This window comes from Hevea brasiliensis, chromosome 1 (genome assembly GCF_030052815.1).
Source record: "Hevea brasiliensis isolate MT/VB/25A 57/8 chromosome 1, ASM3005281v1, whole genome shotgun sequence".
Lineage (NCBI taxonomy): Eukaryota > Viridiplantae > Streptophyta > Magnoliopsida > Malpighiales > Euphorbiaceae > Hevea > Hevea brasiliensis.
In genome coordinates, this window is record NC_079493.1 from 12,740,090 (window position 1) to 12,812,178 (window position 72,089).

The 72,089-nt window shown below is 31.9% G+C and overlaps 2 protein-coding genes and 1 non-coding gene across 7 annotated transcripts; 2 read left to right on the forward strand and 1 right to left on the reverse strand.

Moving 5' to 3' along the window:
• The first annotated feature begins 17,420 nt into the window (after positions 1–17,420).
• Positions 17,421–22,944, forward strand: LOC110663631 (CDP-diacylglycerol--inositol 3-phosphatidyltransferase 1). 3 transcript variants are annotated; one of them, XM_058144095.1, is made up of 12 exons: positions 17,421–17,834; positions 18,142–18,297; positions 18,415–18,504; positions 18,706–18,790; positions 18,893–18,942; positions 20,041–20,080; positions 20,201–20,245; positions 20,341–20,406; positions 20,523–20,637; positions 20,727–20,783; positions 20,879–20,977; positions 22,690–22,944. In XM_058144095.1, exons 3-12 carry the CDS (start codon positions 18,438–18,440, stop codon positions 22,747–22,749), a joined length of 684 nt encoding a protein of 227 aa, XP_058000078.1. In that variant the 5' UTR covers positions 17,421–17,834; positions 18,142–18,297; positions 18,415–18,437; the 3' UTR covers positions 22,750–22,944. The 3 variants fall into 3 exon arrangements, with proteins under 3 accessions (XP_058000078.1, XP_021678704.1, XP_021678703.1); XM_021823011.2 differs by having other exon boundaries at positions 17,422–17,834; positions 18,167–18,297; XM_021823012.2 differs by lacking the exon at positions 18,415–18,504 and having other exon boundaries at positions 18,167–18,297.
• Positions 22,945–31,142: 8,198 nt separating this feature from the next.
• On the forward strand, positions 31,143–43,868 carry LOC110663628 (tryptophan--tRNA ligase, cytoplasmic). Of its 3 annotated transcripts, none has more exons than XM_058144101.1 (13): positions 31,143–31,672; positions 31,790–31,975; positions 32,464–32,515; positions 33,009–33,074; positions 33,569–33,688; positions 38,855–38,947; positions 39,541–39,621; positions 41,056–41,127; positions 41,967–42,035; positions 42,116–42,226; positions 43,403–43,462; positions 43,541–43,576; positions 43,669–43,868. In XM_058144101.1, the coding sequence occupies exons 1-11, from the start codon at positions 31,332–31,334 to the stop codon at positions 43,451–43,453; spliced, it is 1,242 nt and encodes a 413-aa protein (XP_058000084.1). In that variant the 5' UTR covers positions 31,143–31,331; the 3' UTR covers positions 43,454–43,462; positions 43,541–43,576; positions 43,669–43,868. The 3 variants fall into 3 exon arrangements, with proteins under 3 accessions (XP_058000084.1, XP_058000094.1, XP_058000091.1); XM_058144111.1 differs by having other exon boundaries at positions 31,146–31,672; positions 33,602–33,688; XM_058144108.1 differs by having other exon boundaries at positions 31,146–31,672; positions 33,602–33,688; positions 43,541–43,868.
• A 24,945-nt stretch (positions 43,869–68,813) lies between these two features.
• LOC131169893 (small nucleolar RNA R71) lies at positions 68,814–68,920 on the reverse strand. The gene has a single exon (XR_009140845.1). It is a non-coding gene; the product is annotated as a small nucleolar RNA R71 (small nucleolar RNA).
• Positions 68,921–72,089: the final 3,169 nt, after the last annotated feature.

Consider the following 72,089-nt stretch of genomic DNA (forward strand, 5'->3'; position numbering starts at 1 on the left):
TCATTAGCTGTCAGTTATTTAAGTAGCAGTTAGCTATTAATTGTTAGCTATTTATGTAACTATTAAAGCAAAAGTATTCGGTAAAAATAACTGTTAGATTAACTGTTAAATGACAAAATAGTGATATCATCTTGTTGGCCATTAAGCTAATTACAAAACATCATTCCATGGTGCAAAACCTAATAGTAATATATATAGACTTATTTCTTGTTAATTATTATAATCAAATTAATTTGAGATTAATGTTTCGCAAATCTTTCTTAGGAGGACATGATGCAATTCTCATGAACAAAGTGAGTGAAATTCTTGATTTTCTTGGGAAGAATATAAATAATCCATGTGTTATAGCTACACATAAATTTAAAATAAATATACAATCGCACAATCACGCGGTAGAAGAAAGAGAAAAAGAATAATACAAGATTTATGTAATTCAATAGTAAAGTCTATGTCCACGAGTAAAATGAGAGAAAAAGTTTCACTATGATGAAAAAGGATAAGATATAATCACTTAGAACTCTTAAACCCTAGTCTTAGTATATTTTCCAATTATCTTACTTATCTTCTACAAATGGCACAATATTACAATATCGACTCGTACGCTCCACTACTATAATAAATCTTACTTTTTATTCCAATTAGATTGTAACATAAAATTTTCGAATAGGATACATAAAGATATACCCAAAGTTTAAGCAACATAAAATAACACCTTGACTGATCCTCATCGATATGCGAGTTTGTAAATTTTTTCTTGAATTTTTATTAAGAAAAGAAAAGTAGAAAATTCCTTTTATTTGATGGGCATTGTGACAACCCAAATTATGGACCAGATCGGCACTAGAACTAGAGTCAGCATAAGGCCCTCAAAGCCCGTAGCAAGCCCAACTAATCTCTAACCCATCCATGAAGCCCATATTTTAAGTCCAATTTCAAGAAATCAATCGGACAAAATCTGGCTATAACATGGACCATCCAACGGGGAGTTCTTAACTTACTCAACTTGTAATCTCAAAATAAAACCATTTGGGGAGTTCAGCTCACCCTTACAATCATTAACAAATCAATATAAAATCAAATGGGAGTCCAACTCCCTCATCCAATAAGCCATCCATCTACACATTTACACATACATAGATTAATAAGTTTACAACCCCAAAATAATTAATCTTACAGTCCCAAGCTAAATAAAATGATTCTACAAATGCGGAGATCTAGAATTCAAATTTAACAATGCAAAATATGGAAATAGAAATTAATGGACCTGCGAGGAAGAAAGCAGGTTAAACACAAGAATAAGCTCTCCTGTAACCTAAAAAAATAGGGTAAACAGGAGTGAGCGTTCAACTCATGGAGTAAGATATTAATTTTATATACAATTTCTATAACTACCTAAGTCTGGTGCATTCCTAAGAATGAATGCAACACCTTCACACAATTCAAACAGGTCAAGTCATAATCACATCAAAAGCAATCTGGAGCACTCACACACCCGTGTGTCACATCCATACTCACACATATATATATGGGAGCTAATCCCCTATACAGCTCTCTTAGTTTTAACCTATGCCAGCGAGATCAACTCAAAGCCAAACTTTCTCTTAATATCCAAATAGGGGAGCCAGCAAGATCAACTCAAAGCCGTGCCTACCCCGACTTATCTATAATGAGGATCAAGTCCCAGCGAGTCAAGCTTCAGTCGCGTCTACCCATCCTACCCATATCTATATACACACCAACTCACACACACAGCTCCAGATCGCCATAAAATAATAATCACAGTAATATCATCAAGAAAAAATGCAATATAAGGCATGCCTAATTTTTACTACATACATGTATGTATAAGTGATGCATGAGCATGCCTTGAATATATAATAATATTGAAATTATAAATAAATATCTACTCACAAATTAACCAAAGGTCACTACGTCGGCTAGGCGGAGGAGGAAGGCTGACCCGGCTCACCTAAACATTATGTTAAAAATTTTATCAATATTTACTTAAAACAAAATTTTAAAGAATCAAGAGACAATCCTAAGTTTTAACGAAAATCCGGCAGAGTTTTCCCTACACCTAGGACCTACCCAACCTGCAAAAAAGATCCAAATAATACTTCTAAATCTCAAATTCCTACAACTATATCTTATCAACATCATATGGCCTCTTCTGGGCCCTCCAAAATAGTTCATATTCATAAATTTAAAAAATTACATTTTAGTCCCTATAACTAATGTTTTATTATAAATCATTCAAACGAGCTCTAAAATTTCTAAAATTTTACCTTGCAGTCCTTAGTAATATTACAAAGCTAATACAAAGGAATTATAATTTTCTAACCTTCCACGAATATTTTATGGATTTTTAATCTAAACCCGGCACTAGATAATTGAAGAAATTTAGGGTTTGGGTTTACCTAGGCCAATTCTGACACTTGAAACGTGTCCAAGGGGTCTAAAAATGGTGGGGTAGCCTATAACATTGACTCAATTCCGAAGTGATTCTAACAACTTATCTGCTCAGCCCAAAATTGCAGATTCGAGCGATGATCGAATTTCTGTGAAACAAAAGTACCTACATGAAGCTCACAACACCAAGGGTTAGAATAAAATATTTACAAAATTATTTAAGCTCATTTAAAGCTCGAAAAATTACTGTGAAGTTCGTGGGATCCATCGAATTTTTGGTATCGAAAAATTTTAAAATTTATATTGCCACGAAGCTCTCGTCGTGTAGAACACGCCAGTACTCTCGAAATTCTCGTGAGCTTCTTGATTTGGGAGAAATTTAGCCCAAAAGTTGAAATGAGCTAAAACTTTCCGAGCAAAAATTGGACAATCCGCTCAATGAAAATTGGTGTTCTTAGTGTCTATGGAAAGCTCTCGAGGTGTATATGAGTTTTGGGATAAGACCTTGTCCAATTAGTAGTCGAATCGATCGAATTTTGGCCGGGAAACTCAAAAGTCGTGCGCTGTGTGTGAGGTACTTCAAGCCAGATTTTCCTGTATTTGGGGGGGGCGGCCAGCGAGGGAGAGACTTCCAGGTGGGGCGCCCATGAGCTGGGGAGGGAGGGGTGGTTGCCAGCCGTTGAAAGGAGGAGGGAGGAGAGAGAAAAAAAAAGAAAGAAGGGAGGTGGGTAAAGGTGCTGAAGAGAAGAGGGAACAAAAGGAAAAGGAGTCGGTCCGATTTGACCGGTCTGATCTGATCCGGTTTGATTTAGCCGGTCTGATTCAAAATATCCAAAATTAAATTTTTTTACTCTGCCTTGAGATAAAAAATGAGGCCCAAAAATTCTAAAAAACTCAAAAAAATTTGTGGAGTCCAAATATATTTTTAGTTTTACCACGTGATCTTTAAATTAATTCCTAAAAATCAACAAAATTTATTGTCTTTGAAAAATCAAACTCGATTTTAAAATTTTAGAAAATTTCAAATAAATTTTCATAATACTTAATATAATAAAATATTAATATTTACATATAAAATAATTATTTAAAAAAAATTAGGGGTGTTACATTCTTCCCTTCTTATAGAAAATTTGTTCTCGAATTTTATACAAGGCAGAATAAAATTACAAGATTACATATTAAACAATATGGGTACTTGCTGCGCATGTCCCTCTCTGACTCCCAAGTATACTCTTCCACTGATTGGCTCCTCCATAAAACCTTAACTATAAGGATCTGCTTTGACTTTAGCTGCCTCATTTAGTAGTCCATTGTGGCCACTGGCTGCTCCTCAAAGGTTAGGTTTTCATTCCACTCTACTATATCGAGTTGTAATACATGGGAAGGATCAGGTATATATTTCCTAAGCATAAAGATGCGGAATACTGGGTGAACATGAAAAAGGTTTGGTGGTAACTGTAACTAATAAGCCACTGCTCTAACTCTATTAGTAATCTCAAAAGGTCCTATGTATTAGGGTGCTACTTTGCCTTTCTTCCCAAATTTCATAACTCCCCTCACAGGGGAGACCTTCAGAAATATATAGTCACCAACTGCAAACTCTACATCCGTCTGCCTAGGGTCTGCATAACTCTTTTGCCACTACATTCGCCTTCTCAGGATGGTACTGAATGGTGCAGTCATAATTCTTCAGAAGTTCCATCCATCTCCTCTGCCTCAGATTTAAGTCCCTCTACTGAAAAAATGTACTTTAGGCTTTTGTGGTCAGTGTATATCTCACACACTTCACCATAAAGATAGTGCCTCTAGATCTTTAATGCAAAGACTACAACCACCATTTCCAAATCATGGGTGGAGTAGTTCTGCTCGTGCCTCTTTAGTTACCTTGAAGCATAGGCCACTACCTTTCTGTGCTGCATTAAGACACACCTCAACCCAACCTTGGAAGCATCACAGTACACCATATATCCTTCACCACTTATCGGCAATGTCAACACAAGGGCTATAGTTAGACATTCCTTAAGTTTCTGGAAGCTTTTCTCACACTTGTCTGACCAGAAAAATGGAACATTCTTTCGAGTTAGCTTGGTTAGGGGAGCTGCTATCTTGGAGAAATTCTGCACAAAGTGCCTGTAATAGCCTGCCAGGCCTAGAAAACTCCGCACTTTAGTGACTGTTGTAGGCCTAAGCCAGTCAGTTACTGCTTCAATCTTCTTGGGATCCACTTGAATACCTTCACTAGAAACCGCATGCCCCAAGAATGAGATGCTCTCCAGCTAAAATTCACATTTTGAAAATTTTACATATAACTGGTGCTCCCTCAAAGTCTGTAACACCATCCTCAGATGACAAACATGCTCTTCCTCAGTTCGAGAATATACAAAAATATCATCTATGAATACAATGACAAAATGGTCCAGTAACGGCCTAAACACCCTGTTCATCAAGTCCATGAAGGCTGCTGGTGCATTAGTGAGTCTATAAGACATCACCAAGAACTCATAATAATCGTACCTTATCCTGAACACTATCTTTGGCACATCCTTACTTCGAATTCTCAGCTGATGATAACCCGACCGTAGGTCTATTTTGGAAAAGTACCTCGCTCTTTGTAGTTGGTCAAATAGGTCATCAATCCGAGGAAGTAGATGTTTATTCTTAACAGTCACTTTATTCAACTGTCTGTAATCAATACACAACCTCAGAAATCTATCCTTCTTCCTCACAAACAAAATAGGAGCACCCCAGGGTGAAGTATTTGGACGGATGAAACCCTTGTCTAGAAGCTCTTGTAGCTGTTCCTTCAATTCCTTCAACTCTACTGGTGCCATCCTGTAAAGTGGCATAATGAGTTGACAGCCAATCTATCCCCAAGATTACATCAAAGTTCATTATTGGTAAAAGAACCAAGTCTGCCGAAAGGATCTTTTCATCTACTACCACTAGGCTACCTGGAAAAAATATATCTACATCTATGTTATCGCTAAGAGGGGTAGCTATAGACAAAGGACACTCTAGAGCTATAGGATTCTTACCCAACCTAAGGGCAAAAACAAGGGAAACAAATGAGTGTGTAGCACCCAGATCTATTAAAACACATGCCTCAAAAGAACAGACTAGAAGAATACCTGTCACTACTGCATTTGAAGCTTAGGCATCATGATGTGTCAAAGTGAAAACTCAGGCTTGACCCCTTTCTTGAGCTGCAGAGCCTTGAAGTTGACTCCTACCTCCTAATCTACCTCTAAATCCACATCCTCATTGTCCATAGCCCTATTGGCCATAGCACTAACTACTCGCCATGCTGGATGTGCAAGGGTACATCTGACGGGGCATATTACCAATAGAACCTTGTGACCCCATCGTGTGCTCACTGAACATGGGATATTCCCTGGCAAAGTGGCCCTGTTGGCCACATCTGAAGCATCCACTAGAGCTCATCAAACAAGGCCCCGGGTGTGATCTGCCACATTGTGTGCATGGCGCCAAGGAAGAACCTGAACCAGACCTAGAACTACTGTAGCCTGAACTCTGACCACTGTTTAAACCATAACCTGGTCTTAATCCCCTAGCTCTATATTTGTGGCCTGCTTTCTTATTCCTCCTAATCCTTCCGCTGTGGTGGCTCTGGCTGCCACCTATGGTGTGCCTCTGTGGAAAACTGGATGACCCTTCAGCTCAGTTTTTCTTTACTCTAATTCCCTTATCTCCCATGTAGTTAATGTGACATCCTCCCTGTACGTATTCTGTATGTTCTATTACTCTGGTGACCTAATGTCAGTCTAGGCAAATCAGGATGTCTAGAACTACACTTCGGTGATAGTGAACAGACATATAATGATGAAATAAATAAAAAGAAAATACAAAAAAAATTAAAGAAAAATAAAAGAGAGAAAATGAAACAAGGTTAAACGAGCCGGCACCGTAGCGATGGGTGACCGAACCGAGAAGTTATAGCGAAGGCAATTGCCGACTCTAGGACCGTGGGGAACCCTCGGAATTAAATTTTAGGACATAATTAAGGGTTTATTGAAATGTAATTGACACTAGAAATATCAAAGAAAAATTAATAAATTAGTATAAAGAAAAACGAAAAATCGAGAAACAGACAAAAATCGGTGTTACTGAAAAATGGGGAATACAACTCGAAGAGGGGCATTTTGGTTATTTGACACCTAGAGTTGCCTTTTGACCTCAATGTCCATTAAAAATAAGTGGTATTACACTTTGAAAATGTCATGAAAAATTAAATTGTGGTACATTATATGAATAGTGAAAGAAATGGGGCACAAAATCCAATTTATGAAACTTTGAATAATTAAACATTAAATTAAAGTTAGTGCTCTACTAACTCATGAATTGGGACACATATATGAGACTTTGGGATAGCAGATTCCACTAACCTCATCTTCTTCTTCTTCATTCTTCTTCTTGCCGAAATGAAGCTCTCAAATAAAACCTCCATGGCCGCACCTTGTAAACTTCATCAACCCATCATCAAGCCATGATTCTCACACTTCTCTTCACTAAACCTTGTCTACACACCTTGGGCAGCATATTTGGAGCAAAAAAAAGGAAGTTTAGTGAGGTTTAAGCAAGCTTCAAAAATAGGTAAGTGTCCAAATTCCCTCCCTTTCTTTTGTAAACTTCATGTCTAGGTTGAGGTGAGTTGAATGGTGAAGAGAATGGAAGGATTTGTTGAGTTATTGAATTATTCAATTTTGGTAGCCATGAGAACATAAGTTGCTTGAGTTTTTCTTACCTCAAATGGATGGAATTAATATTGATTTAGTCAGTTTAAAGTTGTAGTAAATTAGTTTCCATGTATATGTACATTGAGTACTTGAATTTAAGAGTTTGGAAAGCAAATTGGATACCTTAGCAAACTGCCACTTTTGGCAGCCTTTAAATTCATGAATTAATGTTTGGTTTCATGAATTTTCTTGATGAATTATGATGAAGATGAATAGAGGGCGTGTATGTGAAGTAATGGTTGGGAAGTATATGTAATAATTAAGTGATTTCATGTATATGTTATGTTGAATTTAACTTTGTGAATTAGGGTTATAAGCACTTGTATATTCTGCCCAAATGGACATGATTGAGATATGATGAATGGTATAGAAGTTCTATAAATGTATAACTGTAAGTTTTGGGAGGAGGAGAAATGTCATTTGGGAGTGTTCTTTTATGTGCAGATTGTGTGTGTTGAAGGCAGTAGGTAAATTGAACCATAAGTAAAAATTAGTGACCCCAATTGGTATGAGGCCAATGGGAGGTAAAAACTAGACACAAAATAGGCCAACTTTCATGTAGAAATATTGCCAAAATTCTACCTAGAAACTGACCTTAAAAATGACCAAATCCGGAATTGGTAATGTGCAAACCTAGATTTTTGACCATATGAATAGTAGTTACTAAAATGATCATAACTCACTCAAAACAGGTCCAAATGACCTGAAATTTATACCATGGAAAGCTTAGACATAGAGCTACAATTCTTATGAAGACACCAAAGCCCAGAAATGACTAGAACCAAGTCAAATTGCTTGCCCAAGTTAGGGTACCAAAACTGCCAGAACTGAATTTGACCTAAAATTGACTAAATTTTGCACTAAAGATGCAATCTGTCCAGCTTTAGTAAATTGACCATATCTTGGTCTATACAACCCAGAATGACTTGAAATTTGTGCCAAAAGTTCAATAAGACATAGAGCTACAATTTTGCTTCTTTGACCAGAAGCTAAAAACCAAGAGAAATAGGACATTAAGCTAGACCAATCTAGCACACTAAAACTAAAAATTTGACATTAACATACAATGAAGCCTTGAAGTAATTTGGGAATAAATGCCAACTTGTGAGAATTGTAAATTGCACTATATTGGTAGCATATTGAAATGCAAATTGTGACATGTTGATACTAGAATCAACTTATTCATGATGTCTAAAAAGGTCAACATTTGCATTGACTTGTGAATTGCATAATAACTAGTAAACCCTAAAAATAAAGAATTAAACAATTAATCTCGTAATATGCCCTAGTTTGCCTAATTGACTAGTTTGGATAGGTTGGCATGCCAATAGGATTTTGACAGCTGTTCTGTAAATGGCTTTACGCCATATTGTGTTTATACGGCTTATTATGCCGCACTGTGATTTTAATAGCCTATGGCTATACGAATTTTATTATTATACTCGGCTTATTGCCTGATTGATTATATGACTTTATAGCCACACCATTTGCACACCGAGAGATACTTTGTGACCGATGGTGTGACGGCCCGAGGTACTAGGTACCCAGTGCTAGTATATCCGTTTATCCAGTCAAGTCAGTGTAAAGGCCACATGGGCGGTTAAATTAAGCATTATTAACTTTAGACAGCTAAATAAAGTTTATTGAAATACAGAACCACCAAAATAAGCAAAACTGCAATATTAGTCTGCAAAGCATACTGACATCCAAAATTCATAAACAGTTAAATTATTTTATTTTAGTGTATTTTTCTTTATAATTGGCACCACTAAGCATAATTGCTTAGCACATTACTTTTGCTACGCGTAGGTATTGGAGACACAGCTGGGGAGCCCAGTAGACCTACAACCGGGTGAGACATCAGATCTGCACAGGAGTCCAGAGTCATCTGCACTACACTGCATACATGGTAGGACTTAGGATCTTGTGTAATGACAATCAGTTGTATTTTGATATTTTGTTATGTAATTTGTATATTCTAAAACTTTAAGGTTTGTAATAAATTGTACATATTAAACCCCTATAGAGAGTGTTTGAATGAATGTAAATTATGATGAACTGTATCTTGAAACTGTGAAATAGTTGAGATTTTGAGAATATTATATTAAACTATTTTTAACAGGTGAAAAAGGACTATTTGTCCAAATTACAGACGGCACTTTGCCGAATTATGGTTAAAATTTTTTCAACACCAAATTTTATTACAAGATACAAATATAACCAACATGATATGAATTTTACATAAAGGCTTCTTAAACCAAATTGAGTATTCAGAAAATAAGATAATCACAGACTAAGTGCTCCGGCACACCGTGTAGCACGCCTTGCTCGGCTACACTGTAGACGGGTAAGGGGTGTTACAGCTAATTTCAATTTGTCTGGCCTTGTCTACCACTACATCAAAGGGTTGATCTGACAGCATAGCCAGATTTACATACTTCTTGTCTAGCCCCTTTAGGAATCTCTTTACCTTCATGCTTTCTGTAGCCACGGCTGTAGGGGCATACCTACTCAAGTCCAAGAATTATGAAGTCCAAGAATTCTTAAGCATACTCATCCACAGATCTACCATTTTGTTTTAAGGCCTTAAAAGCCCACTGATTTTGGTCTCTGAAGCTTTCTGGTGCAAATCTGCTAATAAATAATTCCACAAATTGTGTCCAAGATAACCCCTCAATGCGGGGAAGCACATAGTTGGACATCCACTATCTAAGAATGGGCCCCAATACATGCTACACGCATTCTATTAACCTCCTATCAGTTAGCTACAACTCCATCCCTACCTCTCTGTAGGAGTCTAAAAATCTGTAGGCATTATCTGTCACGTCATAAGTACTAGGCACTAACTTATTGAAATTTATAATTTGCTTGTAGGGTTCTACTCTTTGTTTTGTGGGTTGCTGCTGTTGTAGAGAGCAGACCATGTACTGTGCCATCATATCAATGGTCCTCTGCAAACTAGCTAAAGTAGCTACCATTAGATCCATAGGACCCTGGGCCATGAAAGATTGTTCCTGAACTAGTGGTTGCTGCTCTTCTACTTGAGCAGCTCTAAGTCTCCTGCCCCGCCTCCTTGGGGCAGGCACCTCATCCTGTAACAACACCTCTCTGGCACTTCTTGTTCTAGCTCTGTGGTAGCTCTTTTACTTTTATGCATTTTTTGAAATTCAGAAGCATTAGCCCAAAAAAGTATACTACACATCTCTACAAACTCATAATCACACATAGGTATATGAAGTAGAAACTAGATGCAAGGATGATAGTACAAGGACGAATATAGACCCTATACTCCGCATGTGACTCCTAACCAGACTCTTCTTAAGGTCTTAGACATGTATTTCCCATGAATTTGGAACCTAAGCTCTGATACCATTATTGTCATGACCCAAATTATGGGTCAGACTGGCACTAGGACTTGGGTCAGCATAAGGCCCCAAAGCCAGTAGTAAGCCCAACTAATCTCTAACCCATCCATGAAGCCCATATTTTGAGCCCAATTTCAAGAAATTAACCAAACAGAGTTTGGCCATAATATGGACCATCCAAGGGAGAGTTCTTAACCACTCGACCTGTAATCTCAAAATAAAACCATTTGGGGAGCTTAGCTCACCCTTATAATTATCCACAAATCAATATAAAATCAAATGGGAGTCCAACTCCCTCATCCAACAAGCCATCCATCCACACATTTACACATACATAGATTAATAAGTTTATAACCCCAAAATAATTAATCTTACAGTCTTAAGCTAAATAAAATGGTTCTACACATGCGGAGTTCTAGAATTCAAATTTAACAATACATAATATGGAAATAGAAATTAATGGACCTATGAGGAAGAAAATAAGTTAAACACAAGAATAAGCTCTCCTGTAACCTGAAAAAATAGGGTGAACAGGAGTGAGCGTTCGACTCATAGAGTAAGATATTAATTTTGCATACAATTTCTATAACTATCTAAGTCTAGTGCATCCCTAAGAATGAATGCAACACCTTCACACAATTCAAATAGGTCAAGTCATAATCACATCAAAAGCAATCCGAAGCACTCACACACCTGTGTGTCACATCCATATTCACACATATATATATGGGAGCTAATCTCCTATACAACTCTCTTAGTTTCAACCTCTGCCAGTGAGATCAACTCAAAGCCGGACTTTCTCTTAATATCCAAATGTGAGGGCCAGCGAGATTAACTCAAAGTCGTGTCTACCCCGACTTATCCATAATAAGGATCGGGTCCTAGCAAGTCAAGCTCCAGCCACTTCTACCTGTCTTACCCATATCCATATACACACCACATACACACCAACTCACACACACAGCTCTAGATTGCTATAAAACAACAATCACAGCGATATCATCAAGAACAAATGCAATATAAGGGGTGCCTAATTTTTACTACATATATATATGTATAAGTGATGCATGAGCATGCCTTGAATATATAACAATATTAAAATTATAAATAAAATCAATATCTACTCACAAATTAACCAAAGGTCACTGAGGCGACTGGACGGAGGAGGAAGGCTGACCCGGCTCATCTAAACATTATATCAAAAATTTTATCAATATTTACTTAAAACAAAATTTTAAAGAATCAAGTGACAATCCTAAGTTTTGTCAAAAATCCGATAGAATTTCTCCTATACCTAGAGTCTGCCCAACTTGCAAAAAGATCCAAATAACACTTGTAAATCTTAAATTCCGCCACCACATCTCATCAACATCATATGGCCCCCCCTGGACCCTCCAAAATAGTCAATACTCATAAATTTAAAAAATTATATTTTAATCCCTATAACTAACATTTTATTATAAATCATTTAAACGAGTTCTAAAATTTCTAAAATTTTGCCCCGTAGTCCTTAGCAATATTACAAAACTAATACAAAAGAAATTATAATTTTCTAACTTCTCACGAATATTTTATGGATTTTTAATCTAAACTCGACACTAGATAACTGAAAAAACTTAGAGTTCGGGTTTACTTACGCTAATTTTGATGCTTGAAATGCGTTCGGGGCATCTAAAAATGGTGGGGTAACCTAAAACTTTGACTCGGTTTCTAAGTGGTTCCCGCAGCTTATCTGCTCGACTCGAAATTGTAGATCTGGGTGACGATCGAATTTCCACAAAATGAAAGTGTCTACCTGAAGCCCACAACAGCAAGAGTTAGAATAAAATATTTACAAAATTATTTAAGCTCATTTAAAACTAAAAAAATCACCGCAAAGTTCGTGGGATCCATCGAAATTTTGATTTCTAAAAATTTTGAAATTTATATTACCGCGAAGCTCTCATCGTGTAGAGCACGCCGGTACTCTCGAAATTTCCGTGGGGTTCTCAGTTTGGGATAAATTTAGCCCAAAAGTCGAAATAGGCTAAAACTTCCCGGGCAAAAATTGGATAATCCGCTTGATGAAAATTGATGTTCTTGGTGTTTATAGAAAGCTCTCAAGGTGTAGATGAGTTTTGAGACAAGACCCAGTCCAAGTTGTGCTCGAGGTGTAAAGGACTTCAAGTTGGATTTTTCTGGCGTTTGGGGCAGCGGCCAGTTAGGGGGAGACTTCCAGGTGGGGCGCCAGTGAGCTGAGGAGGTGGGTCGGGGAGGAGAGAGAAATAATAGAAAGAAGGGAGGTGGGTCGGGGCACCGAAGAGAAGAGAGAAGAAAAAGAAAAGGGACCGGTCTGATCCGATCTAGTTCGATTCGGCCGGTCTAATTCAAAATACTCAAAATTAAATTTTTTTTTTATTTTGCCTTGGGACCAAAAATAAGGATCAAAAATTCTGAAAAAATTTTAGAAAACTCAGAAAAATTTGTGAAGTCTAAATATATTTTTAGTTTTATCACGTGGTCTTTAAATTAATTCCTAAAAACGACAAAGTTTATTGTCTTTGAAAAATCAAACCCAATTTTAAAATTTCAGAAAATTTCAAATAAATTGTCATAATACTTAACATAATAAAATATTAATATTTACATATAAAATAATTATTTAAAAAAAATTAGGAGTGTTACAGGTATGTATGTAATGTAATATATATATATATATATATATATATATATATATATATATATATATATATATATATATATATATATATAAGTGAGAATGAGTAGTAATTCTATTATAAATCCTATTTAAAAAAGAATTTCTTTTATATATGAAATTTTATTTTAATTTTTAATTTATAACTATAAATTATTCTACTAACATAAAAATTTTATTTCTCATTAATTACTGTTATATAATCAATTTTAATATTACAAAATTCTTAAACTTTTTCTTCTAAGAGTAATAGGTGTATTCTCAAAACTTAAATTTTAATATTACATTAAAAAAAAATGGTGCTATGGTTAGCGGTGATACCAATATAAAAGAATTAGATAGGACCGAATCATGAATAATATACTTAAGTTGTTTTAGTATAATGGTTATAGCCCACTTAAGTTCGAGGTTCGACAGTTTACGTCTTCAATATAATACAATCCCATAGAAAGGGACGTACCACTGAATTCAAGGTGACATCCAATAAGTCGAACCATTGGATAATCCATCACTGTCTCCTATTACACTCTTGAACAGAGATAATATTTAATCATTATTCTAGTGCAGAAAGTTGAATCGAGGTAAGACAAAGCTATCTTACTAAGTTATTCATACATAATCTGTTAACAATTATTATATAATTTTAATTATACATGTATAATTTTATATTACATTACATATAATTTCATTAATTAAAATAATATACAATATAAAATTATATAAAAAATATAAAAAAATTAATTACAGGTAATTTGTTTAACTCATAATGCACAAAAGTATTTATAATAAAAATTTTCACATACCTACCTTAGTTTAGCGGCTAAAGTTATAATAAAAATTAAGTATTATTTTGTTTATCTCTCATTATATATAATCCTAACACAATTCTTTAGTTTTTCTCATAATTTTAATATTAAAATTTTATTATTTTTTAAGTCTAGTATATACTGGAGGAAGAGATTTTTCTAATATATTTTTAAATGAATTAATTTTATACTTATTTTTAATTATTTATTATATAACATACAATAGATATCTAAATAAATATTTATATTTTATGATATTCACTTATTAAACTATTCAAAATTTATCAATTATTATTTAGTTTCATGTCAATTATCATTATTTTTATATGCAATATCTCTAAGTATACAACAGGTCAAATTTTTGTGAGTACCTGATTCGACCAAATTTTAATAGGACGAGTTTGGATAGCATATAATCAGGTTTAGGATGGGTTTGGGTTTGAAGAATGATACCCGTAATGGGTTCAAATTTTACATATTAAGTATCCGTTATCCGAATCTGTTTATATAAATACTTAATTAATTATAAAATATATGTTTTTATAATAAAATTTATATTTTTATATATTTTATTTTAAATAAAATATAATTTAAATATTTTATGAAATTAATAAATTTTTAAAATATAAATTATTTGCAAAAATAGTTTTTTACTATATATTATTAATTAAAATATATAAAATTAAATAGATTCGGGTATTTTCGGGTTAAAATAATCGAGTTTGAGATGAATTTAGATAATTGAGAATAAATTTTAATTGAATTTAGAGTGAGTTGAAGTTTTGATAATATTAATTGTGCTCGAGTACGATGATTTTGCGGATATTTTTTCCATCGTCATCCCTAAATGTTTCTTACCTGTTACGTTTTTTTAAAAATTTTGAAAAAACTTGCATTAATAGATTGCAGGATTTTATTTATCATAAAAGAATTAAAACATATATTATAAATGTTATCTGTTAAACGGTATATATAAGCACTATTTATTTATAACAATTTTTTTTTATTGTAAACTCTTCAATAGAGTCAGGAATGTGTTTTAAATTTAACTTTTTTAACATTGATTATATGTTTTATAAAAATTAAAATAAAAAATATAAACTGCCAAAAAACACATGACTAAATTTTTTTATAATTATAAGAAGTCGTATATGCTCATGCCAATAAGTTTTAATTTAGTAATATTGATAATTATTTTTAGAATTATAAAATTATAAATTTAAATTATAAATAAAGTCTAATTAAATCTATAACCATAATATATATTTCCATAAAATATTTTCATTATCTATCAAATCAGAATCTTTATAATATTTATATCTAAAAATTGACAATAATCCCAATTATTATTAGATGTATCAATATTAAATATGAAAAAAAATATTATTGGATTTATAAGCACGTTGGTTTCAGCCGATATTTAGCTTTAACCTTGAAAAATTTAAGTTGTATTGCCTTGTGGAAAATTAGGCTAGTTTTCTAGAAAAGTTTTCTAAAAACCCTGAAAAATAAAATTTTGTGTTGTTTATTTTCTAAATAAAGAACTGAAAAACTAAGTTTTCAATTTTTCAAAATTTAATTAAGATTTAGAACATTTAAAATAAAAGTTTTGTTTTCCAATTATTTTAGAAATGGAAAACAATGACATTGTTATAATCAAATTATACTATAATTTTTTTAATAATTAAAATTGGATAATTATTTAAAAATAATTATTTACAATGATAAAAAAATTATTTTATTATAAAATATATGAATAAAAAATATTAAAAATTTTAAAAATAAAATAAGTTTTTAAATATATTTTATAATGATTTATTTTTAATTGTGAAATATAAGAATAATTATTTATTTGAGTTAGAAAATTGTTTTCTATATTCGCATATTAACACAATTTCCATATTTTATTTTAGTTTCCATAAAAAATGAAAAGTAGAGCTTTCTTAAAAAGTGAAAAATGGTAAACAAAAAACTATTTTCTACAATTAAATAGGCCCTTAGTATCACAACCTTGGCAATAATAGCAAGATCCTATTAATCACATTTACATATGCAACTACCTTCGTAATGGTGATGCCTATGATTGGATGACCAATCTCAAAATATTGAATAAAATAAATAAGGAGGAAATATAGAAGAAATAAATCCAAATTAAAATCACTTTCTCTCTTATTTAATCATGGCTTTGTAATTTTTGTTTCATCAATATACTTTTATTTTCATTAACTTAATATAGTAAAATCTTCTTAATTCAAAAAAAATTATATATATTATTATATAATTTATAACAGTAATTTTAAATATGTATTTTGTGATATATTACATTATCATTTAAAAGATAAGATTTTCATTTTAATTAAATTGATATATTACAATATCTTTACTTATTTATATTTTTTTAAACACTTATTATTATATTATATTTTTATTTTATTACATTTAAGTTAATAATTAAATTAATTATAACATATAAATTTTTGTGAGGAATAATCTAATTAAAATATAATAATTTCAAAATTAATAAATGTTTCTTATTTATAAAATTAACTAAACTAGCATTAAAATTAGTATTCGAACATAAACAATTATATTTAATATTTAAATTTAAATTATAAATAAAAATAATTGTGTTATAAAATATTAGTTATATATAAAAGTACAAATAAGGGGGTGAATGTGTAAATGGATAAAAATACCCTTAATTTTTATATTATTTATAATATTAAAATTCTAACATCATAAAAAAAATAATTAAGCTAAAAATTAAAAATAAACATATTATCAATCATTAAAAAAAGAAAAATAATAAAGTATTTCTTTATTAGAAAAAAAAAATATTTTTCTAGTACAATATTTTATCCTAACTTGATAAGTAATGTAAATAGGATCCTAACTTGATATGCCACATTATGGGGCATACTTAAACCACTTCAATGGATGCCAAGAACATTATCAAGGCATAAAGATATCCTTCTTCCTTTCAATTGAAGGAATTGTAAAAGATATCTTGCGTTTATCCCAACAGTTATGCTATGTTAACTTCAAGTATGTCAATAGGAATTACAACAAGGCAACACATAGCTTGGCTAGAAAATTTCTCGCGGATACCGTCTTCTATTATAATCCTTTGACCCGAACAAACTTTGTTTTGTTCTTTATGCCTCTAAGGCAGTAATGTAATTCTGTCTTTGAGGAAAAAAAAAAAAAAAAAAAAAGGAAACCATGACATGCTGGCTGGCAGCTTTATATTAACGCAAATAGTTTTGACAAATGAGTTGTCGTTTAAAAAAGCGACATGGAATTTTTTCTTATAAAATGCCAGAGATGAACTGTTGACCGTCCATCTTAGGGGTTCATCCACAACCGTCAGATTGGAATATAAAAAATGTATCATTCGGCAAGCTTGGCCTTTTACCACAGGCCATTTTAGGAGAAACTCTGTGGTCAACTCGTTTTTCCACCGTCCGTCCCATCGTTGGTGACGTCACCCGTCCTCTCCGAACTACGATACAATCACTGCACGCCGCCTTGCAAACTCCACAGAACCACAACAATCTAGCTTGGCTTCACCTGAAATTTCTTCGAAAATTTAGATCGAAAAACCCAAAACCACAACTTTCTCTCCCCACTCCGTCAATTTGGCGAAGTGCCCAGGCACCTGAGCGCCGCCGAACGCTTCCCGAACATCTGGTAGCTTTCCTTCACTTTCCGGCGAGGCTTCGGTGACGAACTTGAAGGTACAGCAGATTTAAACCATATTTTCTTCTCTTTCCGGGGGAATTGCTGAGAAATTACTTCTGAGCAGGTAAATTCTTGCACCTCTTCCTATTTTAGCTAGTCTTGTTTTATTGTGAGAAGTTGTTCTAGATTATTTGATTGAAGTGTAAGGCAGAAAAATAAATTGATGATTCTAATCTTGAGGAAGTGTCGTGATTAATGTTGTTGTTTGTGCTTTATAGTGATTGTCTTGGTAACCTTGAAATTGAAGTTGAATTCATTGGATTGTCATTGAATGAAAAAGGCTAAATCTTTGGACATAATCTTCATCTTTTATGATAATGTGAAGTTTTGATACAGACGCTATTTAAATCCTTAGTTTCATTTCAATTCAGTGTCTCCATTATGAAAACTATTCAGATTTACGAGGACACTGTCTTTGCTCCGTGAGAAAGGATCGCTGAAAGAAAAGAATCTAACAGAAAACAGATATTGTTTGGACTGACCAAGGATTTCTGCCTCCAATCATCTTTCCCTCTGCTCCTCCTCAGGTTTGGATCAATTCACTCTTCATTTGCATTCTTAAGCTAATTTTTTTGTTTTATGTTTTTTGCATGTCAGTTTAATTTCTCTCTCTCTCTCTCTCTCTCTCTCTCTCTCTCTTGCAGTTGTGTTCTGTATAGAAGATTTAATGGCCAACAAGTCAAGACCAAAACCTAGCAAATTAGCTGTCTACCTTTACATACCCAATATTGTTGGTTGGTTTTCTTGTGGTCTACTTTTATCCCTTTTTTGTTGTATCAAGTTTGGAATGTTCACCTCTGTTCTTTTGTATGCTAAGAAGAGTGGTTTGCATTTTATAGGAATATTTAATGTGTGTGCATGTATACGTGTGATATCTTGCTGCATGAGTTAATGTTTACACTTTTTAATTATCTATGGGTGCTATGCGAATGCAGGGTACACAAGGGTTCTCATGAATTGTTTTGCTTTTGCTATATGCTTTTCCAACAAAAGGCTTTTCTGCCTTCTCTATTTTATTAGGTGAGAAATGACACTCAATGAAGTTTATTCAGATTTTGATCTTCACTATCTTTGGGTGTGCTAAAAGGGAGCTCTAATATGATTGGTATATTCCTGTTTCAGTTTTGTATGTGATGGCATTGATGGTTGGTGTGCCCGTAAATTCAATCAAGGTACGGGTTCTTTTATAGTTTACTTATTGGCTGCCATATGAAGCAGGGATAATAAAAATCCATACGTGTATAATACTTCAGTCCTTTCTGTTTTGAATTTTGCACTTTAACCCTCCACTTTTAACTTGATCATGCTATAGCAGTTGAGTTTCAATTTCAATAATACTAAACATTTTAATCCCTCAAATTCTTAATTTTTGCACTAATAGTATTTAAGGACTAAATTGTATGTTTTTTAAACAACTGGTACTTAAGTGTTTTTCTAGCAAAACCTTTGGCTGGGTTAAATTATCTTTATGAAATTTTTATGTTATGTAATTAAAAAGTTGATGTTGATTGAATTAATAAATGGGTGTCTAGTGTTTTTGGCATGCAGTGGCAAAAGAGTTACATTGAGAATTTTCATATTAATTGTTAAATTGTTTAGCTAGAATTGTCTTTGGCACAAAAAGTTTGTTGTTAGCTAGATATTGCTAATTTTGTTGCATCAGCTAGACCTGGCCAGCGGTCTGGTCCGGGCCAGATCTGCTGGCCTGTTTCTGGTTCAACTGTTAGGGTTAATCTGGACCAGACCAAGGGTACCACCTTAGTTTTGGTCCAAGTTTTAATCAAATCCAATGGTTGAAATTTTTAAAATTTTTAAAATGAAAAAAAACCAGTTCTGGCCTTGACCAGACCTACTGATTCCAGTCCGGTTTTGGTCAATCCAGGTTTGACTGATTTCAGTCCAGACCATGGTCAGGTCTAGCATCAGCCATAGGGTTTTATTTTGCAATATTTACTTGTGAACTTTTTACGCTATCCTGATAACATATGGACTTGCATTTTAATTAGATGGCATTGTCATGGATATATTCAACTAAGTTTGCAGCCAACTTCAGGATGTTAGAATGTTAATCTTTACTAGTTAGAGGCTTTTTTACCTGAACACGTACTGGAGGGCCTTCTTCTGTTAGGAGGATCATAAACGATAAATCTTAAAAACTGCTATTCCATGTTTTCTGGTGTAATGGTTCATATATTTTCAACAGAAACTAATAGTTGCTTGTGAATAAATACCTAAGATCAAATGTCTAATTCATCTTTCCTCATTTCCAGTATCAACTTTTGGAGCTGTTTTGGATATGGTGACTGATAGGTGAAATTCTGTCTTTCTCAACAGACACACCTATTTGAATTTAGCTAGTTTTTTTTTCCATCCTTTTATTTTGAGACTTTTTATTGCATGACTGATTTAATAAACATGTTTTGCATCCAGGATTAGCACTGCTTGTCTACTTGTAATGCTTTCCCAAGTATACAGGTAATTATTTTTATCATTTGTTTCATGTGTATTACAATTGCAAGAATGCATATGTGTTTCTAGTTGATCTCTTTTATTTGATTTGTTTTATGTAGACCTGGCTTGGTTTTTGTGTCATTGCTTGCCCTGGATATTGCTAGCCATTGGCTGCAGATGTACAGGTAGCCTTCCTTTATAAAAATGTATAGTTTATTCTTTTAGACATGGATGACACTGGTCATACTCCTTAATTAGAGTTTACTGTATATTTTCTGGATCTTTGATACTTTAATTGCAGCACATTCTTGTTAGGCAAATCTAGCCATAAAGATGTGAAAGACAGCTCTAATTGGCTTTTCAAGGCTTACTATGGAAACCGGATGTTCATGGCTTATTGCTGTGCAGCATGTGAGGTAAGTAGAGCTTCAGTTTGTCTATTTGCTTGTTAAATTTTTTATGTTACTGCCATTGTTCTCTTTATCTGACTTTATTAATTCTGCAGGTTCTGTATATAATATTATTTCTCATTGCGAAAAAAGAGAATGAAAATTTGATGGATGTAAGCCTTATAATTTGGCAAGCATAACCTTTTCCCCTTTGCTTGTATATAGGATTTCCCTTGGTTTCTAATATTTTCTTCTACCTTTCTTTCAGGTCTCTATAGAATCTATTAAAGAGTGCTCACTTATCTCTTTCCTACTTGGCTTAAGTTTGTTTGGATGGGCAATCAAGCAAACCGTAAATGTCATTCAGGTAGCAACTAATACCTTTTATCATTCTCTGGTAACTTGTTTCTTCAAATCCTTTTGACAATCAAAGGATTACTGCATGTTGATAGATATTTAAATTCTTATCCATTCTCTTAATCGATAAAATGGCACTAAGCTTTCCTGAAATTGATTTTATAAGTTGCATATTCAAAATTTACTCTATGAAAAAAAAAAATGGAACATCATCCAGATATTGAATCAAAATTTGAATGTTTTAATCTAATTTAATAGAATTTTTTCATTGACACTTAATATGGATTATAGATTTACACATGGTTTTTATTGATTTGGAGAAGGCTTATGATAGTGTTCCAAGAGATGTCTTATGGAATGTGTTAGAACAAAGGAGTATATCTATTAGGTATATACAAGTGTTGAAAGATATGTATGAAAGAGCAACTACTATTGTGCGGATAGTGGGAGGGGACACAAAAGATTTTTCGATCTCAATTGGATTACACCAATGATCAGCCATAAGCCTTACCTTTTTACATTAGTTTTAGATGAATTGACAAAACATATACAAGAGAGTATTCCTTGGTGCATGATGTTTGCGGATGATATTGTTCTGATAGATGAAACACGAGAAGGAGTCAATAGAAAGCTAGAACTTTGGAGAAGTACTCTAGAGTCAAAGGGTTTTAAGTTAAGTAGAACGAAGACAGAATACATGCATTGTAAGTTCAGTGAAGGCCAAACTGGTGATAGGGAAGTAGTTAGTTTGAATGGAGTGGTATTGTCTCAAAGTAATCACTTTAAATATCCAGGCTCAGTCCTTCAAGTAGATGGGGGATGTGAGGAGGATTTAGTCATAGGATTGAAGCCGGATGGTTGAAGTGGAGACGTGCCACGGAAGTTTTATGTGATCGTAAGATCCCCAATAAGTTGAAAGGAAAATTTTACCGTACAGCCATAAGATCGGCTATGTTATATAGTAGCGAGTGTTGGGCACTAAAAGAGTTGTATGCGTCTAAGATAAGAGTTGCAGAGATGAGAATGTTAAGGTGGATGAGTGGCTATACTAGACTAAATAAAGTAGTATTAGAGAAAAGGTAGGAGTGGTGCCAATTGAAGATAAGTTGAGAAAAGGGAAATTGAGGTGGTTTGGTCATGTGAAGCGTAGATATACGGAAGCTCTAGTTAAACAAGTAGAGCACATTAGGTTAGAGGATAGAAAGAAAAAAGGGGTAGACCTAAATTAACTTGAAGGAGAGTAGTACAACATGACCTAGAAGTATTACACATTTTTGAGGATTTAATCCAAAATCGTTTAGAGTGGAGAAAGCAAATCCATATTGCAGGCCCCAAATTTTTGAGATAAAGGCTTAGTTGAGTTGAGTTTAATAAGGATTATAGTTAACGTGTTAATTTACAAGGTATGTTAGTAGTTGTTAAAGCAGAGATGTTGGAACTCCTAGACAAGTGTTAACATACCCATTGTCATAATGACTAATTTGAGTCCAACTTATTACTTGAGTTCATTGTTATCGAATTAAATGAACTTGGATCTGCTAACTGATTAAAACCACAAAATTGTCTCATTGCATCTAGTCTACAACCAATGAACTGGGTTATAAATTAGCGTATAGATTTGGAGACAACACTATTTTCTGTTACTGTTAAGTGGGTAATTTATTTCCTTCAAATTAGCTAATTTAATTAATATGGATTTTATGGAATTCTTTGGTGATTCAGATGAAGACAGCAGCTGATGTTTGTGTGCTGTATGATATCGACAAAAAGGAGAAGCATTAATGTGTTTTTGGCATTGATAGCCTGTCACAATGTTTAAAGTGACGTACAAAAGTACAAATTTTACTTTGTGATTTAACGGAAAAGTTTTACATACATGACTTTCTTTCAATCGTCTAATGGCTTAAATAGCTTGATGCTGATGGTACAATAACTGATTTTTCACTTATCAATTGTAAGCTGAACATTGATGGCTTTCTTCTTTCTCTCTCTCTCTCTCTCTCTACCATTTTATCTAATGATGATTTGTTCACCTACCAAAGAACTTCCCTAGGTACTCTCTTACTTTGTGTCTTGGCTAAGGTGAGTTTTAGTGTATAAAAATTCTGTTTTAATTCTCAGTGGATGTGCATGAGTCTCCCCTTTTGTAGGTGAAATAAGGATGTACTTATAGGCTTTGTGAATTAAATTAAGAAGCAATTTCACCACCAAAAGGGTAGGAAATAAGGCTATTATTCCTCCTTTTTGGTGGGATTCCTTCCCTCTTTTCTAATATTATTTTGGGTCGATCACTTCCTAAATAATAGAGATTGTTTCCTCAGATCTAAAACACCCCTATGGCAAGCACATTTTTGTCAAAACCCCATTCATACCCTAAGAGTCAACTAGGTCGGTGATACATTTCTCCGTATGTTCATTGGTATTGGTTTTCATTGTTAGACCTCTCACATGCTCAAACTATGCATGCATGCACGCATTAGTGTAAAAATAGACATCTACGGTTTATTTTACTGTCTCTCGACCTATCCACGAGTAATCCACCAACTCCCCTCCCCTCCCCTCCCTTCCCTATTGGCTATCAATCTCTTTAACTTGTCTCTCAATTGAGTCTCCCCACCAGCTTTCAGTCTCAACCCGTCTCTAAGCACGTTGTCGCCATCCCTCATCCGTCATGCACTGTCCACCAATTGGTCTGTTTAGCATATGGTAGAATCTTAGCACGTATGTAACACGGAAACGGAAACGCAGACACGGGGAAATGCGAAAATGGACAAGGGGAAATTGCATTTTAAAAAATATAGGAAGTTGAAACGTGGGAAAACGTGTAAATATATATATATATATATATATATATATATATATATATATATATATATATATATATAATCATGAAAGATGTTCAATAATAAATAAAGTTCAAATCAACATTCAAATTCAACCATAAAAATATATATTTAGAAATACATTTTTAGAAGTTTTATACTTATAAGAAATAAACATTAATTACAACACATTCAAATGTTTAAAAAAGAAAAGATAATGAAATTTATGACATTTCCTCTACTTCACTGTCTTTCTCCTTCTCCATGCTTGTAGTTGCATTTTCATAAAAAAGAATAGACTCTTAACTCTGGTTCATCCAATGATTGGTTGGCAAATTTAAGAACTCCCACATATTTCATACTCCCAAATTGATCACCACCAACATTCCACAATTTTGTCTTCTCATCATAATATTGGGAGGAGTTTCTCAACAGAAGACGAAGATTATTACGAATAAAAATCAAGTCCTCTGCACGTTTTGGAGTTAATTTATTCCTTCTACATGAATGAATGAAGGAATAAATACTCCAATTTCTTTCACAACAAGAGGAGGAAGTAGGTTGTCCAAGCACTTTAAAAGTCAACCTTTGAAGTAAAAATGCATTGGAACCAAAACATGCCCACTACTTCCTAGAATTTGTAGCATACATACTTCCAATAGAATCAGGATCTGCAAAAGCTCCACTTTTCAAAGAAAAATTTGCAAATTCATCATTTGCACTAGTTTGCTCATTTTCATTAGAAAAAATCATCCTAAAGCATTTAATTCTTTCAATTGATACTTCTCCATCCATACGAGGATGCACTCTACCTTCTCCCTCTTGAAGTCATTTTTCACTATAAAATCTTCAAAAATAAGAAAATAAATTCAAAAAATAATATAAAAAAATTATAACAAGAAGATGAGTATGTAAGTTAGAAATTTACCTTGGATTTAATGAATGAGCCAAACAATGAAAGGGAGTGTTGCTCTTTGCCCAAAGATCAACAAGAATTGGATGAACCACATAATAGAAATGAGAAAACCCATCTGCCTGCTTTCCTTCATGATTAAAAATAACTTTCTTCACCTTTTCAATCATAGAATCTCATAACTCATAAACCAAATGAATGCATGGTTTGTCTATGTCACAAACTCTGATAATGTTATAAATGGGCCCTGTAAAAGTAAGAATGTAATCAACTTTTTCCCACCAATTTTCATCTACCGCTTTATCACGAACAAATATAGCTTTGCCTTGGCCATCTTCTCAGTATTGTGCCCATTAATCACTCATAACCATTGCTTGTAGAGCACACCTAATGAGTTTAAATCTTTTAAGCATCACAACAATAGAAGCAAAACGAGCGTCAGCAACTGAAAGCAATTTCAAAGAGCTAAACCGATTATAAATTGCAAGCCTCATGGAATGATTCATTATAAAATTCTTGATTGCAAAGCATCCCCTTAGATTTCAGTGATCCAGTAACACACATCATAAGTTTCTTAATTAGTTTCTTGATTAGTTTCTAAATTTTTTGCTGCACATATATTTTTTAAAGCAAGATTAAGAGTGTGCACAACACAAGGAGTCTAATAAATATGTGGAAACACTCACTCAATGATTTCTCTAGCATCTTTACAATTTGAAGCATTATCAGTAATGCCTTGTATCACTTTTTGATGACCCACCTCATCAATTACTTCTTTTAGCAAATTAGCAATAAATTGCTTATCTTTCACTTCACCAGAACAATATACAGATTTGATAAACAGGGGGCCAGACTCATAAACAACCATAAAATTAATCAAAGGCCTCCTCTGGGGATCACTCCATCGATCACTCACAATACTAACACCCTTTTCCAATCAAGTGCTTTTAATTGGTTCAAGCAACCTCTTTACATTTGTTTTTTCTTATTGAAGTAATGTAGTTCTCAATTTGTTATAACCAGGTGACACATAACCACCCAAAGCATGATTAGCAACAAAAGAATAAGAACTCACATAATAAGGGTTTTTAGCAAAATTAAAAGGTAGACCCCCAGTGTAGAATATTTTAGCAATCTCTGCATCTAATTGAGCTCTAGTTTGCAATTCAAAAGCTTTACCAAGAGGAGAATTATTAACTCTTCTTTTCTTCAAAGCTACTGAAATTTTTGGTTCAATTATATTCAATGAAGGAACATAAGTTGTACTAATAGGCAAAGGAACTCGCATATATTGTGAATTGATAATTTTGTTTATTGCCTCATCCTCCTGTTTCCTCATTTCAGAAATACTATCATTCATCACTTTTTTACACACACCAATCTCTTTTCCAGTAATTTTCAATAAATGAGCCCTCACTCTAGTATAAGTCTCTTGTTTTTCTTGTCCACAAAAATTACACATCCGTTTACAATTACCCTCCCCTTCTCCAGTTTTCTCAAGTTTGGTTACAAATCTTCACAAAGGATTAAATTCTTCCTCCCTAGTTTTCGAAGAAGTGGCACTAGTGCTATTTGCTTGGGTAGAATTAGAGTTCGAAGAATCTATTCAAATATTATCCTATCAAAATGACAAAAAGAAAATGCAATTTCATACAATTTACAAATTATTTAAACAAATTATATACTAAGGATTAAAGCACAATGCAAATTATATATTAAAAGATTAAAGAATTAAATAATAGAATTGAATAAATTGACTATAAAATTATTATGAAAAATTTTAATATATAATATGATGATAAATTAAAACAAATTATATTAAACACATTATATATAAATTATTAAAAAATATAAAATATATTAATATAAAATACAAATTTTGAATGTTGGAATTTTTTTTTATTTATCATTAATTAAAATTTAAACTCTAAATTTTATAGTTTTAAAAATAACTTTAAAAATATATTTACATTTCTCCTTAATTTCCTTCAAAACTTTGATTGTAAAAATATGGTAAATCTTGAAAATTTTTAGTGAATTTGAGAGAAATTTTTTTATCTTCCTTTTTTAAAAAAAAATATTTATGATAGCTCTGCAAATTTGGTTTGAGAAAAATCTAATTATGGAATATACATTTAGAGAAAAAATTTGATATTAAATGTGATAAATTTATGATTAATTAATGGAATAAAATTATAATTAATTAATGGAAGTTGCTTAATAAAATTATTTCACAAAGAAATTAAAAAAGGAAAATAATAAATTAATGATAAGGAAAATAATAAATTAAATAATAATAAATTAATCAAACAATCCCTATATAAACCTAAATACCTAAATGTGATGGAGGATGAGAAAAGAGTGTACGATCGAGAATAAGAAAGGGGAACTAGAAAAACCAATTGATAGAGCAGGCAGAGCGCAGATAGAGAGAAAAGAAGAAAAAAGGGAGATGCCATTTTTACCTGTGATGCTGTCGTTCCTCCCCTTCTGCTTCTTTTTCTTCTTCTTCTTCTTCTTCTGTTGATGAGGATGGATAGGGCAAATCAGAGAATGAATAGGGCAGATGTAACGATCGGGTTCCAATCACTAGAGGAATTGTTCGCTTTGGCCGTAAGCCTCACGGTTTTGTTCCATAGGTGGAATGGAGAACTTCCCAGGAGGTTACCCATCCTAGGATTTCTCTCAAGCGAAAACGCTTAACTCTGGAGTTCTTCCAACTCTCTAAGCCATTCTATCAAAAGGCGCCTCTAGTGATTAATACCCTTATTTTATATTATATTACTTTTCACTCTCATTCCGACGTGGGACGTATTTTCTATCTTTCAGGGAGCTTTTTGCCGCGTTTAACGGAATCACTGGGGCACTGCCTTAGGGCCTTGTGGCTTTTCTAGGTGACTTAAATATGGTTTTACACATCTCAACTGTCTGGGCAGACACTAGTCACCGAAACAGTGGAATGTACAGTCCCATAGGTAGAATGGAGAACTTCCCAGGAGGTCACCCATCCTAGGATTTCTCTCAAGCAAGCACGCTTAAGCCTGGAGTTCTTTTAACTCTCCAGGCCATTCCACCAAAAGGCGCCTCTAGTGATTAGTTCCCTCATTTCATATATCATTACTTTCCACTCCTATTCCGATGTGGGACGTGTTTCCCATCTTTTAGGGAGCTTTTCACCGCGTCCAACGGAATCACTAGGGCACTGCCTTAGGGCCTTGTGGCTTTTCTAGGTGACTTAAATATGGTTTACACATCCCAACTGTCCGTGCAAACACTAGTCATCGGAATAGTAGAATGTACAGAACTAATAAACATATGGGTGTTACGACAGACCAGAGAGAAAAGAAGAGAAAGGAAGATGCGATTCTTACCTGTGATGCTGCCATTGAAGGTTTGATCCTTCCCTTCTTCTTCTTTTTCTGTTGATCTTGATTGTGAATGTGAAGGTGCGATCTATTTGCGATTTTAACCTACCCATTTTCCTCTTTTTTTTATTTTCTTTAAAGAAACGCGTTTTTGTCTCTGGAAATGCCAGAAACGTATTTCCGATTTTTAATATTTTCGAAAATGGCCCAAAAATATTTTTCAGCCGTGTCAGGTCATTTCCTCATCGGAAACGTTTCTGACACTGGGAAACGTGATCCAGTGCCGTTTCCATGCTTCATAGCTTGGCACAACTGAGTTGGTTTCAGCCTTGGGATTCGATGCTCTTTGGTTTCACAATTATTTAGAGTAGAAAAAAAAATTTGGGTTCACTGCTATTCCCGCTTGCTATTTTGTGTGGTTACTCAAAGTTTCTTTTATTTTTTGTTGTTTGATTCTAGATTCTAATTGAAGGTAATAATATTGATGGAGGAGATGTTACTCTATATATGTTAAGCTGATGCCTACTTGAATGCATAATACGCAAAAACTGTGTAGATGATAGAAATAAGTAAAACTTTAATCAACTTAGTAGTTTTTATGGTTAATTTTGTTTATTATTTTCTTTTATGATTTATTCAAAGAATTAATGTGTGAATTTATATTATTATTATTTTCATTTAATTATTTTAAAATCTTGAAAATTTCTTTGCTGTGGCATATTTTAAATATATGATATTCAAGTTCGGATACAAGATCTAGAGTCTCTTTTCATTAAATGTTCTAGTGAAAATATAAAAAAAATAATTGTGTTTGGCTATTATGCAAGTGTAGTAGTAATCGATTTTACCAAGTATAGTCGTTTGGTGGTTAATCTGATAAGATGGCTTTGTCTCACCTGGATTTTGACTTTCTATGCTTACATTGATGACTAAATATTGTTTCTATTTGGAAGTGTTAATGAATTGACGGTGGGTCATTCAATAGTGCATCTCACGTAATGTCATCTCGAACGTGATTTACTATGAAGTTGAGTTAAATCGAGGATATCATTTAGTAACTTTGGGCGTAAGGAGGCTCTATTATTATATTTAGAGAGCCTTATTTTTGGCAATTAAAAAAAAAATCGATTTTGAGATGGGTACAAATAATAACATATAAATTCATAAATTCTAGATGGATTTAGGACTAATTTGAATAATAAATGTCTAATGAGTTTAGATTTGGATACTTTAAATTTCACGGGCAATTTACCTATTGCTATCTCTACTTGTGCAACATATGAATTACTATGAACCACCTTCAATTAATGATTTCGATGGATATTGAATTTATAAACATGGATTTTGTATTTTGTTCAATGCGTTAATGCATCAACTAAAAACTAGATTCAATATATATACATTACTCACTTATTATGTTTGTTTAAATTATATAAATTTCATTGAACTTAATATGATTTATTTAATAGTTTTAAAAAATTTCAATTTTCTTTATTTAAATATCTTTAGGTTTGAGAACATCCTAACACAGGGTGAGCATTCAGTTCAAATCGAACCGAATTGAATTAAATTATGAAAATTAAATTACATATTTTAGAAATCGAACCGAATTGAAATGGATGAAAAATCGAATCGAATTGAACTGCTCTATTTCTGTTCAGTTCAGTTCAAATCAATCGGTTTTGATTTTTGATTGAGTTTTTAATTTTGACTTGATTTTTAAGTTATTTGATCTAATTTTGACTTTGGTTTGAATCTAATAAACATTAATTAATGAAATTAAACAATTTATATATATATAATTAAACATAATTAATAAATTTTTCATAAAAATAAATTAATTGAAAAATCAATTCGGTTCGATTTAAATATATAAAATTACTATTTGATTTTATTTTATCGATTTTTTTCTCTTTAAAATCGAACTGAAAGAAAATAATTAGAATTTTTATAATATAAAATCAAACCGAACCGATTAAAATTTAAAACCGAACCGAATTAACTCGGTTCAGTTCAATTTTTTGATTTAAATTGAAATCTGCTCACCCAGACCTATCATTTTTACTCTATAATTATTTTTTAAAAATAATTACCAGACTTCTATTTTAAAAACATTAATTAATAAATGCTTTGAAAGCATATTACTCGGCTGATGGAAGAGAGATAATAATATATTTTCACTTTTAATTAAAAGGAGAATAAGTAAAAAATTAAACTTAAAAAACTTTATTATTGATAAAAATTATATGTATATAACTTTAAAAACAGCTTTTACATGAATATGCTACCTAATAATAAAGTTTTGGAATAGGAGGGATTTCTCTATCTCAAGGTTAGATAGAGCTTACGGACTACTGGAGATTTATATGACTTTCCTATTGCTTACTTATAAGTTATATTAAGAGCTGAATTTTTAACTATTGATCCCATTCTTTATGGGTGGTATAGTCTCTTTCTTTTTTTTTTTTTTTAATTTATTGTCTTCTTTTTTTTTTATTTTTTTATATAAAAAATTAATTTATCATATTAAAATTAACTTTTTTATTCAAATATTTTTAAAATTTAATTTTTAAAATCTTATCTCATAAAAAATATTATAATTTTTTTTACATCTTTTAAAAATTTTAAAATTTATAATTTCAGATATTATAAATTTTATTAATTATATTATATATCCCTAAAAATCAATTTTTTAAAATAAATTTTTGAATAAGTTAAAAAAGAGTGAATTATTTTTAAAAAAATTATATTCATATATATATATAAATAATTATTCAATAAAAAATTATTTATAAAATTTAAAATTTTATTTTTAAAATATTTCTTATATTTCAAATATAAAAATTTTAATAATAATATTTTAAAAATCATTACATGACATATATATTATTTTTTAATTTTATTTGTCATTTTATTAATACATATCAATTAATTTAAGAAATAACAAAAAAATATTAATTAATTTATTAATTCTTAAAATTTTTTATTATATAAAAATAAATAATTAAAAATTTTATCAATATCAAAATTTTATTATATAATTATAAAAGTATAAAACATAAAAATTAAATATTAAATAATATGCACAAAAACATAAACACTTGTTAATCTTTCAAAATGGAGAGGCTAATTCGTGTAAATAATTAATCATTAACAAAAGAATTTTTTTTTTATTTTAAAAAAATGTTTGCTCGGCGGTGAACCGGACGTTGAGTACAAGTCATAGGTGATTCTGTGGGACTTGATTGAGATACTGAAGAAGCCATGGGAGAAGATATGAAAGGGAAAGACACAAACGAAGAGCAAGAGCAGGTCGTGAATCCATGGGAGGTGTCGGCCAAAGACGGAGGGAAGATCGACTACGACAAACTAATCGACAAATTCGGATGCCAGAGGCTCGACCACTCGCTAATTGACCGCGTCCGCCGCCTTACCGGCCGCGCTCCCCACGTCTTCCTGCGCCGTGGCGTCTTCTTCGCCCACAGGGACTTCAATGACATATTGGATGCTTACGAGCGAGGCGAGAAATTTTTTCTCTACACTGGCAGAGGCCCCTCCTCTGAATCTCTGCATTTGGGTCATCTAATTCCGTTTATGTTTACGAGGTAAGTTACTTGCAACAGCTAATTCAATTTTTCATCAATTCATAGGGCTCTTTGATTATATCACTTGGAGGTGTAAGTGTAATGCTTCAGTTGATAATGTTGATATTTTGTTTTTAGATACCTTCAAGAGGCGTTTAGGGTTCCGCTTGTTATACAGCTTACTGATGATGAAAAGTGTATGTGGAAAAATCTGTCTGTGGAGGAGAGCAAAAGACTGGCCCGTGAAAATGCTAGAGATATTATTGCTTGTGGATTTGACATCACTAGAACTTTCATTTTCCAAGATTTTGAGTATGTTGGTGGGTAAGTAACAGGTTTATTTGAATCAATCTAAGAAAAATTATTCCTTTACATATTGTTTAACAAATTATACTAGTATCTTTTTGCACATTTCCAATTGGTACTTCTTGTTTAAGTCGTGCAATGTTATTATTTTTTGTCTCTAGGATAAATTTAAATTTTGGGTGAGTTATGTATGTTTTAATTATGCTGCATTCAGCCGTGTGTAAAAACTTTGAGTTGGTGTTTTGAGCTGTGTTAAGAATTTGTGATTCCAAGGGATTAGAAGTAATCGTAATTTTATGTCTTGTTTTGTAAATGGAGGCTGCTTTTCGCTAAATGTCTTGGGAAGCAATCAAATCAGTTATCAACTCAAACACATGCCCTGGTTTCTATGTATTTTGTTCTGTTTTCAGTTATTCGTGATCTTGACATTAACTAAAGCATCTATCTAATATTTCTTCACATTGCTTGTTTTTACCTGCATTATACTGCCTGTTGACTTTATGCAGTTCCTTCTACAATAACATGGTGAAAGTTGAAAAGTGTGTCACATATAATAAGGTAGTTATTTCTTTACTTATCTTTCCTCTCCTTGCATGCACAAACACACTTTGTTTAAATTGGGTGTAAGGAGAGGGAAAAAAGGGTTCCTACTCTTGTCTGGTAGAAAACGGTAAAGAAGGATAAGTCTCACCCTTCCTTACCCTTCAAAGCTCCAAATTTCTTACATACCAAATTTAAATGTAAGGGTAAGTGATTCGCCAAAGAATAAAAAAGCTTTTTTTTCCATTTTATCCTCATACCTTTTATTTTATTTCCTTTTATGGATTGAATATTGTAGTAATTTTAACACTTGGTAGCATACAAGAGAAGTTTAAATTTTTTAATTTGCTTCCCTCATCCTCCCCTCCATTTACATTAATTAGCCTCCCTTCCCCTTTCCCTGTCGCCATCCAAACAAAGTTTCAGAGGTTCTTTGCTATACTGTTGAATTCCTCTTAATTAGGACTACCAGTCTAACACACGCGTCTTACAATTTTGCTGCAATGCACAGGTTGTGGGTATTTTTGGTTTTACTGGTGAAGATCATATTGGCAAAGTTAGCTTCCCAGCTGTGCAGGTTAGTTTTTTGCTGCTATGTACCGATTCTAAATGATATCCTTTTTTTTTTTTTGAGTAGATTCTAAATGATATCTTCGCATGGTTGCAGGGATGGTAATTGTGTTCTGTTATTGGGCATATTCAACAATTACTTGTCTTTTAATGTTGAGCCTGTTAGAGTTTTCCTTGTAACTTGTCAATGCTATGTAGCTGTTAGCTTTTAAACATTTAATTCTTTTTGAGTTGACTAATTATACCTCACACAAGTGAAAAATAAAACCACAATCTTTACCATTCAAAACTTCTGATTGTGTTGAACATTTACTGCACTATTCATCATGCTTTATTTGGAAGTATGTAGAGTTGCTTATGCCTTTCTAACAAGTTACTATAACCTAGTAAATATTACTATGTGAACATAGTTTGAATGGATAAAAAATTGGCTGGCCTATTACATGCATTTCTTTTCTTGATCTCTATTCACCATAATGATTGGTATTATTTCTATGGAAGGGTTCTATATGCTTCATTTTGGTCTTGGTGCAGGCAGTTCCATCCTTTCCCAGTTCATTTCCACACTTGTTCTCTGGCAAAGATGATCTCCGTTGCTTAATTCCTTGTGCTATTGACCAGGTAAAAGTTTCTATCAAATTTGAATATGCTTTTGGATGTAATTATTGTTTATGTGAACACCACTGCTTTTTATGGAGTATGTGAATTTTCACTCTTGTTGTGTTTAATAATTTGATTTAGCACTTTGGTTATAATTTTAGCATTTAACTTCAAGCATTTTAATAGTATTTATTTTTCAACTTTTAATTTTTCATCATGTTAGATAACATTTTTGCTTTTTTTTTTTTTTTTGTTAAAAAATACTTAAATGTCTTAATCTTTTTTTTAAACTAACAATGATTTTTCTCAACTACCACCTTCATCACTCTACAGACTAAGGGTTTTAAGTAAAGTAGAACTAAAGTAGAGGATATGCATTGCAATTTGTTCTGGGTTAGGTTGAATGTCATAAAGACCGCACAAAGCTCTCACTTTAAATATGTTTAATTTATTTTACAAAGGGACAGCAGAATTAAAGAGGATATTGACAACAACATTCAAGTGAGATGAAGTGAAGAAGTACAATATATGTTTTTTATGATTGCATCATTGCAATATACCATCTAAGTTGAAGGGAAGTTTTATACAATTGCAATATGATCCATTACTATTTACGGCAACAAGTAGTGGACAGTGAAGAAACAACACATTCAAAATATTAGCTTGACAGAAATGATGGTTCTAAAAAATGGATGTGCGAATAAACAAGGATGGACTAGATAAGGAATAATGGCATTCATATAAAAGTGGAAGTGACACTCATTAAGGAAAAGTTTAGAGGGCGATTGAGATGGTTTTGACGCATGCTTCTTGGACCAACACATGCATCATTATGAAAGGTTGAGCACTTTGAAGTTATAGAATATTAGATACTGAGGGACAAATCTAGGATGATGTGTGTTGGGGGTGGCGCACGTGATACTCCCGAGCCGTGGTACGGGTGCGTGGTACGCGGTACCCCACTAAACGAAATATAGGATTCATAAGGGGTAGTCTGAATCAGTATGCTAATTCGATTAGTAATTCGTTTAGTTGATGCGTCAATTTGATTTAAGGTACACTAATTATATTTATTTAATAAATAACTTATTTTTTAATTTTATTTAACATATTATATTTATAAATTAAAATATTAATTTAATATGATAATTTTTTAATATAATATACATTTTTATAAAATTCAAAGTTATTTATTTATTTTTTTAAGAAAAGTTATTTAATTATTATTATATTAAAATAATATGATTTTAAATAATTAATATAATAAATAGTTAATAATGATTATTTATCTAAATAATTTTAATTTTTTCTCAATAAAATATTCATTTGCACTCCAAAAATCAAGAATATACTGCCACCTAACATACCCAACCCACTAACAAGTCTTCCACCTACAAAATTTGGTCTTTCAAAACGTATCTCCTTTTTCCTTTTTCTTCTTCTTCTTCATTTCTGCGACTTATCTTCTTCTTCTTCTTCTTGTGCCTATTGCTTACACATGTGCATGCCTTTTGATTTTTCTTCTTTCTTTCTCTCTTCCTTCCTTTCTTCTTTTTATTCTCGCTGGAACCTCCATTTTGGAGAACCAGATCGCGTCCCCTAGCGTTTTGGAACGCAGATGACTCGCGATTTGGAACTCACGAACCAGATCGCGATTCCCAGGGGGTTTGAGTTAATCTGGTAACTATGGGCGGGAATAGTGAAAAAAGATCAAGTAGCCCTAAGTCTTTCTAACAGTGTAGCCCTAAAGTGGGTGGAATGGAGGAAAAAGATGCAATATCTAATCTTAAATAGTTTGCGGTTATGACTTGAGTTGAGCTACCACCACCATCACCAATATAGTTGAAAGTCAAATTTCATATTTGAATAGAGACATCAGAAGAACGGTGAGAGGAGGATCCACAAAGTCTTGTTAAGGCTAGAACGGGGGGAAAAAAAAGGGAGATAAGAGGCAAAGTTTCTAAAGGATGCTTCTTTGAGGGATTTTGGATTAACACATTGATGTAGAACAAGAGGAAACCAAAGGATTAAGAGAAAAAAATTCTCGAGAAGCAATTCTCAAGATGCAAAGGAAGAGAAACAAATTCTCAAGAGAAACTAATTCTCAAGTCTCAACAATATTAATTCTCAATTGTCAATAATATTATAATAAAAGTCCACTATAAAATCCTTCGATAACATATGCATTATAGTAAAATAACTAGTCCTATTGCTACTAGGATTAGGAACCCCAAAATAACTAAATTTCCCAAATAAAATAGAACGCTACTTCCTAATAGAACTCTATAAATATTTCTATTTAATACTATTAATTCCTAAATAATAAAAATCTAAATTTCCTTATGTTGAGTCTTCTTCCAATATTGCATCGTTTTCCCCTTATTAGAAAAAACTCAACCTCAAGTCTTGTTGTGTGGAAGAATTAGGAACTGGATTCGGAGAATAAGGAACTTATTATTCTTTGATGGTAGTAATAAGATTGAAACGGAAATCATGCTTTCCTTTGCATTCCTGGAAACATTTAAATATAAAAAACTTTCACAACTACAATTGAAAGACTCTTCAATTTCTTAGGAACAAAGGGAATATGAAAAATATTTAATTTATGTTGTTGCTTCTTTAACTTGATTTTCTTTAATTTCTAGGCTAGTTTTCTCAAGCTTTTCTTTCTTGACTTCATCAGCTTCTTATTCTAGAACTAGTTTTTCAACATGCATTTCTAGAATTGGTTCTTCAACATGTGAAGACTCAAAAACAAAGCTTTAGGTTCTTCAATTTTAGCTTTCTTTTGTTTTTCTTGGTCTTTGTCTTCAAGTTGCTTAACAAATTCAAGCTGCTCCTTTTGTTCTTGCCTTATACCATTAAGGACTCTTGCTAACTCATTGAACTCTACTTTTAGTTTAAACATGCTATTTGCTTTCAGTGTAACAAAGCTTGATATCACATATTCTTTCTTCCATGTTTCAAGTTTGCTTTCCCTGACTTGTAAAATTTGTTTGATATCTCAATATTTATAATGTAAATAAGGACATAAGTCACTATTACCAGCATTTTTATTTATCCAATGACATATAATTGTAATCTATAACATGAAGTATCACCTAAAACTCAATTCAAGTATCTTACCATTCTTAAAGAGTTGTTTTTACCCCAAAAGGACATTAAAATTGAAATCAACATGTTGAAATTAATGAGGGGTCTTGTCAAAATTTTGCTGATGTGACATGTTAACATGGCGTTGAGCTAGTAGTGACATGGCAAGACAGGACTATGCAATAAAGTTCTTGTGCTCATGGTAATCTGCATGAGCTCAGCCTACGAAGGCAGAGATCTGAAAATCTACCCTTCAGGTTCTCTCAATAGGTACACCAGAAGGAGGCTTCAAAGGCGGTAAAGGGAAGATCAGCAATTGGCGAAGTGTGGGGGAGATTCGAGCCGAAAACTTCTGAGTATCATGCAGGTCATGATTTGGGTTGGGATCTGACCCAAACGGATCTCTGTATCTGGGCTTTCTAGTGACTGGACTTGCCCGAGGATTTTTGGTAGATTGCTGGTGGTGTTTGGTTTTTGGGTGGATGGATGGTAATGGGTCAGTGAAGACAGTGGCTTGGACTATTTCGTGAGGAATAAGCTCTGTTTCATGGGGAACCAAGGGCCAGCAGAACAAAATAACTCAAGGGAAAGACTTGTGAGGGACTTGAAAATTTTGTAAGGAAATTTTCGAAGAAAAACAACACACCTAGGAGTTTTAGCTCTGATACTAATTTGATGTAGAATAAGAAGATACCAGAGGACAAGAGAAACAAATTCTCAAGACGCGAGGGAGGAGAAACAAATTCTCTAGAGAAACTAATTCTTAACTTTGTTAATTCTCAATTGCCAATAATATCATAATAAAAGTCTATTATAATATCCCTGGATGACATGTATTTGTAGTAAAATAACAAGTCCTGTTACTACTATGATTAAGAATCCTAAAACAACTAAATTTATTTTCCAAATAAAATAAAATAGAATACTACTTTCTGATAGAACTCTATAAATATTTCTAATTAATAAATAATAATAGAATTCTTAAACAATAAAAATCTAAATTTTCTAATTCTACAATTAATATAATTTCTAAGTTGAGTCTTCATCCAATACTACATCACAAATTGTACAAGGATAGGATACAACAAGAAGAAAATTTAATATTTAATTATATTTATTAAAAAACTGTTTAAGTTGGTTTTGTCGGTTATTTTCTTAAATAACCAATAACTGATTTTTTTCAAAGAAATATCCAAAAACCTATTGAACCAAAATATATACTGCCAAAATAAGCGAATTTTATCAGTTCAGTTTGTCTTTGCATTTATAAATGAATATTGCTCACCTCTATCTGGGTGTTTTATAGTGAGGATTGAGAAAAGGTTTAGTTCATTTAAAGATATTATTGGTAAAAAATTGCCCAGGAATTGAAACTTTGGAGTATTATCTTTCTTTACAACTTTGTGGTTTGCTAAACTGACCATGTATTGATTACTGGGGAGGAGCAGGCCTGCTTTGTTTTGGTGTTAGTTCGGGCCTCTATCTTCTATCTTAACTGTTGTGAACTTGGTGGAGATTGGGAAATGTGTACTGAGTTGGTGTTATATATGAAAATGGGATGGGACGTGGAGTCAGTGACTAAGTCAAATTGTGAGTTTATAAGATGATTCTGGTCAGTGTCTCATTGCCTGGAAGAATAGGAGTGGCACACTCTGGGGGAAATTCCATAATCTGTGGAACAATTGGTATAGGGAGCAGAGGTTTGATCGCATTGTGCATATGATTAGTTATATGAGGATTAGAATTTTTAGAACCTTGTTCTCATGACTATCCTTTTCTACTTATAAATTGAATTACTAAATAGAAGTAGACAATTAATCTACGGTATTCCTTAAAACATGTAATATTACTTCCCATTATTAATTATTATTGTTCTTTTATCAAAAGAAGGAAATAATGAGTTAATTACTATTTAAATTGATTAAAGGTTGACCCTTCTTATATTGAGTCTGTTCCCTGATTTTGGAGGTACTTCAATGAGATATGACAAAATGTGTTCCTGCTTTTGTTACCGTAAACTTTTTTTGTTTTCAATGTTTGAACTTTAGATCTTCATGCTGTTCTTATTATTGTCTCTGCCTTTTGATTTCTCAGGATCCATATTTCAGAATGACAAGAGATGTTGCTCCTCGGATAGGATATCACAAGCCTTCATTGATTGAATCAACATTCTTCCCTGCACTGCAGGTACCTTTTTTTTTTTTTTTTTTATTTTAGGCACAGAAGGACTGGTGATCTAAAGTATTAGTGTCTGCAAAAGCACATATGAAATTTCATTTGCTATAATTGCTATTGTTTCTACTTTAAGTAGTACTTTTTCCCCTGTGAGTTTGTTTTCTTTCCCTTTTTTATTTCTGTTTTTCTTTATATATATATATATATATATATATATATATATATATATATATATATATATATATATATATATATATATGATAAAACTGCCTTAATTTCATCAGAAATGAAGATAGTTAGACCTGAGATTTGGATAAAGGTATGGGGGAAATGCTATCCGTCTTACTAAAAGCTTTACCATTTAGTCAATTATATTTTGACTTATTACATGTAATATATCGCCTTGTTTTCATAGTGGAAACTAAAGTCATTTTTAGATCTGAATTCCAAAGGATTTGCCAGTTTATCCTAGTGCTTCAGTCAAATTTCATTGAGTGGCATTTGGAATGCAATTGCAACACTCCTCAAGCCATTCATACTGTTTATTGTTAGTACTTGCAATAACATTATTGATTGTTTCTGCTTCTGAATATGGGGACATGCAGGGGGAGACAGGAAAAATGTCGGCTAGTGATCCAAATTCAGCTATATATGTAACCGATTCAGCTAAGGAAATCAAGAACAAGGTGTGGTCCTGGAAGGGAGCCTCTCTCTCTCTCTCTCTCCGTCTCACACACGCGCACCCACACGCGCACACCCCCACACACACTCAAGCACATACTTGCACACACATCCCTGGGGTCCTGCTAATTTACTGCCAAAATGAGGGAATTATCAATCTCCCACCTTTTCTGGTAGACAAAATTGTTTGTCTGATCACTGATGGATTAGCTAGACCATTGAAAGGGAGGTAATTGTTTAAGTCTTGTTCCAATCTCTTCACACCAACATTTGAAATCTAACCAGTGGCCACAGTTTTGTTCATAATTAACTAAAATATCTCTCTAGTCTCTACCAATATTCTTGCACCTATATATTTTAGATTGTGAAGGTATAGAGAACTTTGAGTTATTAGGCTATCAAATAAGTAAAAAATTCTTGAGAGCTGATGATGGTAGCAACATGAATTCTTATTGTAAGCATGTCAGAGTTGATGTATGCCTCATCGTATCATCACCAAGAAAATGGGTCATTCAAATATGGTTGTTAACCAGAACCAAAGATGGTATAAAGACCTAAATATGTTTGAATGATGAATGAATTTCAATGTAAAAGATGGAGAGTCGACTCCATATAATGTGGAAGGAAACCTTTAGTCTCGACTGATAAAATTATATCATAGCAAAATTATCCAATTAAAATTTTCATGGGAGTTTTGTTCACTGTACTAATGAGACTGATACTACATTAGTTTGCAGTTTCACTACATTTATGCATGAGAATCACAATTTGTCCCTCAGTTGCCAATATCATTACATATGTACTTGTGTGTGTTTTGTGTATGTGTGTAGGCTTTGCATAATTGCATGTAAAGGATGTGCTTGAGTGAGTTCATTTTTTGCATCGTGGAAGAACTAGTTTCTGAAACATGCATTGACTTTCTACCAGAATGTACAGTGTTTAAAAAAGCAAGCGAGCAGATACCTTGTATCTGAATGGTGCAAAATCCATTTCTTTGTAGCTTTTAAAAGTTAGCCTCATGAACCTTTAGAACAAAAAAAGACAAATGGCTGGTAGTGTTAACGCCACTCCATTCTATTCCTAATAAGCGGCTTTTCCTGTTTTATTGCTGTTTTGCTATAACATAACCAATGTCTCCACTTTACTTCTTTTTTAGTCATATCTGTGTTATGTATCGGTTAGGATGCTGGTTCTGTCCAGTCACATTGCAGTTGTGTTTTTTTTTTTTTTTTTTGATATTCTATTTAGTTGTGTTATTTGTTATGAATTGGTCTTTATGACTTAGAAAAATGGAAGAGAATGTTTAAAATACAATCGGACTAAGAGCAAGCCTGGACCCTTCACTGGGTATAAATGCTTGGAAATGTGGATGTTTAGGTCAATGTGATGAATTTGAATAAGCGTGCTTTTTACTAATGCAAGTTGTGTTGATGCTATAGATAAACAAGCATGCTTTCTCTGGCGGTCAAGATTCTGAGGAGAAGCACAGAAAATATGGAGCAAATTTAGAGGTAATAAACTTTTCTGCTGAAGTGTGATGAAGAAAGTCAAAGTCTCTTGAGAATAATCATATTAGCTCTAATTGTTATACCTTTTGTGCTAAAAGAATTGCTCCTAGAAATTGTAAAAGGAAAATTATTATTTAGTCCCAGTATTTTAACGAAACTAATTACTTAGTCCTCTAGTTTACAAAATACAGTATTTAGTCTCTATATGTTTAGTCCATGAACTGTTTAGTTCCTCTCGTTAACTCTTATTTTAGTAAAGTTAGTCAAAGGAGAAAGAATAGTTGTAGACAGAGATTGAATAGTTGATAGATTTAAAATTACGAGGACTAAATAATTGTATTATTCAAATTATATGGTCTAAATAGTTGAGTTGGGAAAAAAATGTTTTAAAATAATGGGAGAGATAAACAGTTCATAAACTAAAAAATAGAGGGACTAAATAATGTATTTTCAAAATAAAGAGGCTAAGTAGTTAGTTTCATTAAAATGTAGAGATTAAATAGTAATTTTCCTAAAAAAAAAAGTTCTCTTTTCCAATTCTTTCTTCCCTTTGTCAACAAATACTTGGGAAGTGTTTGGTAAGATGTTTGCTTTGTTGATGTGCAAATGTTCACAAGTCGTGGGAAAAGAAAGGGGAAAATGGAAATTGAGATTTTGTTTTTGGGTGACAACTGGGATGAGGTGCATGCGTATGTGGGGTGGGGCCTAGATGAGTGATTTGCTTATATTTTAATATATTTGTGATTGTGTTCCAACTTCTTGTTCATATTCTTCATAAATGTTTGATTCCTCATGAGATGGAACACCATTATAAATATTTATTTTGTTTGGCCATCCTACAGGTAGATATACCAATCAAATATTTAAGTTTTTTCCTGGAGGATGACGATGAGCTTGAACACATAAAAAAGGTAAATCATAATTATGATTTCTCCAAATTTTGGACATTTCTAAAGGTTTACCTTCTTACTAGTAAGTTGTCCTCATTTAGGAGTATGCTGCGGGACGCATGCTAACAGGAGAGGTGAAGAAGCGTCTTGCTGAGGTTTTGACTGACTTGGTTGAAAGACATCGTTTGGCGCGGTCTGCAGTGACTGATGAAGTAAGTAAAGATTACCATGGTTATTATGTTTGATTTTAATTGCACTCTAAGCAAAGTAGATTGAACTGATAGTTTGAATTTTTTTCTTTTGGGTATTTTTTAGGTTTTAGGTTGAATTTTAGTTTTCTGTATTAAAAAAAACCAATGCATTGGTTAACCAATGGAATATATAAATTTATCTTTTTCCCTTTATCCTTGTCTCGGTGTTACTGGTTTAATTTGCTCTCTTCTTCTTCTTCTTCTTCTTCTTCTTTTAATCCCTTTGAAGACTGATTAAAATCTTGTATCATTAATTATTACTTTAATTAAGTTTTTCTTTTTTTTTGGTTATTGAGGTGGAAAATTGTGATATATATGTGAAATTTTGAAAAACATGCAAGTCCTTAGGCTATAAAAGGCTAATTTTGTCTATGCTGTCTATGCTATATAGCTTAAGAAATGAGTCAAAATGTAAAAGCCAATTAATAGTATAGAACTGAAAAATCAGTGGAACTGGTTAGTTGAGATTCCAGTTAACCGTTTGTAATGGTTAATTTCAATTAATTGACTGATAGGATCAATTTGGTTAAAAGAAATATCCTGTTTGATTCAGAAAATTAACCATGGATGGATTAAGTGCACCTAATTTTACTGTTATGCAATTGCGGTTCTGATTTGAGGTTTGTCTGAGAACCAAAGTCGAACCAAATATTTAGTATGGTTCTGGTTTTGTTCTTCGATTTTTTGTTGCAGTTTCAGTTCAGTTCTTAGTACTTCAGTTTCGGTTCGAACTTATTCCAGTTTTTTTTTTTTTCCAGAACTTACTCCAGTTCAGGCTTCAGTTCTTGAAAAAATTTTATACAAATATTGACATGAAAGTCAATACTTAAATTATCATTTAAGTAAAATTAGAGAAAAAAAACATATTCTTCGGTTTGGTTATGGTTTGGTACAGTTTTAGTTCAATTATTAGTAAAGAATTAGAATCAAACCAAAATAGTAACATAAGTTTGATTTGGTATGGTTACGATCAGTTCAATATAGTCTTTTTGTTTAGTTTAGAACTCTCATGAACTGTGCACACCACTAACCAAGTAAGGCGGTGAATTTATTCTTACAAGTACTTGACTGTATACTTTCAAAAAATTGAATGAAGGAAATTGCCATTAATCATGGCTTTTTGTTATCTTGTTTCAGATGGTGGATGCATTCATGGCAGTGAGACCTCTCCCCAATATGTTCGACTGAAAAGTGGAGGTAACACAGATACAAGCTTTTCTTTCAATGAAAGAATTTGTCATTGCTTCAAATTAAATTCAGGGTGTGCTTGTGCAGAATCATTACATTGAAGTGGCAGTTTTGAATAGTACAGTGAGTTCTTTTTCTACATTAATTATAGAGAAGAGATATATTTATTTCAAATAAAAACAATTTCATTATTTTTTTGGCAAAACTTATATTAGCTGCTGTGGTTGGCCAATGGCTTGTTTTTCCATGGTTCTGGATGATAATAGCCAAGGCAAAGATCACCATTTCCTTTAGCATGGTCTTGGAGGGATTGAAAAATCTCATGAACTAACTCATCCCATTTGCTTTTGTGTTAATGACCAAAAAAAGTTGTTCAAATTCGTAATGGAAGATAATTTCTATTTTTGAAGCCAAATTTGTATGGAAGTTAATTTTGTTTTATAAATTAGTATTAACTATAACCAAAATATGTTTTAGAACTTCTACATTATTGGCTTGATATATATATTTTTATTCATACACATTTCGTATGATAATGTTTAAGGAGAGGGAGAGTGAAATAGAGAGTATAAATTACAAATAATAATAAATTATAATGTAGTCCTTGTATTTTATCGTTATTGACGCTTTCGTTTTGTTATTTTAAAAAATAAAATGAAAAATTTCCTAAAATTTGGTGGAGTTTGTGATAAAAGTTGGTTGGCAAAATGTTGAATTGAATCTTGTATTTATTGAGAAAATTTAATTTAGTCTATTTTTAATTTTCTGTTAAATTTAGTTTAAAAGTTTTAATTTAAGTTTAATTTAATTTAAAAATTAAAATTTATGAATTAAATTTTTTGATTTTTTAATTTAATCAAAAAATAAAGAAATTTAATTTCGGATTAATTTTTTGACTTTTTAATATAAGATAAAAATTAAGAAGTTTAATTTCTTAATTTTTTTTTTGGATTAAATTGAGTCTAAATTAAAATTTTGGATTAAATTGAAAAAAAATAAAAATGACTAAATTAAAATTTTCTGGATGTAATTGAGATTTAAGCCAACATTAGTCTGAAAAAGTTTTAATTCTTGTAATACTATTGCCTCTCTGTCTCTCTCTCTCTCTCAAAAGCATTGAGTTTTAGTTTCCTCTTCATCTGCAAATCAAGAAGAGCGCCACTTGATTTGCGAGAATGACAACGACAATCAAGAAGATGGGTTGCTATTATTCTAGATTAATACAAAATCATCCAAATCATTATCATCACCATCGTCAATCATCCAAATCAGAAATATAAGTTTTCTAATAAAAATTGTAATAAACTGATTCCAACAAATTGTAACTTTGTCTTTTAATCTCACAAAACTCTATCCAACACCATTGAGAGAGCTGATATTCCTCTTTTGCTGGAACAATTAGAAATCTCGCATCGAATCTAATGCAGAAATAACATTAGCAAAAGTGGTGATGGCACCCCAACTCTCGCTAATTATGCCTACAGATGCGAATGTGGATGAGATGTTGAAGCGGTATGCACACTATATGGATCATCTAGGGTTTTGTTCACCATAAAAGAAGAGGTGTGGGAGGGAATCAGGACTGTACTTGGGTCGGTTCGAATATGTTCAATATGTTTAGTTAAACCAAATCAACCAAGTCAGTTTTAAATATTAGAACTGAAACCAACTAAGTGTCTGTTGTGTCTGTTTGATATTGCATTTAAAAAGTTAAAATTACTTTTCTAAATAAAAATATCATTTTAGATGTAATTAAAAAAAATAATTGGAGAAAAATTATTTGGTTATTTTAATATTTTTATTATTAAAATTTATTAGATTTAATTTTAAATTATTTTTTAATTAATATATTTAAAAAAATAATTTTTTTAACATCAATTTCAATAATACTTTTTTTTTTTTTTTTTTTTTTTTTACTGTTACTCAGGGTTACTCAACTCTCCCTTACAAAACCACTGCACGCCAGCCAACTTCTCGCAAATCCCAGTAAAGCTTAAAAAAAACACACACACACACTCGCACTAAATATATACAATTAAATGGCTTAGATCTAATTAACATTAATTTTTTTTATGTTAATTCGAAATCCGATTAGAAAATTCAATTTATTTATCTCTATTTAAAAACCACAATCAATATCATGATTAATATTTAAATATATAAAATTACTAATTTTAGTATAAGTTCATCCGGTTTATTACAGTTTGTCGATTTGACACTCCTAAAGAAGATCATGGAGATAGACTTATCTTACGTAGGCAATGAATAGAGAAAAAGGAACATTGTTGTTGAATTCTAAGGTATGCTAAAGCTGAAGCCGAAGGTGTTGACGCGGTGATGGATCTTGATTAAGTGGTGAAGGAGGTGGGCTGAGGATGAGCATTATTTCAGCCCTGTTACAAGCATTAATTGCTGCTGGTGCTATGTTGGTAGGGGAGAGGGAGAGGCTGGGTACACAAAGCATCGTTTTTTGGGATTGGGTGAGTTGGAAAGAGTTGCACACACGATGAGGAGAGTGGGTGGGGTGTAATTTTTTTTTTTTTAATGATGGCACAAACATGAAAATAAGAACAGAAGGACCATTGTCTAGATTTTATCAAATTTGAGTTTTTTTAATTTATTTTTTTAAATAGAGGATGAAAATATTAATCTATATAGTAATATATATATGTAAAGAGAAGGCAGAGTATTAGTTTTGCCTAAATAATCTTTCACTGTCTATAATATTTATAATTATATTTTTTATTATTTAATTTAATTTTATAATTTATATAAGTTTAAAATTTTTATGTTTTAAAATTTAATTATCTATATAATTTTAGAATTTATATAAATCTAAGATTCTTAGTCCCACTTGTATTTAAATTCTACTAAAATTAAGTTTTGTTATAATATGATTTAAAATAAAATTTATAAAAATACATTTTATGATTTATATTATTTACAATATAAAAATGTATTTTATTTATATAAATCACTTTTTTAATGAATCCTAATATATTTTTATCTCTTTCTTATAATTATTTATGTAAAAATATTATAATATAATTTTATTTAAATTTACACAAATAAATAATAAAATAAATTAATTTTTTGTCAGCCAAACATATGAATTTTTTTATTAATGTTTTTGAAGTTTTCTTTTAATTTAATTTCTTATAAGTTCATTTAAAAATATTTCATGCAAAATAAATTTATGTTTTTTTAATTATAGATATATTTATAAATTCTTAATTATTGCATTAATATATAAGTTAATTCTAATTAAAATTGAATTTATAAATCCTATGTGAATATTACTACATTTATTGATAAGCTTTATATATAAAAAACAATCGAAAAATATTATAAAATAATTCATATTTGTTGATTTGTAAAACGTATTTAATTAGTATGTAATATATAATAAAATCATATGAATATAAAATTTTTAAGTAATAAATAATTACATACAAAGCATATACAATAAATTATATATATCAGAAAAAAATTCAATAGATAAATATATTATCTAAAAAATTAATAATTAACATAATATGCTATGTTTGAGTTTAATTATAAAATTAATATAATTAGTAGAATGATTGAAATTTATAATATTGATTTTTTTTTATTTTAAAATGGTAAATTATTAAAAGTTTAAAAAATGCTAATATGTGTGCATATAAAAAAATAATATATTTTTTATTTTTTTAATACTATAATCTTATTCTAACATGATAAATGATGAATACGTATAAAAAGAATTAGAAATCATATTTTGAGTATAGAATTGTCATTTCAATTAAATAAATTTATATTTAAAAATATAATCTTAAATTGATATTTGATTTAAAAATAGTTTAATTTTCATATAATATAAGTATTACATCATTTAATAGATTTTTTTATTTATTTGGATTCAATAATTTTATTTGTTGAAATTTGGCTTTTATTTTTAGAAAAATAATTATAAAAAATTTAATTTAAAAATATGTTATAAGTTAGTTTAATAAAGTATTTTATTATATATCGAATAATTATCTATATTTTTTTAAATATAATTATTCTAATTAAAAATAATAATATACTAACATCAGTGTTTTTTATTGTTTTTTATTCTATTAGCATTGATTTTTTATTTATTATATAAAAAGAAAATTTTAATTGTTAATTTATTATTTATAAATAATTTATTTGTGTTAATATATTTATCAATCTTATTTTTAAAGTTTTCTTCTCATATCATAAGAAAATATAATACTTTGTAAAATATTATATATCAAATAAAAATCAATAATATTGATACTTATTGATATGAGTTTCCATAAATAATTTTATCAAATAAAATTAAAAAATCGAATAAAAAATAACTAGAAATTCAATATTATATGAAACTATACTAAATTAAATATATTTTACTATTATCTATATAAACTCTTAAATGGTGTTGAAAAAAATTTAGATTTTTCATGCTAATTATATATATTTTATAAAAAAAATTATATAGTACTAAAAATTAATTATTCTTGATAAACTTATACATTTCATTATTGAAAAAATTTAATACGAAAGTATATGAACTAATAAAATAATAAATAGTTAAATTTATATATTTATAAAATAATTACAATCATAAAATTATATTGTAATAATAAATTATTCATAATAAATTTCACTAAAATAATTTATTATTTTCATTAACTTAACCTTAAAATAATAAGTGCACATATCATATACATATTTCAAAAACTGAAAAATTATTATATTATCATTAATAATATAATTACGATACATGCAATGAGTACAGAAAATATGCAATGCACATTTAAAAAATAACTAGTAATATATAAATGTACGAAGGGAGGGGGGAACATTGCCCAAATTGCCTTTCATTATTTATAATATTCACAATTATATTTTTTATTATTTAATTTAATTTTATAATTTATATAAATTTAAAATTCTTAAGACTTAAAATTTAATTGTCTATATAATTTTAAGGTTTATATAAATCTAAAATTTTTTGTCCTACTTACATTTAAATTCTACTTAATCAAATTTTTATTATAATATAATTTAAAATAAAATTTTATAAAAATAAATTCATGATTTATGTTATTTACAAAAATAGAAAGGTATTTTATTTGTATAAATCACTTGTTTAATAAATCCTAATATATTTTTATCTCTATCTTATAATTATTTATGTAAAAATATATTAATATAATTATATTTAAATTTACATAAATAAATAAGAAAATAAATTAATTTTTGCTAACTAAACATATGGATTCTTTTATTAATATTTTTAAAATTTTCTTTTAATTTGATTTCTTATAAGTTTATTTCAAAAATATTTCACATAAAATAAATTTATATTTTGTTTTAATTATAGCTATATTTCCAAAATTCTTAATTATTGTATTAATATATAAATTAGTTATAATTAAAAGATTTAGTGCCTTAGTTGAGATAAGTGGCATAGTTTTTAATGATGTTTTGTATGTAATGTTTAAGAGGTAAGAAATTAAATTCTATGCTTGATTGATGATATTTCTTGAATAATGAGTAAATTTTATATTGTATTATTGTTTATGGTGATTCTTTAACTTGAAAATATTGTTATATTGAAATTGAATGCTTTAACCTAATGATTATTTGAATATACAAAAGATCTTATAATTGTGCAGGTTCAGACTTGTAGATAAATGGTAACAAAAGAATCATATGTAGTATAATACCTATGAAGTACTTTTTCATGGGTTATGAGTATCTTACATCTTGCCAAAGCTGCTTTCTCTTGAAAACATGGATTTAAATGATGCATGCATTTCATATTATTGTTTAGATATAATTTTGTAACTAATTTACCCTTATTTATAGCTTTTATAGTAGATATTAGCTTTGATTTAGCTAATTTTACCTTTTTACACTTCTTAGTGTAATTTATAGATTTTATTTATTTTATAGGTTAAAATATGAAAAATTTTGGTGATATTTTGATTAGAGCAGCCATTTGGAAGAAATCAGAGCTGAATTGCAAAGTTTTAAAGAGAAAAATTTGAAGTTGAGTTTTAAAGAAACAGAAAGTTGCACAACCTATGACACAGCTTGTGTAACTTATGTCGCAGGTTGTGTTGTAGTTAGCAATCTCAGGCCGAAAGCTACACAAGCTTGGACACAATCTCATTTAGCCTGTGTTAATGCACCTGATGAATTTCAGAATTTGTCCAGAAAGTTACACAACTTGCAACACAAGCACAACACAACCCGATTTAGCTTGTGTCATTTTAATGAAAATGCTGACGTGTCACTTTCTCTTATCTGACTTAATACATAATCTTTTCTTTAGAATTTTTTGTCTTTTAACCCATTTTTAGGGTAGACCCATGAGGGATATAAAAGCATCTTTTTCTCTTGTGGATGGGGGGTGTCGTAGTAAGGTGTGAGGCGAAATATCATCCACTAGAATTATATAAAATGCACCAGGTAATACCCAGGAAAGATGATGGAGTCACAATGGTCTCACTTAAGTACCACCTCCTTAGACAACATTTCCTAGACATGCACTTCATACAATCCTAATAGAATCAAACCACTGGTAAGTATCGTCTTCCCATAACACTACCACGGTACTAAGGATTTATGCCACGAAGGCATAGATAGACAGGAGTCGCCACCCGGGTAATAACTGGGACATATTCAGTATTTCTTCCGAGGGTCATAAATGACAACTTACTCCTTATAGAGTTTCCACAACCGTCATTACCATAGCCCAATGTCTAGATTCGGGATAGTGGGTACGTAAGGGGAAGGTGTTAGGCACCCCTTACGCCTGATCTAACCTCGTTAATTCGAGTGCCAGTCCTCTACTAATATTTCTAGAAGTCTTGTTTATTATTCCTCTATTAAACTTTATCTTAAAAATGCAATTCTAATCCTATACACACAAATAATTCACAAAAGGATTGTTGTTTATAAACAATTTTCATGCACAAGTAATTCCTATCTATGGGGTTGCTAATTATTTAAATGATATTTATCAAATGACTAAAATTAATTTATTATTGAGAATTTAATTTACAAATAAATTCAATTTCAAATAACCTAAGTTTCTATTTAATCTAATTAATTAATTTTTTACCAAATTACCCTAAGGATAATTAAACTAAATTAATTATGTACATGTGTAATTTATTCTAATATCACATAAGGCTCAAACAATCACAACCTAAAAAAGATTTCTAACATGCAAATTTATTTTATAATTATCAAGTATTAAATTATATTCATTTTACATGCCAAGGTTAGTTTAATTTACAAATAAGTTTAATTTTAATTTACCAAGTATTTACTTAAATTAATTACATACAAAAGTCAGTTAAATTAAAAACAAAGTTAATTTTAATTTACCAAATAAAAATCCTATTATTACTACATTTTCATACCAACAATTATTTTAGGAATTCAGGATTACTTACTTGTTAGTAATTGTAGTTGCCATTAGGGCAAGCTACCCTTAAAAAAGGGTTTTCTCTTCTAGTATGACAATGATATCACTGGCTTACTCCCGTTTAGGTCCATGTAAGCTCCACGCAAATACTCTCTTTTGTACTTACCTTAGGGCTACTTACCAATTTTGTTTGTAATAAAAAATAAAGAAATTAAAGAAAATAAAGGAAATAAAGAAATAAGAAAATAATAATAACAATCCACATTGGATTCTAACTCTAGTCTCCTAAAGGGGTTAAAATTCTTAATCAGTTATAACTACCTAATGGTCTAAGTCTTCTAACATGATCCAAACACTTCATAACACCTCTTGAATTAAAAGAACATAGAAAAATAGATCAAATATCAATTAGAACCTAAGAACACACAAGAACATGCATAAACATGCAATTCTCAGATTTTGGCAGATTGACAGTAGTAAGAAATTTAATTTTTAAAAAATAGTTAGACATGCCTAAAAATCATAAAACAATTACAGAAGAGAGATAAAACATCATACAAGACCATAAAATTTATAGATCAAGCAAAACCCTAGCCGAATGGTCTACACAAATAGTTAGTTTTCCTAGTGACAAAATTGCACTACTTTTTTGTAAAATTCATAATTCATCAACCACAATAGATATGAATGCAAAACCAATCGAAAAAGATTCATAAGATTTTGAACTTAATTTTAAATACTAGATTCACTAAAAAATATTAACAAACAAGAGAGATATGAGCTTTACAAATCAGGTATTCTGTAGATCAAGTTTTGTAGGAATCCTAAATTCAAACAGCCATAACTTAAAAAGTAAAAATCCTTTTTGAATGATTCTTGATCTAGAATTAATAAAATTTCATGCAAAATATGAATATAATTTTTTAAAAATTTTTACAGATTTAGAAGATAACAAAAAATAATAAAAATATGAAAGATAAAAAACTAAGTATGTATAGAGTTGTGTATCCTCTCAAATTAAATATAATTACATGATCCACATGAACATGCAAGATAAATTAAAAGACAAAGAGTATATAATTAAATATTACGTGGCATAGATCTTGAAAAGAAAATAACAAAAACTAACCTTTAAGAAATCTTGTAAGAAAGTCTTTTTGAAGAAAAGAAAAGAAATAAGAAAGAACTAAAAGAGTTTTGAATATCTCTAAATTTCCTATAGCTCTAAAATATCTCTAAATAGCTCTGAATATTTCTGAATCTTTCCTTCTTTTTTTTTTCTCTTCTTCCTTAGTCGGGTATTTATAGGGTTTTGGGAGAGAGGTATGATAGGGTTTGGAGTCCTAGGGTGATAAGGTTCAGATAACTTAAACAATTGAGATTGCAGAATTTGGGTAAGACTGGAATATGGGTGAGGTGTTTCAACCAATAGGAAGAGAGAGAAAGGGGGCAGCATCAATAGGTAGTGAGAAAGAGAGTGGGGCCAAGTGGGAGATAGAGTTTGCATGAGAGAGGGAGAGAGAAAAAGATATTTTCTTATTTTAATTTTCAAAAAATAAATTAAATGGGTTCTATTTAAAATTTTTAACTAGGCTTTCTTAGGCCCATATGGCCCAATTAAACTTAATTAGGTTCATTTAAGAACTACTCATATTAAATTTAAACAAAATAAAATTTTATTTAAATTTAATTAAATTAATTTCCAAAAAAAAATGTATATTTTTTTCAAGATCATGCCACGGATTTAATAATTTAGCTCCATCCCTTCAATTACATCTTATAGTTATATAATTTTTCATCATCATGTTTCCCACAGCCTCAATGCACATACTCATCACAAAATAAGGGTTTATAGTTTGCCCCCCACTTTGGCAAAAATTGAAATCAATGCGAAAGCATTGCTCAAATTTCGTCAAAGTGCAACTCAATCTTCTAATAACCGTGAAACATTGGCTATAAGGATCGAGTACATCTTGCTTGGTCAACATATTCTATGTTATGAGACTAGTTACAGTCTCATAACCGTGATAACTTTGTCCTGTGAAAATCAAGTGCATCTTGCTCTGTCAATACACTCTGCATCATGAGACTAGCTACGGTCTCATGATAATGGCAACTGTGTGATTTGAAATGTTGTGGATTCATATTTAGGACCGCGGTCCTAAACTACCTATGTATCCCCCTCGCTATCCTGAGGAAGAATCAGACCCACTCGTAGTTTGACACTTGAAACTGTGGTCATGCATGTTCTTTTATGCCTTACACACTTACAGGTGACATATTGATGCGTGTTCTTCTACGGCTTACATAACAATGCCACATGCCCTAAATAATGTCTAAGGACTTACCAAAAAATATTTATCATGAAATGTTATGGGTTCTTATTTAGGACTGCGATCCTAAACCACCTACGTATCCCCCTCGCTATCCTAAGGAAGAATCAAACTCACTCGTAGTTCGACACTTGAAACTGTGGTGATGCATGTTCTTCTATGCCTTACACACCTACAGGTGACTAATTGATGTGTGTTTTTCTACGCCTTACACAACTATGCCATATGCCCTAAACAATGTCTAATGACTTACCAAAAAATATCTGTCATAAAATGTTGTAGGTTCGTATTTAGGACTGCAGTCCTAAACTACCTACGTACCCTCGCTATCTTGAGAAAGAATCAGACCCCCTTGTCATTCGACACTTAAAACTGTGGTGATGCATGTTCTTCTATACCTTACACATCTACAGGTGACACGTTGATGCATGTTCTTCTATACCTTACACAACTATGTCATGCGCCCTAAACAACATTTAAGGACTTACCAAAAAATATCTAATTCATGATTTGAAAAAAATTAGGATGATTGGATCTCCAAAACTCTCTCTGTGATTTTAGTGCTTCATATATGCTGCTTCCTATCATGGACATGCTAATTTTACTGGAGATTCTAAAAAACTTAGTCCTCTGAGGGACCTCTTTTTGGAAGACTTTTTGGTAACTTAAAAATTTTCAAGAAAAACTGTTCACCAAAATTACTTCCTTAAGGTCACAACACAATTTCTTTTTGATTTTTATTTTTCTTCTCTTCCCATGGTTTATTATTCTAAACCTATTTCAAAATCTTGTTCTACCTTGATTCATTTCTCTTCCATGAACTCCATTCTTTGTGCTCTAACTTTTGCCTGAAATGCCCTTTTGGATTTTCATCTCAGCAGGCTTGCTCTAACTTTTGCCTAAGCGGCCCTTTTAGTTTTTTTTTTTTTTTGAAATTAGACAATTGCCAGGGCATTCATATTAAGCACCTATTCTGTCATGCTCACAAGACATAGATTAAATCAAAACAACGCAGTTCAATTACTTAATCATTTGATGTATCCCTCAAAACACAAACATTTGCAATCATAATTAAATAAAATATATTCCTAGTTAATGCAATAAAAACTTCTTTATTTATTTAGGTACACTATTACTCCCTCTTACATTTAGTTTTGCCAAATTTTCAACCTTCCAAAGTTAGAAATAAGTTTTATAACTTGCTAAATGACCTTCTCAGGTTTTCCATCCAGATATTATCTCATCTCTCCTTTTGCCTAGACTACCTTTTGCAAGTTTTTAATCTAGCATTTTTTTTTACCCTTACTTCTTTCTAGACCACCTTTTATAGGTTTTCAGCCTAGCGGGCCTGTCTCACACAAAGTACCATTTGAGCCTGTCTAAGCTGACTGATTCTTGAAATTCGTTCCCATCCAGGTCTAATATTCTTATAGCACTTCTTGGCAAGATCTTTTTGACTATATATGGACCATCCTAGTTTGGCTTAAACTTTCCTCTTAGATCAAAAGGGATGGGTCGGGCTTTTTTCAAAACCATGTCTCCCTCTTTGATCTTTTTTAGCTTCACCTTCTTATTAAAGGCTTTGAATATCTTCCTTTGATAAGCTTGCAAATGATATAAGGCTCACATTATCTTTTCATCAATCAAAGCTAGTTCTTCATATCTTTTTTGGGCCCACTCATTTTTCGGGATCTTAACTTCTAGCATCACTCTCAAGGATTTGACCTCTAGCTCAGTGGGTAGCACTACTTCAATCCCATACACTAAAGAGAATGGGTTGCCCCCATGGATGTTCTTGTAGCAGTGCGATAACCTTAAAGAATATAATGGAGTTTTTTTTAGGCCAATCCTTATATGTTTCGAACATTTTTGTCAAAGCACCCACTACTCTGTAGGATTCAGTCTCAACCCATTTAGTGAAGTAGTCCCTACCATTATAAATCTATGGCCATTAGAAGCTGCGGAAGAAATCTTCGTAATGATGTCTATGCCCCAAATAGAAAATGGCCACAATAAGTCATACTGTAGAGCTCACTTAGCAGTAAATGGTTCAAGTTTACATGAATCTAACATTCATGGAATTTCTTGAGAAACTTGGCGTAATTAGTCTCCATAGTTGTAACACCCTCACTGTAGCAATTCCGCATATTCTACTGTTTCGGTGACCGATGTCGGTCTGGAAAGCTAGAACGTCTGAAAAAATATTTAGACTAGAGTGAGGAGTCATAAATAACTCAAATAAGTATAAGAAAAATTAAGGAAAAAATTTAGAAATAAAATACAACTAAGTTAAATGAGCTGGTGCCCTAGCGATGGGTAACCCAGTGGGAAGTTGCGGTCTTCGCAACTAGAAGCCCTAAACCCGTGAGAAAATTCATAAAATAATTTTTGAGACTCTAAAGAAGAGTCATTGAGGTTTCTATGGCATTAGAATGCCAAGAAAATGTTTAGAAAAAATTTTTCAATTGGTACAGACAATTTTAGTCTATTAAGCCAAACGGAGGGCATTTTGGTCATTTCGTCTTTAGAGATGATTTTTGGCCGACTTGTCCAGTTAAGTAAATAATTATTATGATCTAAAATATGAATAATATTGCTAAAAATTGAATTAGAAATGAGTAGAAAAGAAAAGGAAAGAAAATGAAAAAAATTGGGAATTATGACACACATGATGTCACTAAAGCTCTCCCACCCAATCATATTTTGACACCTCATTATAAACTCAATTAAAGGAGTTAAATGGGCTGAAAAATCAAAAGGAATTCTGTTCACTTCTTCCTTATTCCAGACATAACACACCCTCTCCCTCCCTTCCACCATTAACAAAATTCACCCAAGCTTCATCTCACCTACCAAATCACCTCAAAAGCCTATTCTTTCCTTCACAAAAACTTGTCATTACCACTAGAGCAAGCTTAGGGCAGCAATTAGAAGAAGAAAAAATGAGGTTTACCAAGCTTAAAAGTGAAGCTTCAAAGAGGTTAGTGCACTAACCTTACCCTTTATCTTTCCTAAGCATGAAAAGCATGCTTGATTAAGTTGAAATGGCATGAAAAGAAAAGAAAACTTGGAATATGTTGAAGTTTCAATTTGTGGCAGCCCTAGGAAGTAAATGAATTTGATGGTTTTGATGATTTTGTTTAAGTTAGTAAAGATGATTAATGAAGTTTAAGGCATTAGAAATCAAATTGCATGGATGTATGATTGAGATTGAAATTATAAGTTTGGGTTTTGACCTAACTTAGCTTTTGTATTATTACTTGGAATTTGATGATGTTGAGATGATTTAATGACCATTAGAAGTGTCAAATATATCAAATGAAGTTTGTGGAGTTGGGAGAATTGTATTTGGGAGTGTTGATTCTTATGCAAGAAATTCAGACCTTTGAGTCCAATGTATTATTTGAGCCATAAATGGAGTTTTATAGGTTCAATTGATGCAAGGCCAATTGAAAATGAAACTAGACACATAATGGCACAATTTTGGTGAAGAAATCCTGCCCAGAAAACTAAACCAAGTTGACCTAAAAATTGCCCTAATCCGGGTGACTTGCATTCTGCCTGGGCAAAATGATCAAATAAATAGTGTTTATTCATTTAGTCATAACTCAGTGTAGAAAGGTCCAATTGACCTGAAATTTTACTAGAAGATAGTTGAGACATAGCCCAACAACTTTAATTGAGAACACAAATCCAAATTCTGACCATAACCTAGTCAAATTGCTAACTAAACTTAGGTCACCAAATCTGGTAGAACCAAATTGCTCAGAAATTCTGGGTACAGGTCAATCCGGCCAGTTATGGTAAAATGACCATAATTTGAGCTAAAAAACTCCAAATGGAGTGATTCAAAAAGGGAATTAAAGAAGACACAATAAAGAACAACTTTGATGAAGAAAAGTTAGCTCAATTTCCACTGTAAAATTGTCCAATGGAACAGTAAACTTAGGTAATTAAAATTGAAAATTTAGAAATGCATTTAGGGAATTCTAAATTGCAATTGGCAATTAATATTAGCAAATGTAAAACTCAAAATGTGGGATCTTGGTGCAATTAGAATTAACATATCCATTAAGTATGAAAAAGTCAACATTTTGGTTGACTAGTAAGGTGAATAGTAATCAAAATGATTAGCAAACTAAGATGAAGACCTAGAACCAATTCTAAGTTTAAATGCTTAGAATTGTATGAAAAATGTGGACTATGCATCCTAGTCAAAATTGTTAAAGGGAAATTAAGGCCATAAATTTGAAATCCATGAAATGTTCATGGATTGCTTGAAACATGAAAAGTAAGTCACCTAATTGATGTGAATAGATAGTTAGGGCTTATATGTCCATCACAAATAGAATTCATAAAATGTTAGTAATTCAACTTGAAATATAAAATTTATAATTACATAAGTAAATTTTTGAATGTATAAATGAGAAAGGAAAAATGTTTTGAATACAATGGTACATGTGAACCATTGTTTTGAATTGTGATCAATATGAATGACATAATGAATAAATAAATGAGTCATATTAATATATGAATGAGACATTAGTTCTCATTATTGTAGAAAGGAAAAGTACTTTGAGTACAATGGTATAAAAGGATAATTGATGTGAATTGTGATCATATAAATGATCAAATGAATGTATACATTATAATTGAAAATTATTATGAAATAATGAAGTCATAAAACACAATATATTAATATTTAATAATATTATGTGCCCTTGTATTTCCTAGACATGTGTGTCAGATTGGATAGTTTGACATGCCAATAGGGTATTATTTTAGCAGTACTGCGAAAGGCTTTATGCTTGTATTCATGGCTTTATGCCTGTATTCATGGCTTTATGCCTGCACTCATGGCTTGATGCTCGATTATGTGTTATCATGGCTTTTTAGCCATACTGACTGCATACGTGGTTGACGTTCTGCGTTCCATGGTATGACGGCCCGAGGCACCACGGTGTCCAGTGCCAACGACCCGTTATCCAGTTTAGTCAGCCTGTCGTAGGTTACTTGGGCAGTCTAATTTATTAAAATAAGTTATGAATATTAGCAATTAAAAATGCTAGAAAGTAAATAAATAAGAAGAAGTTTTGAAATAAATTAGATTAGCTCCAAAAATTTGTTCCTTAGAATGATATGAAATAAATTAAATTAGTTCTAAAAATTTTAAATATTACGAAATAATTGTAAACAACTTAGAAAGTATCAAGGAAGTGATAAAAAGACTAGTAGGAGAATTATAACTTAATAACATTACAAATGTGACATACATAAGAATATAAGTATAAGTTTAAATTTTAGATTAATCGTATATGGTACATCATTAATGCAAATTTCTGAACTGAGCACCTCCAAAGAAGAACATGGCAAGATGGAGGATAGTTAATATTAGAAACTAAATTAATTATAAATCTAAATTATTCGAACTATGGTTTATTTCTATCTTCACTTGTATATTATTTTCTTGCTATATTATTACACCACTAAGCAAATGCTTAGCGTGATGGATTTGTTTCCTTGCACAGGTACTGAAGTTAAAGCCCAGCGAATACCAAACAGAGATTTTGGAGTACTAATCTGCAGAGTGTCAAAGTTTGTCACATCTTCAGCAATGCATATAGATAGGGTTCACATTAAGCATATCATGTATTTTGTGTATGTTATTTATTTCTTATATTGTAATGTAAATTAGCAAATTATAATTAATTTGTATATCGTGTAAATTAAAGATTTATGTAATTATTGCAAATCATGTAAATTAATGCAAATTTGAGAATTTTGCTATAAGAATGGAGCATGAATGAATTTGTACTAATGAGTACAGATTTGAATTAAATAATGATTTTTGAAATGATGATATGAGTATGGATGAGATTATTATTGGAAAATATTGTTGAATTTTCAAACAAGTAAATAGTAAAACACGTCAAACGATAATAAAATAGGGGAAACTCCATTAGTTTCTCCGTCGAAAAATAATCGATATTAAATATAATGAGAACAAAATTTTTAAAGAAATAAAGTGAGATAAACTAGGGTGCTCCGGCACCGAAAGTAGCGCATCTCGCTTGGTTACACTGTAGCCGGGTGAGGGGTGTTACAATAGTAAACCAACAATAACCCAATTTTAGAATTTTCCCAACTAGAACTTTCTATTCATATGGGGATCACACATTCTTGCATGTACTTCTTTCATTATTTGCTCAGCCTATTTTGCTATCACACATAAGAGTTTGTAGAGTTGCCCCCCAGCTAAAGTGGCTAATCTACGAATTATTGCTCTATCTCTTTTATTGGCTGATTGTGGGTATTCTCTCACTTTTAGATACCTCCTTATATCTACATACTATTTTCCTTCACCCTCTAGGTCCACATGTGCTACTACTAATCCTTCATAGCATGAAATTTTATTCTTCATTAGGATAACAAACTAAGTCAACTTTTGATCACCCTTTTCCTATAGGGACACTAGTGTGGCTTGGGAATCGGCCATCTGATTCTAAGCTTGAGATATGTGCTTCATGGTCACCTTATCAAAAATTAGCTAATAGTTTCTTTATACATTCCAAGTATGGCCTCAGTTTTCCTTCCTTCAATTCCCATTCAACTTTAATATAAGAGATCACTAGCATCGAATCTCCAATTACCTCTTCTTTCTTTGCCTTAACAATTATCAATGCTTCTAGGCCACAGATGCAGGCCTCATATTCAGATCTGTAGGGATCTTATGTTATACTATGTCTTGGTCAATTCTCAACATATCTTTATAAGACCAGGCAAACGTTTATTGGTACTTTGTTAATAAGGCTATAAATTTATCTCTTTCTTCTTGGGTTAAATTTTCAGCTGACTTAATGTCTTTAGGATTATCTGGTGTACCCAAATTAATAGAGAATGATTTTGATGCATTAACAAAAACAGATTCTTAATGATTATAAATGCCATGCATATGCCCATTGGAATAAACATCAAACAAGTAAGCAAAAGAACTAGTCATATTATTGATTTTTACCTTGAAATCTTCATCAAGTACATCAGAAATGGAAACATCAGTATCACTACTATGAGCATTATAAAAGACAAACTGAAACTTAAGAGTGTAGCTTTAGGTGCTTGGCTTTCCATGCAGTCCTTAGATCAATGGTGCTGATTTTCTACTCTAGCTCTTTCACATGTGATAACCCCTAATTATATGTCTAGGTAGTTACCCCCCTCTTTCAAAAACTTAGTAAGCTTTGGGTCTTCATCCTCCTCAATTGGCTCATAGCCTAAACCATACTTTATGATCTGCCTTTTGATCTCAAGAAAAGTTACTAGGCCATCTAAATGTTTTCCTAGGCCCATGCTAGAGAAAAAAAAAACTCTTCATCCCTTTCTTCACATTAGCCACTTTTGAATTCATCCAGTTTTCATAGATCCCAGTAACTTAAAAACCAAACATTGGTGGAGCTAAACCATCTACTTGGAATGCAACTATCTCCTCATCAGAATCAGTCCAGACATCCAAAGGACCCTTATCATAGCTAGAATTATCACAAATGTCAACAACCATTATAGACTGAGGTTCATTGGGCTTTTGGATGGGTTGGATAAAGTTAATAATTCTGTCAAGTTTATTTGGGGTGGTGGAGATCATGTAGAGACCTGGTGGAGGTGAAAATTTTGGTTTGGCATAGGGCTGGTGCGGGTGTTTAGTCAGTTTTCTAGATCAGTTATCTTTTTGGCATCAATTAGGTCTTAGATATCATGCTTAAGTTGGAAGCATCGGTTGGTGTCATGATCATGGGTTTGGTGAAATTGGCAATATTGGTTGATATCATAGCTAAGTGGGAGTGGATTTGGTGGTGGTCTGAGTGCTAAGAGCTACAAGAGTTATTGAGCTTTGAGACACTTGAAAACTGTAGATAAAGGTTGGTTGAATTGGGAAAATCTTCCTGGAGTGCAAGACACAATTTGAACCTCAATAACTTTAATGTCACTAATTGGCCGACCTCGGGTCCTCTTTCTAAAGTTGACCACAATTCTCTCTTTTAGCTCAAACATATTGGCATTTAAGGTTTCATCAAGCATGGCCATAGTTTTTCCATCTTAAGTAGTACAGGTGAAATCCTTACTAGTCTCTTCCCTTCCCCAACCCAAGTGACCTGATCATAAGCCTCTTTGATGTGTTTCAAAGCTATGTTTGCTAAAAAAAAGGATCTAAGGGTTAATCTAAATATGCTATGTACATGAATGCAATGCATGAATGGAACATTTTTTTTTTTTACCTTTACCTTTACAGAGCCAAAATCGAACCATACCAATAGAAGCAAAACTAAACCATATAAACTGAACTAAAATCAGAGTAAAGACTAAATGAAAACTAAAAAGAACATCTCCAAAATTGAACCTTTACCCCTTTATACCTTCAACTCTCACATGCAGGGTAGGAAAAAATTCTATCATAGGCTACGGTACACTGGACACACCAACAAAGGGAGGTCCAGAACGATCCTTCCCTCACAAAAAAAGGATTTATATCCTTAAAGTTTAACCATAAGTAAGCATCCTCTTGCTTAACACGGGTTTTGAAATGGACTTGGGCCTATATATACATTGGGTTTATGCATAGGCCTAGGTTCATCTTAACTACCACTAAAACTTATGGTTTGAATAGTAAGGTTATAAATCCAGCACAACAAAAATCTACGGGGTACCTAGGGCTGAAATCTATGGCTCATGGGCTTTATCAAGTAGGAAAAGGGTCACCCACACGAAAGCATGTCCATTAAGCACAACGGCCGGAGCTGTGGCTCTTTTATATACTCAAAGGTACGAGCATGAGGTGCTAGCATTCACCAATTCGTCATAGCTCGAGTGAAACTATGGTCTCCTTGGCTAGTACTAGCAGGGTTAAAAGGGTAAGGGTAATCCGTGTGATAGTGTAGTGCAATGCAAAAGTTTAACAGAGGAATAATATTAGATTAATAGAAACATGTTGGAGTAACTATCCATTTAATCCCCAGCAGAGTCGCCAAACTATGGATGGGGGGTGTCGTAGTAAGGTGTGAGGTGAAATATCATCCATTAGAATTATATAAAATGCACCATGTAATGCCCATGAAAGATGGTGGAGTCACAATGGTCTCACTTAAGTACCACCTCCTTAGACAGCATTTATTAGACATGCACTTCATACAATCCTAATAGAATCAAATCACTAGTAAGTACCGTCTTCTCATAACACTACTACGATATTAAGGATTTATGCCACGAAGGCATAGATAGACAGGAGTCGCTACCCGAGTCATAACCATGACATGTTCAGTATTTTTTCCGAGGGTCATGGATAGCTACTTACTCCTTGCAAAGTTTCTACAACCATTTGAAGGAGCGGAAGCATGAAAAACATAAGTTTAGATCATTGAATTCAAAATTTTTCTTCTAGGGTCTCATGCATCATGCAAGATTCATTATTTATCTATTTGATTTCAATGATAAACAGCATATTAAAACACTTTTAATATATTTTGGATCTACATTTGCCATCTAAGATTTTAAAATTAACAGATTAATTCATTAGAACCCTAGATTAAATCAAGAACAAGTGGACTAACCTTTTGATGCACTGTAGTTGTGTTTGGCACCTTTGGGATGCGCCTAGGACACCAGATGTTGTCCCTCTAGCTTGTCCACACCAAAATCACTAATGGCAGCCCCTTGAATAGCTTTTCAAGCCTTTCCAATCAATTAAAAATTCAGGTTTTGCCTTTAGAAATGTTATAAATGCATACAGGACACTAGAAACAATTTCTACTATTTTTAATTCAAGAGAATGTTGGCAACTCTCTTTGAATTGATGAGAGATGAAAAAGAAGAGAGGAAGAACAAGGCAAGGGTGACAGCACCTTTGGAAGAAATAGCAGATTATTATTTTTCTTTTTATCCTTTCCCTTATCTAGTTAGGTCACCAATTAAAACCCTTGCCACATGCCACCTTCTGATTGGCTCTTAGTTTAATTGACCCAATCACATTGTGCCAAGTGTCAAACTTAGATTTAATCTTGACTTTGATCATCTTACATGATTAAAAGACAAATGGAAAGCTTATGTGTAGTGCCATGTGTCACCATCTTATTGGGCCATATGTCACCCTGTGAAATGACCAAAATACTCTTGTGTCTTAATTTTGAGTTCTTAACCCAAAAATAATTATTTCTCTTCTTCTAATCAATTTATATCAAATATAAATTAATTAATTAATCTCTATTAATTAATTTCTCATAATTAAATTTATATTTAAACACTTTAAATATAAATTTAACTTATACTATATATCCAATAACCTAGATTTGGTTTCAAGCCATGCTAGGGACTTTGCAATCTAATTGCAAACCAAACCTCTTTAATTAATTAAACTCTTTAATTAATTAATTAAATCATATTTAACTTGATGATTACTTGTGTATGTGTGTGACTCACTAGGTTCATCACTAATTGACAATGAGATATGATATCAACTCTTAATATCATCAAAACTCTTTCTTACCATAAATGATTTCTCTAAATCATTTTAGGCACCTCATAAACTATGGTTAACACCTAGCATAGCATGCCATAGCCACCCAACTAGTAATAAGGTTTATCTTAAATGAACCTATGATCATATGTTACCATGCACTAGAATCTCTGTTACAAGATCCCAATTCGAGCTGGAGTCATGGTTTATGTTAAACCCCATTTGCTATGAATATTATGTTCTCTTTTAATTCCAGTTCTTGATTAAAAAGATTTTCTCATCAGAAACTCTTTTCTGATTAAATCTATCTGTCCTGGCCAGGAAATTGAAACATCAAGAACAATTAAATGAACATAGGATTTTATCCCTATTTACTTAGGGTAACAGATTCCATCTTGATCAACACCTACCTCCATATATAACTAGCAGGGGCATATACCCATATACAGTACAAGTATGAAAGTAGTATCAAACTCAAACCACCTATATATAAGATAACTGTGCTATCTCAGGTCTAAAGATTATATGCACTGATATGATTTATAAAAATGCATTGACAAGAGTAAACTCCATGTGCTTGTCATAAATGTCACTGGTTCGACTTACTTATCATACATAAGTGCCTATCATGTTTGTTATATGGCATGAGACTCACCATTCCATCTTATTTATATCTCATATAAATACATTGGGAACAAACATGAATACAATCTTTCTTGGTAAGTCATGTCATGCGTGAAGTATCTTCGATTGTGAACTAATTTATGATACTTTTTGCTAGAAATACTGTCACTCATATTCTTAACAACTTAAGAATATAATTTCTAACAAAATATCAATGGACCTTTTCTATTACACATAAATATATTATGTAAACAGAAAAGTGAAAATGCCTTTTATTAATAAAAACATGTACAAGATACATACTAAATGATATACTCTAGGGCATACTACTAACACTGTTATTACCATAGCCCAATGTCTAGGTTCGGGATAATGTGTACGTAAGGGAAAGGTGTTAGGCATCCCTTACGCCTGGTCTAACCTCGTTAATTCAGGTGCCAATCCTCTACTAATGTTTCTAGAAGTCTTGTTTATTATTCCTCTATTAAACTTTATCCTAAAAATGCAATTCTAATCCTACACACACAAGTAATTCACAAAAGGGTTGTTGTTTACAAATAATTTTCATGCACAAGTAATTCCTATCTATGGGGTTGCTAATTATTTAAATGATATTTACCAAATGACTAAAATTAATTTATTATTGAGAATTTAATTTACAAACAAATTCAATTTCAAATAACCTAAGTTTTTATTAAACCTAATTAATTAATTTTTCACCAAGTTGCCCTAAGGATAATTAAACTAAATTAATTATGTACATGTATAATTTATTCTAATATCACATAAGGCCCAAATAATCACAACTTAATAAAGATTTCTAACATGCAAATTTATTTTACAATTACTAAGTATTAAATTATATTCATTTTATATGCCAATGTTAGTTTAATTTACAAACAAGATTAATTTTAATTTACCAAGTATTTACTTAAATTAATTACATGCAAAAGTCAGTTAAATTAAAAACAAAGTTAATTTTAATTTACCAAATAAAAATCCTATTATTACTACATTTTTATGCCGGTAATTATTTTAGGAATTTAGGATTACTTGCTTGTTAGTAATTGCAGTTGCCATTAGGGCAAGCCACCCTTAAAAAGAGCATTCTCTTCTAGTATGGCAATGATATCCCTGGCTTACTCTCGTTTAGCTCAATGTAAGCTCCACGCAAATGCCCTCTTTGATACTTACCTTAGGGTTATTTACCAATTTTGTTTGTAATAAAAAATAAAAAAACTAAAGAAAATAAAAGAAATAAAGAAAATAAGAAAATACTAATAACAATCCACATTTGATTCTAACTCTAGTCTCCTAAAGGGGTTAAAATTCTTAATCAGTTACAACTAACTAATGATCTAAGTCTTCTAACATGATCCAAACACTTCATAACACCTCTTGAATTAAAAGAATACAGAAAAATAGATCAAATATCAATTAGAACCTAAGAACACACAAGAACATGCATAAACATGCAATTGGCAGTAGTAAGAAATTTAATTTTTAAAAAATAGTTAGATATGCCTAAAAATCATAAAAAAATTATAAAAGATAGATAAAACATCATACAAGACCACAAAATTTATAAATCAAGCAAAACCCTAGCCGAATGGTCTACACAAATCATTAGTTTTCCTAGTGACAGAATCACACTACTTTTTTATAAAATTCATAACTCATCAACCACAATAGATATGAATGCAAAACCAATTGGAAAGATTCACAAGATTTTGAACTTAATTTTAGACACTAGATTCACACAAAAATATTAACAAACAAGGGAGATATGGGCTTCACAAATCGGGTATTTTGCAAATCAAGTTTTGCAGGAATCTTAAATTCAAATAGCCATAACTTACAAAGTACAAAAGCTTTTTCAGTGATTCTTGATCCTAAAATTAATAAAATTTAGTGCAGAATATGAATATAATTTTTGTAAAATTTTTACAGATTCATAAGATAACAAAAAATAATAAAAATATGAGAGATAGAAAACTGAGTATGTACAGAGTTGTGTATCCCCTCAAATTAAACATGATTACATGATCCACATGAACATGCAAGATAAATTAAAAGACAAAGAGCATATAATTAAATATTACGTGGCATAGAACTTGAAAAGAAAATAACAAAAACCAACCTTTAAGAAATCTTGTAAGAAAATCTTTAAGAAAGAACTAAAAGAGTTTTGAATATCTCTAAATTTTCTGTAGCTCTATAATATCTCTAAATAGCTCTGAACATTTTTGAATCTTTTCTTTTTTTCTTCTTCTTTCTCATTCAGGTATTTATAGGGTTTTGGGAGAGAGGTATGATAGGGTTTAAAGTTTTAGGGTGATAAGGTTCAGATAACTTAAACAATTGGGATTGCAGAATTTGGATATAACTGGAATATGGGTGAGGTGTTTCAACTAATAGGAAGAGAGGGAAAGATGGCAGCACTAATAGGGAGTGAGGAAGAGAGTGGGGCCAAGTGGGAGAGAGAAAAAAGATATTTTCTTATTTTAATTTTCAGAAAATAAATTAAATGGGTTCTATTTAAAATTTATAACTAGGCTTTCTTAGGCCCATATGACCTAATTAAACTTAATTAGGTCCATTTAAGAACTACCCATATTAAATTTAAACAAAACAAAATTTTATTTAAATTTAATTAAATTAATTTTAAAAAAATATATATTATTTTTTTTTCAAGATCATGCCATGAAATTAATAATTTAGCTCCGTGCCTCCAATTACATCTTATAGTCATATAATTTTTCATCATCAGGTTTCCCACAGCCTCAATGCACATACTCATCACAAAATAAGGGTCTACATCTCTTTCTTACCCTAAGGAGAAAACAAAGAGTTTTTTTGCTAATAAGTAAGGAAGAGAGAGGAGCATCTTGGATCGAGTTACAACAGCTGAAGTGGACGTCTTCTCTAGCATTCTAGCAGCTGATTCTTCACCATTTTTACTAAGTTTTTCTTTCCCATAGCTCAAATTTTCATTTCTTCTTCATTTCTCTACTTGGGTTTGTTTTGAAACCATGATTTGTGAGTAAAACTTTGATATTCTAGGGATGGGTATGTAAATATTGCCTTGTGATGTGGTTTTTGAACTGATTTAGCCATTTTAATGAGATTTGCTGCATTTTTTATTTATTGCTTGTGAGCTTATTGTCTTGCTTGATGAAAGGGCCCTCATTAAGTTAAGTTTTAATCCTTTATAGAAGGACTTGAAAGTGAATGTTTAGGATAGATAATCTTACAATTAACTTGATTTTCTTAGTGTTAGAAATAAGCTAAGAAGATTAAGAAGATTATAATCAATTAGAGCCTCAGAGAGGTTTCAAAGAACTAAGAATTGATTTTCTTCAAAAATTACAAATCTCATATGTTTTGCTAAATTAGGGATAAACCACATACAAGCAATATTGAAAAAATCCTATCTTTAGAATCACTTTAATTCTTATTGAAGTTAGATTTAAATCATCCAAAATTTGTAATTAGTAATTTCATCTAAACCTTTTGGTCATTTAGTTCAATTAGTTTAATTAATTATTTGATTTACTTTAAATTCCTCAAATATTAGTTTTATTTTTCAATTTCATTTTTAATATCTTTAAATTTTGACATTCTAATTAGCTTATTCCTTTAATTTTAATTTGAGCACAATTTCCTGTGGGAATGATATTTTTAAATCTATACTACATTGACCTGTGCACTTGTGGAAGCTATTTCATAGCACATCAAGTTTTTGACACTACAGCCGAGGAATTGTTTGATTTTAAGTTGGATTTTAACTATTTTAAGCTTACTAGAATTTTTATTTTCTTTTATTTTCACTGTTGTTCCTTATGTTTTTCAGGTACTTTGATTTTTTATGAGATGGTCGAAAAGCAAAAGTGATACTCAATTATTAGTCAACCCTAAAATTGAAAAATTCTATCAAGCCAATAAAAAGGAATCTAAGAGGAGAAAGGAAGCTAAAAAAAACTGCAAAGGCTTGAGCAAAAGGAGAAAATTGAAAACATGGAGAATCCGAATAGAGCTAATGATGGAAACAATGGAGGAAATGATCAAAACGGGCGAAATGAAGTTATTAATCAAAATAATCCTCAAAGAAGGTCCATGTTAGATTATGCTTTTCCTAGATGTGCAAATGTGAGAGATAACAGGCCTGTTATTGGAGCCAACCAATTTGAGTTAAAGACTGGTCTTATTCAAATGGTTTAGAATTCACAATTTGGGGGCAGCCCACTTAAAAATCCCCATTCTCATTTGAAGAAGTTTCTGATAATATGTGGCACTCAAAGACAACCTGGAGTTTCAGATGAAGTAATTCGGCTAACCTTATTCCCATTCTCTCTTCGAGATTCAGCATTGGAGTGGTATAATACACTTCCACAAGCTACTATGGCTACTTGGGAGCAGTTATCTCAAGCTTTTCTATCATAATTTTCCCTACCTAGGAAGACCACTCATTTGAGGAATTTGATGATAGCTTTTAGACCAAGGGATGATGAAACTTTGTATGAATCTTGGATGAGATTTAAGGAGCTTGAAATACAGTATCCTCATCATGAAATACCCAAATGGATGATTGTTCAGAATTTCTACACCAGAGTTACTCTAGCCATAAGAAACACAATTGATTCACAAACAGGAGGAGATTTCATGAGAATGACAAGTGAAGAATGCTCTGATCTGTTAGAGAAAATTGCTCATAATACCCATTTGTGGGGAAATCCTAGAGCAATTGAGCCAAAGAAGGCTGGGATATATGAACTTAACTCAGGTAGTTGCATAAATGCAAGATTTGATCAGTTGACTCAGCTGCTTAGTGATTTTTGCACAAAGACAACAGTCTCAACTCCTACAACTATGCAATAAGTTACCTGCACAGATGGAACCCAACATTGTGGAGTTGATTACTCTTCTTATGGTGATGATTACTTACAGGAACAAGCTGCTTATGCAGGAGGTTATCAATAGAAACCTATGGGAAATTCTTATTCTAATGTGAACAACTCAATATGGAGACCATAAGCAACTTTTGGTCAACAAGGTCAAAGCTCAAACTATACTCATAACTATCAATATATGCAGCAAAATCGACCTCAGTTTCAATAACAATTTCAGCCCACAAGGCAGCCACCTCCTAGATATCAATCAAGAGCACAACAACCTCTTTCGCCTCCTGAACCAAAGCCAACCTTGGAAAGCATGATGGAGAAATTTTTTACTGAACAAAGCAAGATGAGTACCAAATTAGAGGAAGAAATGCAACACATGAGACAAACTATGGATCAGTTGCAAGCTCATAACCGCATGTTGGAGAATCAATTAGCTCAATAATCAAGCACATCAGGATCTAAATCCTATGGCAAACTACCTAGCCAACCTCTGAAACCCCATGAACAATGTAAAGTTGTGACCTTGAGAAGTGGTAAGAAATTTGGGCAAGAGAGTGAAAACAAGAAAGAAGAAAGAGAGCACAAAAGAAGAAAAATCAGTTGAGAGTAAGAAAAATGAAGAAGAAAAAGAAGAAGAAAGCAAAAGTGAGCAAGATGAGGGAGAGAAGCCATACATTCCACCTGAGCCTTATAAGCCCACCCTCCCCTACCCTCAAAGATTCATCAAGCAGAAACTAGACAAACAATTTGGCAAATTCCTTGAGGTGCTGAAGAAGTTGTATATCAATGTGCCCTTCACTGAGGCACTATCCCAAATGCCAAGTTATTCTAAGTTTTTGAAGGAAATTCTTACTAACAAGAGAAGGCTAGAAGATTATGATACCATCAACTTGGGAGAGCATTGCAGTGCTATAATTTAGAACAAGTTACCTCCCAAACTCAAGGATCCGGGTGTTTCCTTGTCATATAGGTGATAACTGTGTGACAAATGCCTTATGTGACCTTGAAGCCAGCGTCAGCCTAATGCCACTTTCAATATATGAGAAGCTGAATATGGGAAAGTTGAATCCCACCAACATGTATCTTTCATTGGCTAACCATTCAATTAAGTATCCAGAAGGCATCCTAGAAGATGTGCCTATCGAGGTTAGGAAATTTTACATTCTGGTGGATTTTGTTATTTTAGACATGGAAGAAGACACAAAAATTCCTTTCTTGTTAGGAAGACACTTTTTGGCCACAGCTGGTGCACTAATTGATGTAAAGGGTGAGAAATTGACACTTAGAGTGGGAGATGATCAAATAATATTCAACATCAATTCAGCTATGAAGAAGAAACATGAAGAAGTTGAGTATTGTTTGTAGGTAGACATCATAGATCAGATTGTCTAAGAGCATTTTAGAAAAAGCTATCCACAAGACCCTTTTGAAAATTGCCTAGTCCATGGTGGGAGTGTCACGACCCAACCTATGGGCCGGACCGGCACTAGGACCTGGGCCAGCCTAAAGCCCCCGAGGCCCGTAGTAAGCCTAACTATTCATTAACCCAACTCTAAGGCCCATTTGGGCCCAATTTCAAGAATTCAACCGGACAGAGTCCGGCCACAAAATGGACCTTTCAACGGGGAGTTTTTGACTCACCCGACCTGTAAACAAAATAAATACTCAATTGGGGAGCTCAGCTCACCCTCCACATACTCATATCAACATAAAAATAAATGGGAGCTCAGCTCCCTCATCCAGTCCATCAAACATGCATGTGATAATAATTTTACAGGTCCAAAATAACAATTTATATTACAGACCCAAATCAATTAAATATTTCTAACACATGCGGAAATTCTAGAAATTTATAGAATTACACAAACATGAATAAATAACCTGCGAGGGAGAAAGCAGGTTAACCTCAAAAATATCCTCCTGTGGCCTGGAAAAAAATATTGAACAGGAGTGAGCGTTCGACTCAGAGAGTAAAATATCAATTTTAACCATAATCTCTATAACTATCTGAAACTAATGCACCCTGTAGAGTGAAATGCAACATCAGCAATAAATTCACATCATAACAGCAAAAAGGTAATTTGGAGCACTCACACACCCAGTAATATCAATCATAATATATGGGAGCTGATCCCCTATACAGCTCTCTTAAATCCAACCTGGTGCCAGCGAAGAACTCAAGCCGGACTTTCGCTTAATAAACCAAATCGGGGTCCCAGCGAAGAACTCAAGCCGTGACTACCCCGAAGGATCGGGTCCCAGCGAAGATCTCAAGCCGTGACTACCCGTCCTATCCATAGTACACACCACATCACACGCACGCCAACGCACACACACTGCTCCAAATTAGCACAATAACATCCATGGCACTTTAATAGTTATGAATGTAACCTAAAACGTGCCTAGAGTTTAACTACATAGATACATACATATAAGTGATGCATGGGCATGCTTAAACATATAATAATATCGAAATTACAATTAAAATTAATATTTTACTCACAGACTTGACAGCGGTCACTGTGGCGGCTGGGCGGAGGAAGAAGGCTGTCCCGGCTCACCTGACAATTACATTATAATTATTTAACACAATTGACTCAATACAAATCATGAAAAGACCAAATACGTCCTAAGTCGTGCCGAAAATCCGGCAGAGTCTCCCCTATACCTAGGACCTACCCAACCTGCAAAAGGGCTCAAAACACACTTCTATATTCACAACTCATATATCCACAATTCAATCACATCACACAGCCCCTCCTGGGCCCATCAAATCAGTCATCCATCACAATATGTAAAATTTCAATTTAGTCCTTATAATTGATCATTTTTGCAAAAACTA

Bases quoted from the DNA above. Each gene is read 5' to 3' on its own strand.
- LOC110663631 (XM_058144095.1), top strand. From the start codon at position 18,438: ATGGCCAACAAGTCAAGACCAAAACCTAGCAAATTAGCTGTCTACCTT. The intron at 18,791-18,892 runs GTGAGAAATGAC...TTCCTGTTTCAG, and splicing joins TGCCTTCTCTATTTTATTAG to TTTTGTATGTGATGGCATTG. The intron at 20,246-20,340 runs GTAATTATTTTT...TGTTTTATGTAG, and splicing joins ATGCTTTCCCAAGTATACAG to ACCTGGCTTGGTTTTTGTGT.
- LOC110663628 (XM_058144101.1), top strand. From the start codon at position 31,332: ATGGGAGAAGATATGAAAGGGAAAGACACAAACGAAGAGCAAGAGCAG. The intron at 31,976-32,463 runs GTAAGTAACAGG...GACTTTATGCAG, and splicing joins GATTTTGAGTATGTTGGTGG to TTCCTTCTACAATAACATGG. The intron at 33,689-38,854 runs GTAAAAGTTTCT...TTGATTTCTCAG, and splicing joins TTCCTTGTGCTATTGACCAG to GATCCATATTTCAGAATGAC.